We start from the raw sequence: 72,089 nt of genomic DNA on the forward strand, positions 1-72,089 counted from the left end.
CGAAGCCACTGCCATGCTTTACCTAATAATAGGGTCAGGCTTGCTGGAAAGAGGAGATAGGAGGCTTTGAGATCAAACCTCTGAATGAAATTCAGTTTTGTTTTGGTTTTGTTTTGGGTTTTTTTGTACCAGTTTGCATAGAGGAATTTATTAATAGATTGTGCTTAGAATTTTACATTCCTTGGAGGGAAGCTAAGGGAAGCAAGTAACAATAAAATTGTATGCAAGCCTTTCAGAAGCAAGTCTCACTAAGTCCAGTGGAACTTAGCCCTAATTAAATGGGTAGAGAATTGCAGCCTCAGTTAAACTTAAGATAAAAAAGCAAATGAATTCAGCACCCCTACTCTGGGGAGAAAGCCTATGTGATTGTAAATGAAAAGAAGTTTATTCTTGCAGAATTGCAAGACGTTTGTTGATTTTTGGAAATAGATCTCTTGAGATAGCACAATTGTAAGAACTCTTTTGCCCTGGACTCCTCTTAAAACTAGCTTTTTAAAACTCAGTGCACAAAAGACATGTTATTCCACCTTCTAGAAGTGGGCTGCTAGATATTGGCTGAAGTCCTGGAATCATAACCAGTGGTTTCTATTTCTTCCTCTTTTTTTCAGCAATGTAATGGCAGATATATGCTGTCAGTAGTTGGCCAGGGGTTCTGGATACACAAGAAGATGACTGGATTCCAGCCACAATGCACAAACTCCAAAGATCCAAAGATAAACGTACACCATTTTCACCACAAATAATAACCTCATAAAGGAGGCAAGTATGTACTGACTGCCAAAATGTATTTATTTTGGATAGAGATAGAGGTTTGTGGAAATGCATCATATTCTTGCAGGTGTTATTCCTTATGTTTCATGATAAAAATAACTCACAGAAGACTATCCTTCATTTGGTTTCTCATTCTTATACTGTATGCAGAATCATTGATGACATAATAGTTCAGCAAAACTTACGGGGGAAAATGGTTAGGGGGTTTACCAGATGATCCACATATTTCCATCCAGGAGCTGTTTAATCAGCCTAAGTCAAACTGGTGCCTTCCACAGGTGTTGGACTACAGCCGCCATCACCCCCAGCTTGGAGCATGTAAAGAAGTTATAGAATTCAGTTGATAGGTAAAATGTATTTGGATGCCTTTCAGTGATTCAGTTTCATGATCTGAAAACAGATATGGAAAGGCCCCTTTCTTGCCCAGTACCCCATAGTTCTACCGTAAAACACCCATTCTCTTAGGTATTTTCCTTTTTGACCTATTCAATATCTATAAAGTTGATTTTCGTACAGCAGGGATGGATTTCTCAACAATGAGATGATGAACTGGTGACAGTAAGCCATAATGGAACTGGCACAGCAGTTGTGCCATTGATCTTAGGTTACATCTGGAAAATTCTGTATGGGTATCTTAGAAAAACAAAGCAAATTGGTGTCCCTTAACGTATATTGAAATCGTAACTGCCTTCTGAAACATCCTAGCTCTTTTTATATTCTACTTAATGGTAATCTAGTACAAGTTCTGATAAGTACTTTCTTAGTGTATAAACTCATAGTTCCATCTGAGAGTGCAACATAATATTTGAAAATAATGGTATTATGAGAAATAAATGGCAATAGGACATATTTACACAGCTACCTTCAACCTTAATGTATATGGAAAAGAATTTCTATAAGTCCCTTCCTCACCTGATGACAAATCCCTAAGAAATTCACCCATTTAGTTCACACTGGACAATGTGTGTACTAGCAAGGTGTATGCACAGCAATAATGCATTACTAAAGCCTGAGGCCCTTCTGCATTTCACAGAAAGGTAACAAATGGGTCTCTCCTCTTTAGGAGCCTGTGTGCAAGTTGTTGTTCTTGTTGTTCAGCCGTTTAAGTCGTGTCTGACTCTTCGTGACCCCATGAACCACATTGCGCCAGACCTTCCTGTCCTTCACTGCCTCCCTGAGTTTGCTCAGTTTCATGCTCATTGCTTCAGTGATGCTATCTAACCATCTCATCCTCTGCCGTCCTCGTCTCCTTTTGCCTTCAATCTTTCCCAGCATCAGGGTCTTTTCCAAGGAGTCCTCTCTTTGCATTAGGTGACCAAAGTATCTGAGCTTGAGCTTCATTATCAATCCTTCCAATGAGCAATCAGGGTTGATTTCCTTTAAGATTGACTGGTTTGACCTCCTAGCAGTCCAGGAGACTCTTAAGAGTCTTCTCCAGCACCACAGTTCAAAGGCATCAATTCTTCGGCGCTCGGCCTTTTTTATGGTCCAGCTCTCACAGCCATACATTACTACTGGAAAAACCATAGCTTTGACTATGCGGATCTTTGTCGGCAAGGTGACATCTCTGCTTTTTAATATGCTATCTAGGTTTGCCATAGCTTTCCTCCCAAGGAGCAAGCGTCTTTTAATTTCATGGCTGCAGTCTCTGTCTGGGGTGATCTTGGAGCCCAAATAAATGGAGTCTGTTACTGCTTCCATTTCTACCCCTTCTATTTCCCAGGAATTGATGGGTCCAGATGCCATGATCTTAGTTTTTTTAATGTTGAGTTTCAAGCCAGCTTTCGCACTCTCCTCTTTCACCCTCATCAAGAGGCTCTTTAGTTCTTCTTCACTTTCTGCCATTAGGTGTGCAGGTACGCAGGTTATATTAAAAATAAGATCCTGTGTTCTTGGTACAATGAACCTAGAATGCCTTGGCAATGCAGGGGGCTTTCATGCTGTGGAGAAGAACTCAGCACATGGAAATACATGCAGTCCAGATGGGAGGATAATGGATCTGTGCAAAGGTGCAAAATGTGCCTCCATGGAGCAGCATTCAGTCTGGAGCGTCCCTTGATGGCCCACAGAATTAGTCAAGTTGTTATTTTTCTGAGGGACCTCACAGTCAACATGGATGTTTTACAACTTGGATATGCTGAAAGAAGCCACTGCACCCACAATAAAACCTCCCCAAATGGGCCCTAATCCCACCTTTTCTGAAGTGTAGTCCCTGCATGCAAAGCCTGGTGTGGTTCTTAACGGATAATCGTGACCTACGGAGAGCCTCTCCTACAAGGGACAGCCTTATTCTTCAGCTTACTGAGATAGCTTCAGACAACAGATATTGAGAGAGGGCGGAAAGGCAGTTTGCCCTGTTCCCCTAACCAAGCTCTGAGGTGCAGTGAAAGAAGTTCTCCTATCACCAGTGCTGAGGTAAACTTCAACTGACAGTCCTATTAGCTTTGGTGGGAGGGAGGGAGGGGGATTCAACATACCATGTTTTCCTCAGGCAGCAAGATACCTTGAGCCAACCCTCAATGCAAGGTAGAAAGAGAAATAATGCCATTAGCCCCTTCATTGAAAGTAGGGACTGTTGTGTCTTTTCTCCTCTCATGAGTTTCCTTCCCAATGTCTTTTTGCTTCACTGTGGCAACAAGTTGGTGAAGGAAGCAATGATAGGCCCAATCAAGATATTGGCACCTGCTTATTCATGAGCAATGCCTGTTCCCATTCTTAGTCAGAAATAAACATTATCCAAAAGCTATTATGAGTAGTTGGAAAGAGAATGACATTAGGCGAAAGTGGTTCATGGGCTAGAGTCAAACTTGAAAATATTATCTTGATTTTTAAACCCACACATAGCCACGCGCAACCTTTTACAGCAAAAAATTCTTGATCAAATTGTGGAAAAGTCGTACAACATTTATGATAGGAAATACTCTTGCAGTGACAGAGCTGGTAAGTGGAAAACTGATTTGTTCAGATGAGTTTTCTGTTTTCAAAAATAGGAAAGCCATGCTATTTGCTTTTTGTCTCTTTATCCCAGAAATTTTGGGGACAGTCCTAGCTACAACCTGAAAGATCACAACTTGAGCTACAACCTAATTTGAAAGCCTGCAACATATACCTCTATATTCCTTTTTAAGACTGACTCAGTTCAGATTCTACTACTTCAGCATCTATTACTTTCTTTTCTTTTGCTCTAGCCTGACAGAAAGTTCTGGAGAATTTGAAGCATGCACACAATTTTACATTCTTTCATTTGACTTCATCACCCTAATATGGATTTTGGAACTCAGTGACATGGAATTGAGGTTGAATCCAGTATCTAAACTTGTTAAGCACCTCACACATCAAAAGCAGAAATAATTATACGTTACTGTTTTTTCCCACTGATTCAGCAGGTAAGCTGTCATTTTACTTGCACTAAAATAGTTTAGAAGGAGCCAACCCAGCACTCTCATTACTGCCACCTTTGCAATGTCAAAAGATCGCTGGAAGGATAAATAGATGGACGGACGGACGGACGGACGGATGGATGGATGGATGGATGGATGGATGGATGGATCTCAGAGAAGAAACAACAATCACATTTGAATAATCTATACCATGCTATTTTGTTGCTTCACAGCAACTGGTTTTGCCCTTTCCCTCTGTAACAGGGGTACATTTAACAGAATTCATCAAAAGAATGCCCATAACTACATTTTCTAAAAAGGAAACTAAAAATACCAAAAGCTGAAAAGAAAAATTATGCTATTTTTCATCAAGTCAACCAAGAGGGAAATTCAGTCTCATTAGTCCATGGTTGTAATTCCCAAACTCTGTATCGATCAGTGGCTGACAATATCTCAAGATCACTTTTTTTTACAAACAGTTTCAATCCTTGGTATCGCTATCTGAAACCCTGTAAAGCCACTGTCTTCATGACGGATGACAAGGGGCCTGATTGGTCCCAAACCTTTATTTTATTTATTTATTTATTTGGCAAATTTATATAGATGCTCGTCTCACATACGTGACTCTGAGTGGCGTACAAAGTTAAAAACACAAAGCAATGCAACAAAATAATCAACAACAATCATTTAAAAACAATGAAAACCACTAAAAATCATTTTAAAAAACCATAATTTGAGGGAGAGTAAACTCAATTTCCCTCGCAATACGCCACTATTTACTCTGTGACAGCTACCTCTGTTCTTGTCATCCAAGCTGCCATATTTATTTGTGAATATCATTGTAAGAGCATGGATGAGTTCATCAAAAATTGTGAACAAAAATCAGAAACGATGCACAAGTTCAGAGAAAGAAAGAAAAATGGTATCAACATTAAAAGCAAAAATTTAACAATATAATTATTGGGGAGTTGACAATTAATGCTTCAGTGTGTGATCAGATATAAGTGTCCAGTGTTGCAAGATTGTGGGCAACTGTCAAGGAGTGTGAGACATCTCTGCAACTAGCCTCCAATAAAAATAATAGACTATTTTGACTTTTCCATGCTTCTGGATCTCCTACTTTGTCCTCTTGGCTTACTCACATTTCAGCAATGCTGGAGTCTGCTTTCATAAGTACAGTATGAACAAAAGGCTAAAATGTATATCGGAAAATAGGAATTGGTGTCATCTAGATTGTTCTGAATATGTATGAAAGTAGGAATCTATGGGTTGATGACAGTTTCATGTTACACTCCAGTGAATGGTGATAATGAAAAAGCCAGAGATGGAATAAACTGTGCAACATTCAATCCAGGGGAGGGGGGGAGTTATGCTAGGTGATATGAATGATTGGGTGGGATTGAGACGAAAGAATACAAGCACATGAGTAGGCCATTTGGAGACTGAAGAATGAATGACAAAGGTGATTGTTTGATAAGTACCTGTTTGTTTTTAATACAAGGTTGAATAAATTAAAATAAGCCAATTAAAGCAAAAACTGAAATGTGATATAATGGTTGGAGTGCTGGACTAAGAAGAGAGAGACCCAGCTTCATGTGTCCACTCAAGTAATAAAGCTCTCTAGATGATTTTTAGAACAGAACAGCAACACTTTCTAACCCTAGCCTACCTTGTAGGGTTGTTGTGATGCCAAAAAATGGAGTGAGAAAAGGCAACGCATAGGTACAACAAATAAATTAACCAATGCTGTCCAGATGTTTCAACTCCATCTCCCACCAGCCCAATCAATTATAAGGAACTATAGGAGGTGCGGGCCAAAACATCTTAAGGAAAGCAGATTGTCTACCTCTGCTTTTGAGAATGCACAAGACTCAGTTCTTACAGAAGTGGAAGGATTTATATTTGCATCTGCCACCCTGCCTGATTCACTGAACTGGGTAGTAACTGGGTCTTAAATTTGAAGTCTACTCTGACATCCCTGCCTCTAGCCACCTTTTCCTTGCCGAGTTCCCCTTTTCCATCACAAGATTGGCCTGTTTATGGAGGATGGGTGTTGGAGATTAGCTTCACTTTTTGGTAAAGCTTGGAATGACTCTGTTTTGCTAGGACTTCTCTATTAAAGTCCTTGGGAAATTATCTTAGAGGTACTAGGGGGAAATATAGTCACTGTTAATGTTTGCCACAATTTATTCCGGAGGCATGGTTCCCTAGGGAAGGGGAGAGGGGAAGGGGAGAGGGGAAATGAAAGAAGTAAGTCCTAAGTGACTAATAGGGCTGATTCACACGGAACATTCAGGCCAGTTTTAGCTCAGAAGGGGATAACCAGGAACCTCAAATTCCTGTTGTCTCGCAAGTCTTTCATTCTCACTTGGATGCCCCTAATAAATATGCATAAAACTACAGTAGCAGCTGATCAGGTGAAATGCATAGTAAAGAATCAAAGTGTTTGGAACGGGATAGATAACAGCTATTAACTTGTTCCACTGATTTTAATACCCTGGCTTCTTTCTAATTATTATTCTTATTGGAGCCATTCGAAATATTGCTGAGTTGCAGCCCGCTGGGCAGTGGGGCAATTAGAATGAACAGCATTTCTTTTTTTATTGCCTCATAAGTTTGGTATGCTCCTTCCTTTCACCCTAAGAGCTGGGAAGGTCACACCCTTCTCTCACATTCCTGAGCAAGTTGGGTCAAGGGAGGAGGGGGGGGGAAGCACCCCACACACTGGCAGAGAGGAAAACCATAATTAAGTTCCAAGGGCAGCCAACCATTCCTGTAACAGATCAGCCCTTCCTTTCTGAATTCTGCCTCTGCTCAAGATAGTTAAAACCATTTTTTCCTCCCATCAGCCAGGCTCAAGGGCAGAAGGGTAGATATCCTCAAGGGTAATTATACCAAGCGAGCACCATTCCGAAAAATGCATGCGAGGGAGAGGTCAGATTTCCTGCCCCCCCTCCCCTCAACTATAATGCATTTCAGTCAATTGAAGGATGTTCAGGTTTATGGGAAGTATGTTTATGTTGGCTGAAGTATGTTTCAGGTTTTACAAGAAAACAAGTACAAGCATCTTTTATCAGGTCCTAAGCTGCTGCTTAATTATAAGGGGGAGGTTGCGAGGGGTTTCCAGTGCACCATGTGGAACGATTATAATGGCGAGGGCATCAGTGGTGACCCTGATCCAGATCATTTGTCACCTTTAAACTGGACTTGGAATGGGCAGTCATTCCAATACAGAAGATATTGATGGTTCAATGGATGCCTTTCGAAAACTGAAATGCTCTGAGTAGCAAACCAGCCTCTTTCCCTCTTCTGCCTCAGTGGAAAGGCATTTCTCCCCTCTGTCTGGGTCATACAGCTCTGCTGCCACCCGTGCAAAAGCGGAGCTGTGCTATTATGTGACTCATGATACATTTTCAAAATGTAATGCATCTTAAAATATCTTACCCTTTAAAGATAGAATCTCTGAACGGGGCTTGAACGGGGCCATAATGCCACGCGACAAAATGCGGTCCAATGTTCTGATTCTGAAAAAAAAAAGGAGGGGATTTCTCCCTGAGGAATATGGGGGTTCTCTTTATGCAGCATAAACCTTGGGTGGAGAGAGAGAAGAGGAAAAAGCTTTGCTCGCTGAGCAAGAGAGAGAACCTGATGCGCTGGCTTCTTAGTCATTGGAAATGCATGAGGATTATGTAATATATTACATGTTGTCCCAGACAACCTTCAGAGCTAACATGCATAACACTATTGCAAACTTGCCAGATTAAATATTGGATCATGTACGTGCTGATGCCATGGAAATAATAATAATAATAATAATAATAATAATAATAATAATAATAATAATAATAATAGACAAAAATGCCAAACCCCATCTAAACATCTGGCTGGCTGTGCAAACCAACCATAATAATACCAGACCATGCACGCCCACTCAGGAAAAGTCCAGCTGAATTCAGCAGCGCTGTCTCCCAGTGGCATGCATACAGAACTGCAGACTTAAATACATCACTACACTTTAAATTATTTTACAAAGTTCCACAGTTTTGATATAATTAACTCAAATACCCAATTTTTATGTAGTTCATTCAAATATCCACAGTTTAGGCCACTCTGCAGACAGGTGTGTTTCCCATAGCAAAATTCATAAACAGGTCAAACCCTTGCTCAGTGACGCTCCTTTAACAAAACAGGGGGGAAAGTGCAACCATGCTCAGGCCACACTGTGTGGATGGCATCACTGAAACTGGAATGCAGCTGGTTGCCGATCCAGTTGTTTAAAACAGAAACCACTAAAGCAAACATTCTCAGGGCATTTTCTCTTGTGGTGGAAGATGTTGCCCAGCCTGTGGATCAGGAAAGCAATAGCACAGACCAGACCTTTTTTCACCGCACATAATTATTTATTATTATAATTTGCTGGGAACACTGAGGGCAGAAAAAAACTTGGATTGAAAGAAAAGTAAGTATCATTTAACTAAGCATGTCTTTGCATTCCTGGTTCATAACCAAGGATTGTATGGTCTCTTCAGGTTTCTACTGCAAGGTGAAACTGACATGGCCTGGCAAATTTGTTTTATTTATTTATTTATTAATCACATTTATGTGGCCGCCCATGGAACAAAAAGCAACTCTGAGTGGCGTACAAATGCTAAGGTTTCTGAGACTTCTTAAAGAAGCAATTACAGCTAACACTGCATTACCTGAACTACACAAAGGGTGAAATTTGACACTACTTTAGCAAATGAAGGATTTTTTAAAAGTCAGGTTTGGACAACCTTTTGATCCTTCCCCAAGGACCCAAGGGAGGAAGGTGGACCTCACATTCCCACAGGGAATCCCATGTGCTCTACTGTGCAACTAAAGGAGGAAGAAGTTGGAACATGATTCAGTCACAGGCACCCAATGGTAGTGTTATGGGAACACAAAGAAACAGGCACCTTACTCTTTTGATGGATCTATCACCATCTGGAAGAGCTTCAATTTCCTTTAAAAAGCCTCCATTATATCTGTCTCTCACATCTTTGGCTATGAGTGGTCATCTCATCTTTTCCTTACACAATATATATATTTTTTTTTCCTGCGCTCAGTCGTTACCGACTCTGCAGTGACTGCTTGGACGAGTCCTTGCAGTTTTCAAGGCAAGTGTTTCGGAAGTGGTTTGCTAGAGCCTCCTTCCTAGAGCAGAGCCCAGCTGGCGCACGCAGGAGGCGGGGTTTCCATTGCTTCGCACCCTTTTCGGGCACGCACGGGTTTTTTTTGCGCTTACCAGCAACTGCTCCCGACTCCTTTTTGCAAGGTGCCACCAGCATTTTTCCTCCCACCGGAGTGAGAGTACCCATTTATCTACTCACGTGAGTTTTCGAACTGTTGGGTTGACAGGAACTGGGCAGGAAACAGGAGGTCACCCTGCTAACACGAAGGCTGGACTCGAACCGCTGAAGCGTCGACCATTTCTGGCCAGCAATTTTCAGCGTCACTAAGCCGCTGCGCCACCGCGTCCCCTTTACACAATATTTACACAATCCTTATACAATATTTCTTGACCAGCATTTGATCCATAAACTTTTCTTCTGTTGAACAACACAACTCAGCAGATGGATCTTTAGAGCTGTGCAAAAATGTTCTCCAGAACTCCACTACCATAATGGCCTTTTACCATTTCCATGCATTTTCACAACTCCAGTATGCTACTGCCTCCTTTTTAGAACATACTTCTTCATGCAGGATTCCTGGGATTAGAGTGGCTACTTGCATATCACCAAAAAAAAAAAAAAAGACACAGATTTCCATGTAGACTGATATATATTATTTCACATTTAGAAAGATTTACTATCATTTAAACAAAAGCACCAAACATCTCATTATGATGAGGCAGTACACTGGAAAAAGGGGATTTTGTGCCTGCTCATTCATTCTGCTACCCAGATACTAAATATTGATGAACTACTTCCTCTGTGCTCCTTTTTCTTTTCTTTAAATCATTAAGTCAAACGTGGACTAAACAGCTCTTCAGAGAGAGGACTGATATCTGTGGCAAGACTGTATCCTTTTGATAGTGAATAGTCCTCTGTATAGTACATGTGGCCCCTATCAGTGATCATAGGGTGAACATTATGATGTCATAATGACATCGTGGCATACAGGTAATTAAATGTGAGATACAATGATACCACTGAATGCATATAACAGGAAGGAAAGGAAAACCCATTACATGACAAAAAATGCATCCCAAAACAGCTCTGGTCCTATATGTATTTCAGTAGTGTCAATTTACCAGCTTTGCTAGCAACGCTCTATATCTGACTTCTTCTATGTATCAGTTCCTCTAAGGCCCTCTATGAGACTTTTCTTCTGAAGTAAACAAAAATAATTATTTTTAAAAAATACAAAGAAATAAAGCAACATGTGTTGATTTTACACAATTATTTTACAAACATTCTCTTGTTCATCCTTAAATAAAACTATCTGCGTGCAGAAAATTAGAAGATGAGATTCAAGCTTTGTCCAAGACAATGGATAAAGCTCATTTGTCTTGGTTCCTAATGAGCTCATTAATGCATGTTCAGTCTGAGAAAAGAAAAAGTATTATGCATACATCATGTGTCAGCAGACCTTGTGCAAGTATTGGTTTTCAATTTGATTCCTTGAATATTTTAATGGGTTATTTTGTTGATTTGTTGGTCAAGCCGATTCTTTTTCTTCAAAAGAAAAAAAGAAATAAGCAGACCAAAGCAAAGGTAGGATGTAGAAACTGAAGATGTTACCTAGCCGGGTAATGAAACGTTTGCAAGAAAACAACCAAGCTCAGGGAACCCTGTTTTGCTTCTCAACACTTTGGATACTTCCAGGTGGAAGACTCCTGTCACTATCCAACAAAAGGCAAAGTGTGTGTTCGCTCATCCCGCTAAGCCAAGCGTTGCTTAACCATAATTTACAGAATAAACCACCATTGGCTAGGTCACCCAAACAGACTAAACCAAAACCAAGCAAATCACATGATGATTCAGTGAAGGGATAGGATCACGCTTAACATTTTTACAATGAGCCAGGTTTTCAGTGGATGTATTTCAGATTCAAAGGAGAAGGATGTAGGGTTTTTTCCTTGCTTTTCTTTAGCTATGGTGAACTTCGTCTTGCACACAAGTCTTGAATATTTTCCAACCCAGGATAGCAGGAAACTATGCCACCTGTTTTCAACAACTAAAGTGAAAGGTGTTATAGTGGCACCTCAGGTTGCCTAGCCCAGTTTACTGCAGTGTGTGAAACCAATCGTTGTCCAGCTACTCCATTTGTTCCCCTCCTGACTGTTTACTTACTTACTTACTGTGGAAATAGGAAAGATGAAAGCAGTTGGTGTTACAAGTGAAAAATGACAGTATTGGACGTGTGAATCCAACAGCACTGAATGTCCAGCATTTCATGGCCCACTGACCATAAGGGAAAAGTGGGATGTTCACAGAGAATTCAGGAATTCCTGCTTTTCCTATGACTCTGCCTATTCTTTGTCATTAAAATTGCAAATCTGAGATCACATCCTTCTACCTCTGTTTCCTGGCACACATATGCAAACCACATGCTCTTTGACTCTTCTCCTGGTCAAATGTAGTTAGCTAGGTGCTAGGCTTTGTTCTGCCTATAACATGTTTCCTTTAAATAAACGTCCTTTTTGCTACAGTTATTGAAAATGCTTCACAAATCATTGCTCAGGTCAGATTTCCACTCTCAGAAAAATTCACATGCACACACAAAATGCTTCAGTTGCCAACAGACAATGCTTTCCTGGTTCCCTTGCAAATTCCTGTAAAAGAGGCAGTGCAATTGCTCAATAAAATTCTCATTTTAAAGTCCTCTGGGAATTATGTTGCGTTCACAAAGGTTACATTTGATACAATGCATGCCATACCTTTGAGGTGTGTGTGAGATTTTCTGGTTTGGAAATAATTATTCAAATTGATCATGACTCAAGAGTTATGAACTGTCTGCTGTCCTTTAAACTGCACACCTATTTAAAAAACAAAATCAAGTGAAGTGAAATCAGTGAAGCCATTATCAGTCCTCACACAGCAACTGGAGTTGAAATAGAGGCTCAAAAATATATTGGGATAGTGTTTGGGGTACCATGTTCCCCAGTAATTCTCTGTCTATGCTGTTAAATGCTTTTTTGAAATCAGTGTGGTTGATTAATAATGGCTGTTGGAATTCAATATTTTGTTCAGTAATGCACAGTGTGAAATTTGCTCACTATATAAGCATCCACAGTGAAACCCAGCTTATTCCTCCTATATCGTGTTGTCCACTGCATCCAGAAGTTGCCTGAATAGGGAGATTCAAAAGACTATGTGGGAGCTGAAAGGAGTGTGATATCTCTTCAGTTTTACAGTTGGCATTACCCTTTTTTGGCAACTTGATAATCACTCCTTGCCTGTTTGTCTTACTGATTCATGTAGGCTGATCAAATGTCTGCCCACCCCCCACCCTCACCCCGGTCTGTTGTTGCCTATTTGTGTGTTCATATCTCCAGTGAGTAATATGGTATCATGATTAGGGCTATCATTGACAGGGTCTGATAACTGCTTGTACAAAGCATCTTTTATCTTCATCTGCTTCATCTGCAGCCTTGGTTGGTGCCTTTGCTTGGATAACTGTTGTCTTTGCATGTCTTGATTTGAATCCCATTTTGATAATACATTGAAATTATTTAAATAAAGGCTGCATTCTCTCAACGTGGATACTTATAATTAACTGAACTATAGCTTGCTCAGTCAATCACATTTTCTGGTTTACATGACATGCTGAACTATAAACATACTGCATGGCTTGGGATGACACAACTCATGAGAGTGAAGTAACAAACAACTATAGGGTTGGTTTTATCTAGAAACAGGTAGCGTATTCACCTGCCTGTTTCCTCTACAAGTTCTCATTCAAATTGATGAAAGATAATTTGTTAGAGAAATTCTTTCCGGGAAGATATTTCAGAGGAATTCTCATGGGTAGATTGTGATGTTTCTGCACTTAGCTATGAAGTAGCTAAGGCCTGCATGTGAATATCTTGAACAATCATATCTCCAAGTGATCTATTCATTCTCTGGCTTCCCACAATTTTATTAAATTCCAAAGGAAAGTAGCGTTAGGGAATTCCACCCATGGAGCTTTTTCAGTAATGGTACTATTGACAGAGTCCTGCCCTTGAAAACTGTTGGTTGATTTATCTTTTCCTTGGAGAAATGGGGAGAAATGCTTACCCAATTTGTACATTCACAAATTTGGTGAAAAAGAAAGCCATTTGTGTCCAATTCTAATTCTATCAAGGTCTTCCAAGTTTAAACTTGGAAGAAAATCAGGGAAGGCTGTGGTAAGAATGGAGAAGACACAGGAAATCAATGCTCCCTTCTGGGAACATTTGTGCACATTTGTTTCCTTTGTAACCTTCCAGAATAAAGAATATATGGAATCTACCACTGTCACAGTGTTTTAGTTTAAATGATTTCCATTCCACACAATCCAGAGATTTCTATTCCACCCAATTCAGAGATTTAACACCATAAAGCATTGTTCTCAGCTTCAGCAACTTTAAGATGTGTGGACTTCAGCTGAAGTTAAAGTCCACACATCTTGAAGTTGTGAGGTTGAGAAACACTGCCATAAAGGATGCTAAAAACAGATCAAAGTATTTAAAAACACTTAATATTACAACCATTCCCTCCTCATGCAGCTGAGTACTGAATGCCTGTTTAAAAGAAAGTTTTATTACTATCTTCTTCAATGGCAGATTTTTTGGGGTGGGGGGCAAATGCACCTCTGGGAGCAGTGTATTCCATTATTTGAAGGAGCAAACCCTCTGTAGATGTTCTGACAGGGTGGGCACAACTACACTGGGTAAGGCGGCCGCTTAAATAACCAGCATGGCACTATGGGATGAGATGAAATCAAGACCATGAGGCCATGCCATTTAAAAAATGGCAGTTCATGTTCATGTCATCATTTGGGAGACATGAGGATGAGAGCTAAGAACACCACCTTCCATCCATGAGGTTTTAATCCCACCTTTATTTTTGGACAATTTAAGGTGGTATGTATGCCTAATACTCCTGCCTCCTATTTTCTCCACAACAAGGGAGCATGAGTGGCCCCAAAGTCACCCATCCAAATTAAGGGAGGACTAGAACTCAGAGTCTCCTGGTCTCTATTCTCTTCTCTTTGGAAAGAAGTTTGGAAAGCAGATAAACTCTGGATCATTCTGATGTTAGGATATTACAGAGAAAGTAAAAGATGAAAGGCAGGGAGCTGGATAGGAGAGGCCATGGATCCATATTGCTCCTAGACCTTAAACCTCTCTTTAAGAGGGCTGTCCATCTGGGCCCACTCTGGAACTGGTTTAAAATTTTACGTATTTATTTTCCCATTCATTTCAGTCAGGCACAATTTGGGTAAACAAAAATTAAATAGGTTTAGAAGGAAGGAAGGAAGGAAACCACCGTTTTTCTCCCAGCTCCTGGCAGGGTTCAATAACGTTTATGATGTCTCAGAGACACTAATGTCAGAACTCTTCAAGTCATGCAGTACAGTTGCTCTGTTCCCTGGCAGTCATACAATTGTCTCCTCAGAAGTAAGCCTCAGTCAGTCTTGGGTGGCAGCCTTCGAAGAGCTACAGCAATAGTTTATTCAAATTCAATACTTGCTAGCACTTGTTGAGGAAATACCTTCTAAACACTAACATTTCCAATATTACATCAAAAAAGCTTTAGGAAGAAGATATAGATCTCTACCAGTAATACCTAGGTTTTATCTCTGTTCCAAACATGATGGCCCCAAATCACACAAGTCTCTGCAGAACTAATTAGACAAGCATTTATCTGAAACAAAAACAAACCAAAAAACACAACCGCATCACTATGTAGATGAGTGTCCCAGAGACATAGAGGAAGACTGATTCTTACTCAGAATGTGAACAGTGGCAGCGGCTGCAAGGAAACTGTGTCACTGTGTGTGGTTTTTCAAGAGAAAACAGCAATTATAAAGTTGGTAAAGTAAATACGGAGAATTGTGCAATAAGAAACCAGAGCTTAGACCACAATTATGCCATGGAGCCGAGTTCTAGTGAGATTTACTCAGAAGTAAGTTTCAGTGAAGCTCATGGGACTTTCTCCCAAGTGTATGTGGACACAGCTGTGCAAAACTGAGCCAGAACCTTGAAAAAGTGAAAAATTAAAATTAACTTGGCATCAACAATTATTTAGAATAAGGCCTGTAGAAGTATTTCATACATACAGGAAGAGGAGAAAGAGATCCTGGCCTGGTTCTGAAGATCATTCCAGATCTGGAGAGCAGGGAAAGACCTGTCTCTTCAGACATGATTCTTTTATAATGCTAGGAATTAGCATTGACGCTCTTGTCCCTCAAGGGAAATAGTACTTTTAAGGAAGGATCTCATGCTAAATCAGAGCTCTCTGTTACAACTGAACTGAAGCCTAGGAGTGGCTTTAATAGGTCACCTACACCTCTTTCATTTCTCTCACATACATAGTTTGCCCTGAGTTTAAACAAAGGATGGATGCTCTGTAGGCCATCAAATTTTTTGAACTCTACTCAGTACAGCCAACAGTGAAGGGCCGTGGGGCCAACCCTACATTGCCCAGGAAAGAGTTATGTTGCCCAACTGTGGTTTATGCAGATAGGCCTGATGCCATCATGCTTAGATTAGGCCTCAGAACATTATTTGAGGATACCTAGGACTCTACACATATCATTAAACATCTCAAAAGACTATTTTAACTCTCTTAGATTCGTTGATTGTGAATGACAGACTTCCTTTCCTGGAGAAACTCTCAGGAAGAAGGAAGGGAAAGGGGAGTTCCTGACTGATCAGCTGTGAACTGTATTTCAACAATGGGAAAATAAGAAAGCAGGAATTCCTCTCTTATACAACTTAAAACTGTGCAGGAACAATTCTGTGAAACACTGGCTGGAAACACCCAGGCCAGTGTGTGCGTGCACACACACACAAAAGAGAAAAAGAGAGGGTTATTTCTCTTTTGTGTGAAACAGCCTATCTGCTTCTTTAAATAAATCTCCATGTTTAAGAATTATCCTTTTTTGAAGTATCTAATTTTTGTGTTCATTAAAGCAGAATCTGTTATAAGCCAAAGAGATGCATAACAATTGATGGAAAGGTACATGGAAAATTAATCATAAAGGAAGGCTGGACAGAAGCCAAGATCAACTTCCCCTTCCAAACAAGCTTTGTGCTTGGCTCCTGCTCCCCTCCACTCTCTGCCCCACTGGAAGCCTTGCTTCTCTCCTGCTTTCCCAAGCTATGCTGAGCTCACTAAGCTCAGCTTTTAGTCTGTAGTTTTGTGGACTAATAGCCATGAATTTTCTTTTAGGCCTGCTAAAAGCCAGGCAGTCTTTTCCGTCTTTCCTTATGGATGGGACACTAGACGTGCAATCACTTGTGAAAGCAAAACTGGAGCAACAACAGGTATGGTCAACCTAAAGAAAGAGAAAGCGGACCTAGTCTTCTACATGATTCCAAGGGGGGAAATTTACCGACAGATTGAAAGTTTCCCCATGATACATACATTCATTTCCAAAAGTGTATTGTGTGGAGAAGAGGATGTTGTTCTTTGTATTAAGAAGTAATGTTGGAAAATTCTGCTAGGTTAATGCTTTATTTGTACAAGAGAATTCCGTCAGCCTTCCAGGTCGTTCTCTCATATTTTCATTCCTTGCTTTTGGTGCTCGCCACGTTTTTAAGATATGTCTCTTTGCTCCTTCAAGCTACCTCTTAAAGACTTATTCTCAGTGAAACAGCAAGAATTGAACATCAGGAAAGACATCCAGGGCCCACAGCTAAGTTGGGGAGAGGCAACTAACCAGAAAATAGTCTCCATGTCAACACCTGGGCCTGCATAGATATGCCAGGACTCACAAAAGCTGTTTCCCATAGCATCCTTTCTTTATTATTTTTTTTTCAAATGTACAGTCCAGAAATAAATGGCCCAGCACGTACAGAATTACAGATGCTCATTTTATTACTTTTTAAAAGTCAAAGATCTGTTAAAACAAAACCTCTCACGTGCATCCTCATAAAACTCTTAAGTGCAGGATTTAAAGATAGATAGCTGTCCCTCTGAACTTTTCTCCTTTCCCCCTTTCTAGTCTAATTGTTAGGGATATCTGTGGAGTGGATTGAAATGCAACTCCTGTCATCAGTGGCTTTTCAGCATATTCTGTCAGATTCCATGCAGGGAATGTTGAAAATATATTGTCATTTCAGAATTGAAATTCTGCAAATTTTTTGTTTTCCAGGAGGCTGTGTGGATATGTTGCAGAAAAAAGAGTTTTGTGACCCTTGTTCACATTTTTTAAAATATATGCTTTTTAAATGTCACAACATTATTTACTATATTTCTGGTGGTTCCTTTCAAACTGAAATTGAATTTGAAATTGAAGCACTGGACAGGGAAGGTTTTGCACTATGTCTATCTCTGTTCTGATCTATATCTCCTCCATCACTATTTGAAAGAAAAACTTTGCAAGCTTAGGAACCTAAGAATGAGATGGATTTCCCCTTTTCCCATCACACTTAACTTTGAACAGTGGCTTGGTGTAAAATAAAACGTAGGAGTTCCAAACAGCTGAGTCCAAACTAGTTTAACCCACATTCTTTGCTTGTCTCTCTCTGATTTCAGATGATAACAGTTCCTCCCATACCAGTTAAAGTAGTTAATGAAGAAAAGATTGGATGGACAAGCATATCATGTCACAGAGGTGTAAGACATTATTATGTAAGATTATCATTAGGACATGAGAAGTGGGACTTGCAACCAATGTTGCAGCATTCCTTTTTAGTATGCTAATCAGCCAGCCATGCCCTTTCTCAGCCTAACCTATTCCTTTGTCCTCATAGGCATTGGTCTTGGACCACTGAGTATAAGGAGTCTCCAGAAGTTACTCACTGTGTTAAGTTGACCGATTAATTTCTTCCTCCCCGCAAAGTTTTCTTGCACTTTTTGAAACTTTGTGGTTTTCCCCAGGCATGCCAATGACTTATTCTTGTATTTTACTTGCCCAATTTTGATTAAAATCCTGTTGCTACTTGCAGTCTGAGATCACTATTAGAAAGAATGATGAACTCAGAGCGGTAAAGAAAACTACCATGGAATCTTTCCATCCGGCTTTTTACTTTTGCCATGCATGCAAATTTTTGGAACATGATCATTTCACAAGTTGGGCGCGATTGGACAAGGGAGGCCAGGACGGTTTTCCATGCTGGCTGGCCAGATGCATCAAGGCTTACCAACACAAATCTGTATCGCTGAAAGCATACTGATAGTTTCACCCACAGTTCCCACTGCATCTCTTAGGACAAGCAAAGTGCCTGAGAACCATCAAGGAGGAAAGACAATATTGGACAAGGATATTCTCTTCTATTGAAGTATTGGACAATGTTATTACTGCCATTTTATTAATTGACTTTCTACCACACTTGGCTATCCAATGCTTAATTATCTGGTAGCAAAATGAGAATTATATCTAAGGAGATCTATATAGGCCAATCCACTTATAAGTCCCTCATTAATATAAAAGGACCACAAATAAAACTATTTTGGATCAGTTATTATTAATTAAAATCACTGTTATAATTTTGTTCTGGCAGCAGCTCTGTGATCTCTGTCCTGCACATGCAGTTTTCTAACAGCACCTGATTTTAATAGAAAATTGTTTTAAATTGTAATATTCCAAAGCTACAAGTATTTTCCTTTTCATGTGCTAATCTTTCAAATTTACATCAGTCTCCTTTCTTTTTCTATCTCTTCCTAACTCCCCTTCCCCTCCTCATCCCCCACACAATCATCTAGCTTTCTTGCAAAATACCTGACGACTTAAAACTACATTTATTCCTCCTGATCTTAGACTGGAGTGGTAGGGGAAAACATGCATTGAAAATTGTTATTGTGAGATAATTTCACTTGCTCAGACATATGTTGCATTTTTTTTATGAGTGTGTGTCTGTGTGTACATGTATGTTCAAGCTCTTATACATCTTATACATCAGTGACATCTAGAGGCCTAAATTTTAGTTTCATAGCACATTAATTCTCTTCCCAGAGATGTACTGTATTTGGACTTCTGCCCAGATTGAAGAACAAAAGCCAACTTTCAAAAGAAGGTACAAGAAATTTCATCTGTCAAATTTGCATCTGAACCCTCACAACTGGCAGAAGTCCATCTTCACAAGAGATTATTGGGGAATGGATGCTGCTTGTGGATGAATAGCAGAAAGCAGTACTCTGAAGAAACAGATGCAGTGGTAGCATTCACACAACAAACTATGGCAGATCAGATGAAGATGGAGAGGCTGAAGTCACACAACGTGGTAAGTTTGGTTAGTTTCAGTCTTGGCTACTGGTGTGTATGTGTGGTTTAGCATGTTGTGCAAGTCCAGCCTGTTTATTTCATAGTTCAATGTATTGTCTGAACCCAGTCAATGAAGTAATTTAGCAACCAAGTTAAATATGTTGTGTAAATGAAGACAGGCTGTTTGTTGACTGGCGTTCTCCAAGAAGCATACACTGGTGTTATTTTGAATAAAGATAGGAACTCAACTTTCACCATCATTGTATTCGCTTCATAGCATTGGCTTTCTTATTGGTGATATAATAGTAGACTATAACCTGCAATTGATAAGACAATGTTCTTTAACCACAGGTTAAATTCAGGAATTTCTTCTCCTCCCCAGTTCAGTTTTGTCAGGACAGACATAACTGATCTATTTTTCAGCAAGAACTGTGGAGTCACGGTGTTACTTTTTAATTGATTGATGTTCTGCATGTAGGTTTTTCAGCAAAGATAATCCTCTAGAGCAGTGTTTCTCAACCTTGGCAAATTTAAGATGTCTAGACTTCAACTGGCTGAGGAATTCTGGAGATGAATTCCAGACATCTTAAAGTTGCCAAAGTTGAGAAACACTGCTCTAGAGCAAAAATGATTCCGATCCTTCATTTGGAACTACGGTTATAAGCCACTCTTTCTCAAAGGAATATATCAGAAAGTGCTTTATTTTATCGATTGAAAATATCCCATCAAAAATCTATGTATTCTTTATCAATGGACAGCTTGAAGGTACAAGGAAGGTGTTTTAAAGAAGGCTCTTTGGGTATTCCTTAACGGTTATTTATCAGAGAGCTACAACTAGCCACAAATAATGCAATTAATTCAAATCTGTCACTATGTCCTCATATATTATATAACTGAAAAAAATCAGGGTCCTTCTATACTACCACTTTTTTAGTTTACTAATCACACTCAGTAAGCTGATTGGGTCAGACGTGACCCTTTTTAAACAGATGGGTACAGAGATAGACTGCATCTAGTCATCAGGGAATGCCAATGGAACGTCCTATATTAGTAAATAGAGGGGCCACCAATCAAGATTAGTTTGCAGTAATTTAGTGGAATCCTAATTCCCATGACTGCCTTCAGTTTTCATCCAGAGGATTAATTTAGGGATCTCATAGGAGATAATGGTGACCAGTCAGGAATGCCTTCTCAACTCTGTTCAAAAGGTCAATATATTAGTTAATCATTATCAAAAGTAGTCTGATATGTTTCTCACCTACAGTTGGTGGAACTGTTCCATCTGCACCAGATAATTCTTTCCAAGAGGACTTGATTATGAATTGCCAGAAAGCCTCAGCTTTAAAGGATCTGAATTCATCCCTGCCAGCTACATAACTGCACTTTCCTCTTCTTTCCTTTTATTATTTTTTTCAACTTACAGAGAAAGCTCTGTGCACTTCCTTAAATGCCACAATCAGTGCAACTCTGACAAATAATTTCAGATTTAGATTTTATCATGGCCCTAAAGTTGTTCTTCCCAGTGTGGAGACCTAGTATATCTGGAATATTGAAAAATAGTTCTTGGTAGGGATATAATACCTGCTCAGTACCCTTGCCATAAATTAGGGATAGGAGGAAACATTGGGCAAGTTTCAAGATCCCTCTTTTCACTGTAAGCAGCATTTTCATGCTACTGAGTGGCGCTCAGCAAGTGTCCTGACCTTGAGCCAGCCAATTTTCCCCCAAATGGATAAGAAAGAGCACTCAAAATGGCAGCTGGGTGATGCTCTGCACTCTTCCATGTACTTCCCTATGTTTGTATTTCTCAATGAGTGAAAATAAAAAATTAGCTTAATGGATCGCTATATAGGGATGTAGGGAACCAACCCCTCAGACCAACCAAAGCAAGAGGACCATCAGCATAGCACCACAGCAACTTCAGGAGGGGAATAAAAGCCCCAAGAGCTAGAATAACATTGGACTATTCAGCCATGGAAAACTGCTTGTTCCATAGCTTCAGATGAAATGCTGCAAAACATTTTTCATAGTGTTTCCTCTGGAGCTGGAAGTTAACCAACTCAGTACGCAAAGTCTATCGGAAACTCCACAGTGATGGGGAGATCTGCTGTGGTATATGGAAGGGCCTGCCAAAACTGCGTATTAGTTTCACCAGTGCTTTTTTTTTTTTTTCTGGGACATCTAAGGGGGAGATGCAAAGCCACTAAGCTACTATTTTCCTTAGAGGACCTAAAGCTCAAGAGCCAGGAGAAAAGCTGAGACAAATTTTAATCCAATTGGGAAACAGAGCTGCAATATGTTCCTTCAATGCTTTACAAAGGTTTTAATTATATTGCAACAGAACCAGGAATTAATCCTTTCGGCTCTCCAAGGCTGCTGATGCCATGACAACACAGGTTGGGACCTATTTTCAAGCTGGCATGGAATCCTCATGTTTAAATGTCCTCAGATAGACTCGGTGTCAGTTATCAGCATGGTTGGGCATCTACAGAAGCCCCTGTGACTGTAGGTCACACCTGTCCCACCACTGTCCTGATATTGCACGCATCTTGGTCTCTAGTCACTGTATACCCCCTGAAAGAAATTGAGTTAATCTGGCAGGCATTATCTGTACTTTTGGATGAGACAAAGTCACTTGGCGTTACTCCACAATAAATGGGCCTTAACATAGATCTCTTAGTTCAATGAGTGATGTTATATTTGGCAGCTACCTGACAGAGAAGGAAGCCAAGTAGTTCTGATATATCTAAAAGCACAGCCATAGCTACTGAGTAAATAAATACCTCTGGGAGATTATTGGAGAATGATTGCTGATATCAAGAGCAGTTCTGGACAGAGGGCTGAGGGAACAGCATTATTAGAAAAGGAGAAGGATCATGGTAGATGAGATCCAGCCATTATTCCATTCTTAGGACTACCAGTCTGGTTGGTTGGTTGGTTGGTTGGTTGGTTGGTTGATTGATTGATTGATTGATTGATTATGTGCCATCAAGTTGTTTTCAATTCCTAGCAACCACTAGATAGATTATCTCCATGATGATCTGTTCCTTACCTGGTCTTTCAGATCTTCCAAATGTGCACTCGTTGCCACTGTAACTGAGTCCATCCACCTTGCTGCTGGTCATCTTTTCTTTAAATCAAAAACATCTTGTAGGGTAGATGCATGCTAGATATTACCCTCAGCAGCCTTAATCATTGACTATATTTCCTTAGGAAGTTGGAATTTGTAATTCATCAGGATCTGAAGTGCCACAGGTTGCCTTCCCCTGAACTAGCCATATGCAGAAATGTCCTTCTTTTTCCCCTCTCATCTTTTTCTAAGATGTAGAACTAGCGTGGACCAGGAAATTTGCTTAGAAGAGTTTTAGGCATGTAGAGGAAGCTGTCTTATACCAAGCAGTTCAATATTGTACCATATTATCTGAATTGCTATGATTCTCCAGGTGTTCTCCAGATGCCTTTCCATCACATCTGCCTATTCATTTCAGGCGTGAGCACCATTTTGTACAAATGGAGAAATATGTGTATTTATTTTCCAGGCTCCAAGATCTCCAAGTAATGTGGTAGGACTTTTTTTGCCTTTTTAAATTGTTGTTCATCACATTTTGGTTTTAGAATGAAACTTCAGAAAGTAAAGTAAGTCCATTAAATATGGCGTAGGCTTGCTGTACCCATTTTGCTTGTTATAGGCTGAAGAACTACACTTAGTCTATATACTATTGGCTGTAGGTTGCCTGCCCCTGATTGAAGTGGGATGCCAAGGAAAGCCTCTGAGACCTTGTCATACAGACATGTCCCACCTATGAAGTATGCCCCACTTTGATAAGCACAGGAGAGCCTGATTTTTAAGATATTTGGTTTACCCCATTTCTTTTTTCTGATTTATTGACCAGATCAGCATAGATCAACCTATTACTGTCTGGATAACCTCATAAATACTGCTTGGTAAAATACAGAGTTTCATGCTGTACATGCTAGAAAGAAATTAGTCCTGTTTTTTATTTTATTTTAGTTCATTATAAGAAAGAGCTGCAGCAAAAACAAAAAACAAAAAAAACCCTGAAATTTCTGTGTCATGTCCTGAATGCAATGCCATTAATAAAATAAACACACTTCTATAAAACATTAGAATTTGCATTGCAGCATGATTTTGTAAGCAAGCATATTATCCTAAACACAATTTTCTCTTGGGGGAAATTTACTGCTTATTTTATAGGATAATCTGTCTATAAAATAAGTGTATGGGTTCTCAGCATTTCTTTCAACATCTGCAAATCCTACCAAAGGAAGGTTAGCACTTTACTTAATAGAGCCATAGCTTAATATGACTTGTGGGGTTTGTTTTGAAATGCAAATCTAATAATTCGGGACCCAAAATGGATTCCAGACTGCATTTCAGAACATAAAGAGATTCTTTTATTATAAAATAATATTTCCTTCAGCCATGGCTGCTTTGGTTTTGGGGAGGGTTCTGGAAAGGGGGCTACTTGTATCTCTCTGAGATGCAAAACTGCTCCAGCTTTGGCCTCCCTGTCAGTTTGCCCAACAATAGTAGAAATTAAATAACTGAAGTGGTTGGTCAGATTTCCAACCCATTATAGCTCACTATCTTATTCTCCAGCTAAGCTTTTCCCAACACAGAATTAAATGGATGATACCGTTTCCCCCTCATCTGTGGATTTTCCTGGAAACTGTGGCCCCATCTCTGTGGTATGGGGTAAACCTGGGGGCAGGACAACCACCAGCCTGTCCTTTCCCCTTGGGAAAATGCTTACCTAGTAGTAATAGAAGTACCAAAATGATCTGAGAAGCCCATTCAGTTTCCTGCCCTGAACATTGTGTGGTGAGAGGTGATGTCTGATGGTTGGAATAGCAAACTACTTATCTCCAGCACCGATCCATGAACCTCATTCTTAAAGGCTTGTAATGGTCTGTGAGCATGTCTTTGAGAGCCAGGAGGAGGACGAAGAGGAGCAGCAGACTAGACAATGGTCAGATAAGAGGCAACTTAGCCCACAGAAGCAATGGGGCTGTGGAAAACATCTCAGAAGAGACCCTCCCTAGTGTCTTGGACTGTAAAGATGGCGGGGGGAAGTTGTACTTTCAGACTTGCAAGAATCTGTTACTGTAATCTTATAATAAAGGTAGTGTTGGTACTCATGGTTGGAACTTCTTGTCTGGACTACCTCTAAGGGCAAACAGGCTTGTCAAGAATAAGGGAAGAAAGGGATGGCACTTGCCACGAAGAAAGGAAGGGAGGAATGGGGACAGAACAACCATTTATGTTCTCTTCAAAAACAAAACAAAAAAACACAGCACAGAGGAAATAAATATAGCTCTGCATGCCAGTCTATGTGTCTAGGTGCAAATGCAGAAGATGACAAACTCGACTTCCCCAACATCTCAGTCTAAGAAGCATATGCTCTTTTCTTTACTTCTCAGATTCCTACATCTGGAATAATAGAACGCTTCCCTTGCAACTTTGAAGTTGCCTACCAATACTATGGATACCTAGGCATCCTTGCAGAAGGTGGCTTATTTGTTTTCCCCACCATGGCATTCCTAAGTATAGCACTTTTCTGTAAAAAAACTGACTGGCAGTCAGAACAGAACAGAAAGTAACAAGGTGCAGATGAGGTCACAGGATGAGAATCTGGTTCATTCCAAGTTGTAAGTCCCTAACTGTGCTGTAGTTAGACTGAACTGTACTGCATTGTAACCCCTTGCACATGTGGAAGCTGTGCCAATCTGAGATCGGCATCACCATTGCCACCCCTACCTATGTCCTTCTCATACTGAGAGGTTCATGTGGGGCTTGGGAAGGTAAGCCATGTAATCGGTTCCTACTGCAGGAGAAATGCTGCAAAGACCGTTTTACAGCACTTCCTCTTTGGTTTTGGGGCAGAGTTTTCTCTTTTCTTGCCAGAAGGAGAAAATCCCCACCGAATTTTCAGAAGCAGGACTTCCCCTTAATGGTGCAATTGGGAGCTTGAAAGGAATCTTTTGAGAATGATGGGAATTTTCCGCTCAAAAACAGTCATGCAGATATTCTCTCCACTGCCATCTCCTTTTTTTAATCACTTCTGGCTGCTTCTTTATTTTCCACTTTTTTGAATTAGTCATATCCTACCTATCCAGTAATTACATACTACTCATGATGCCTCATCTGACCTGTTAATGTCACTACACATCAGTGAATAAAATCTCAGCCAGGCTCTGTAGCAGTTCTGCTATAGAGGGCAACAGCAGAGCTAATATAAAGAACATGTGACATTTCAGCATGGCATGTTGATAAATCATTGAAAAGGGATACATATTATTCAGATACAGATTATAGTGTTTATTGCAGTGCAGGTAGTCCTCACTTACCAACCACTCATTCAGCGACTGTTCAGAGTTGTGATGGCACTAAATAAGATTTATAACCAGTCCTCAAAGTTGCTGCCATCACAGCATCCTCATAGTCACGTGATCATGATTCAGGCACTTGGCAACTGGCACACATTTACAATGGTAGCAGCACCCTGCTGTCATATGATCACCATTTGCAACCTTCACAGCTGGCTTCCAACAAGCAAAATCAATGGGGAAACTGGCAGGAAGTCACAAGTTGCGATCACATGACATTGCGCTTATCAACCCGCGGTGATTGGCTTAATGACTGCAGCCAGAACTGACATCATAAGTCAGTGTGGTCACATGACATTTCACTTAACAACCACGCTGCTTAGCAACAGAGTTGCCAGTCTCAATTGCAGTCAGTAAGTAAGAATTACTTGTATACCTTTATTCTCCTTTTCTATTTAACATGAGCCACAGAAAAGTCTCATACATTTTAAATAATAGGAAGGGTGAAGAGTCAAGGCTGAACAAGAGTCAAGTGGACTGGGGCTGTCTATATGTATGGTAAATACATCAATAAATCAGCAAGGTCTGAGAAGATCCAGGTTCAAATCAAAACTCAGCCATGAAGCTCACTAAGAAATGTTAGAACAGTCTTTCTTTCTTAATCTATCTCAAAGGGTTGTTGTGAAGATAAAATGAGTATATACCAAGGTTGTACAACTTTTTTAAGCTGAGGGCTGCGCATTTGGCCTTTCACTGCTACTTTGGTCACCGCAGAGAAGTAGATGGGGCAAGACAAAATCTCAGTTTGATCTAAGTTTCAGTTAATTTTCAGTATGACTGAAAGGGTTCATTTAAGCCTGGGTTTTTCAAAATGTGGTCCAAGGACTCTGCAAAATCAAAATTATTTGCCAGATATTGAAGATATTTGTAAAAATTTAAAACAATATCACTTTTCTCATTATTTATTTATTAAAAATATAGGTTTTTTTCATGAAAAATATTTTATTTGTGTTAATATCTAATGGTTTTAATATTATTATTTTTACATAATATTCTATGAATGTGTCAATTTTAATTTTTAATATGGTAAATATCAGTAAATATAACCCATATAAACAAAAGCTGTTTTGGAGTCTTCCACAATTTTTAAAAGTGAGAGGTGGTCCTGAGAGCAAAAAGTTTAAGAAACACTGATTTAGGCTATCAGATCCAACCCCTGCTACATGCAGGAATCCATATTAGAACATCCATGATAGATGGTGGTCCAGTCTTTGCTTGAACCCATCCAGTGAAGAGGAACTATCTATTTCTCTGCCTAAAAGGTTGTAGTGTCAAGCAGTTCTTACTATTAGAGTAAATAATGAGGGTTTTTTTAATGACATGATTTTTTTTTCACTTTCCAGTCCAGTCTGCAGCCCTGCTATTCATTGGTGGTCTTCCGTCCAAATACTCACCACCCCCAACTCTGTTTACTTTCTCAGCCCAAGCAAGGCAAAGTTTTTTTTTTAATTATATACAAGTAATATAATTTCTCTCCACAATAATTTACTATTCTGTCTCATTAAAAATTACAATAGGGTTCATATCCTAAGGTTTTGAGGGTTGCATGAACCTTCAAAACCCTCTGTGATACAAACCGTCTTGAACTTCTAAAACAAAGGTAAATATAAATACCGATCAAAGGGGATGATGTTTGGCTCCATCCCCTTGGTCTTTTCTTTACCATCTGGGATTATGGGTATCCTTACGTTGTCAAGAGCAGGTTGGAAGCTATACATGCAAAGGATCTTTGCAAGAAATTATTAAGAATATCTGCAGACCAAGGTTATACACATATATAGTGGACCTTTCCCTAGGTATAGAAGAACATGGTGCTGGATGAAATAGACACAATGAATAGCCATCACCACCAATTCATCCCTTTTCCTCCCCTCATACAATTCCAGTTACCATAAAACATGAATGCCTAAAAAGAGGTATACTCTAACTGGTGTGCAAACAGTAATAAATAATTGTGGATTGGCTCTAGTTAGAAAAACCCAGATATAGACATCTAAGCCAATGTTTCACAGCTCTGATTGGCATTATTTAGGCAATATTTGGATATCTCCCATCCAGTCTTGTTTAGAAGCAGAGCAGTTAATTAAAATTGTTCCTCAAGAGTACAGTAAATACAATACATTGTGAATGATTCCAAATTCTCACAAATATCAGAGCAGTAAAGGATACTGTTGGAAACTTTGGATAATTGTACAGAGGAAGAACAGGCTGGAAAGAGAAATGATTAGAAGACTACTAGAGCACAAGGCTGACTGAAAATAGGAAATGAGAGAAGGCCAAATAATAAGCCTAGTTTGGCTTATAATGAGAGCTTGTTTGGCTGACATTTCAAGCAGGGAATTCTGTTTTTATCAGACAGTCTACAAGGCAAAGAGTTTTCTTGTCAAGGGTTCAGTGAGTTCGCTAAGTTCAGTGAATTCAGGCAACAATACATACAAACAGCACAACAGTCAAGAATTAGATAACAAAGGCAATTCCAGAAGGTGGTATTTAGACTACCCATGTAAATTTATCTTCTATTGACCGTTATTCAGGACCACTTTTCCTCTTATTCTGATATACTTATCAGCTCCTAGCTTGGCTTCCATAGTTTGACATGCTTAAGGAATGCTTGTAGTAACTGTTTATCATGTTTAGACTGAGAGTTACCATAACCATATGCTTGTATGAGATCAATTTCCAGGGAGTACCGATATTAGTTTGTTGCAGCAAAAAATAACAATGGCTGTTATGATATCTGAAAGCTGGGATGGGATGAATCCAGCCCACAAGCCTAAATTAATCAGCCCATCCAGCCCTTCAGGCCTTGGATAAGCCCTGCTTCATCTCCAAGACTTTCTCCACCCCTCTAAAAAGATCATATGGGTTTTCTTTCTTTACCTCCCCATTTATTTCAGTAAAGGTATGTGTGTTTGCATGGTACCTGCTGCCCCCCATTTTCCATATTTAGCATTAGGATCCCCATCTCACTATCTCCTCCTCTTCTCCATGAACTTCACAAATAGAAGGGATGATATTGATTATCCTCTTTGCTTTTCAAGCAAAAAGAAATATACATTCATATATTTCAACAGAAGTTGTCTTTGTTTTCACAGCCCACATTTTAAACCAGTTTGGAAATACATATAACTATGTTCTTCCCACATGCCAATTTTGTGTTCTATAGCCCTCTCAAGAGGAAAAGGCTAGGCTTTGGAAGCAGACTTGCTTGCTTATGAGGAGACACAAAGATTTATTTGACTGAAGAACCATTTGGTGTGTCTGCTGCTGTAGTAAAAAGGGAAAGGAAGAATATTGGAAATAGATTTATGAAGACATGTCTATGGCTAGGAAATTACAAATCCAGATCCCAAACAGAAGAAAGATGGAACTACTGAACACAAGAGAGATCAAAGTAAGGATAGGAGGTTAACAAACACTGTGAACCATGTGATTTCCATTGCAAAAATAATCCTTCATCCTGCAAAGGGCACATTAATTGATCCTATCTTTCTATCAACAGTCTAATAAAAAAAAATCACTAGATTTTAACATTTTTCTATTTTAATTTTTACTGTTAACTGACCTAAGTGCACTATGGCTAGAAAGTATACATAGAAACAATACATGAATAAGTTTGACACAAAGTATGATGTCATGGTGAGGAACAGTTTTTTTGCAGTCTTGTGCAACATATAAGCCCAAGTCGCCTTAAGGGCTCCAACCATAAACTGTGGCTTGCAATGCTCTTGAATCCTGTTCTTCTTTTTGAAGGAACACCCCACCCCACCTCAGAGATTCACCATCAATAAGTTGGAATACTTTCCCTGAAACAAAAGAATAATGTCTTCAGGACTTTTGGGTATGACATGAGTGAACAACTTTTTTGGACCCAAGAAATAAATCAGGCTACCAGAACTCAGTTTGTGTGTTGCCAAATTTTGGAAGTATAATACAGACTCCTATAGGGATTTGGAAGCTAGTTGGGAGTCCTACTACAAAGAGAAATAGACAATAAGATGGACAAGGCAGAAAGTTCTAGAAACATGAATGGTGCTTGAGAAATAGATATAAATTCTCTTTTTCTTCCTAAAACTCATTAACTTTTAATGCAATTGGTTGGCAAGATATTCTGGATGAAAAGAGAGGACTTCTTCAAACTCCACATTGTTCTCTTATAGGATACACTTCTACAAGATCTGGTGATGAGCATTCATTCTGATGGCTTTAAAAGAGATTAGAAACAATCATAGTAGTTAAATCTAGCAATCATTGCCAGTCGTTCTGGTTATAGAATTCAGAGGCAGGATCCACCTAAGTGAACCCATTCTGGAGCATAAGAGGCACATGGAAGAATTTTATGCTGTGGATTCAGGGGCCTTATATGACTGGCTAGTCTCGGTGGGTGGGGGGGGAGGAAGAAGCTTTTCTGCTGTATTTGTGTTGGTCCCATGAGAAACAAGATGCTGATTAGTCAAGATGCTTTAGTACAATGCACTAGAGGTCTTCCAATATTCTAGTGCAGTTTATAAGTGCCATCACATACCACAACATGTCACTACTGGAACACATTGAATTGCACAAGTCGCACACTGTGCAATTGCATACTGAAATCACACTGCCAATGTGTTTATTTTGCTCCTACTGAGATCTCAGTTGGAAAAGTCACACAAGCACCATGCATGCGAGGAAGTTTACTTTAGCCATAAATGAAACAGAGAACTGGACACATTTTCCCCAACACTTCCACTCTGATAACACTATCAGAAAAGGGGATGCATAATAGGAGTCTAAGTGCCAGCAGGATTCTATTCAGTGATGTCCGTCTTTTGTTTTTCTTTTATTCGCTAGTTGTTCATTTCTTTCAAAAACCAACAAAAGGGAAGTATTTATCAAGAGCTTAAACTGCCCTGTTCTGATATTCAAAGTGCCTGTTAAGATCTTTGTAGCCAAAGACCTTCTCCATAATCAGACAGGCTGGATTTTAGCCAACATTTCATGAAAAATGCTGTAGCCCCCAATAGCTCTACAATCATTTACTCCTATGGCAATTAATGGGGCATAACACAACTTCAATGCTTTGCAACTAATCCAGGGATGGGATCTTCAGTATGGCAACCAGAGTGCAGCCGATGCACATGAGATCTGTTTCTTGGTACGGGCCAGATTCTATACCCAAGGTTTCTTATAATTTTACAGTATTTTCTTATTTAAGAGAGAGAGACAGAGAGAAGCTGGTAATGTGCAGCATAAACCACAAGCTTTCAGGATTTTTTAAATTTTATGAACACTTCTAGTTCCATAACATTTCATAGAATATAAAAATGATGTGCAGCTGTAAGCCCATACTTTGTTTGGAAATACTATCACTTGCCCTGAAAAAAGAAGAAAAAAAAATCAGGGTAACAGATACTGTTTAATGGGAAGAATAGGACAGGTAGCGTTCTTGGTAAATGGATGTGGCAACCATTTTGTGAAAGAATCCACGTGTGCTTAAACTTCCAGATATGCCTACCAGCCCACAATCTTAGGAATCCCTGATGGACAGCACTGGTGGTATGAATGGCACTGTCCTCGGTTTCCGATTCATTTTCCAAAAGAAGAAAAGAACAGAGAATGCTTGTACTCATCAAAACATTCCATTTTATTCTCCAGTTCCCTTATCCCTCTCTCCCTTGATTTCCATTTTTCCCATTGAAAATACACAAATATATTTAAGGAAAGCATTCCCCAGCAGGGATCCTTCGTAAACTTCTACATAGTAACCTCTGAGGAATTGGGGGGGGGGGACCTTCAAAATGCTGTACAAGCCACCTTAGGAGAGGATATTTGTGGAGATACCAAAGGGTTCCTGGATGTTTTGAGTTTTATCAATTAAAATGGGAACATTTACTGAGCCAAAAACAATCATATGCATTTCAGATTAAATTTGGAGGGAATGGAAAATGGCACCTACCTTCTCCCACTCACCAATGTTGGGCGGCAGCAAGTTGAAAGACAGGGTGAGAGTGAAACTCACTGCTCCTGCCTGAAGCTTTGTAAGTGGATGCTGGCAGATGACTTATTATTTTTTTTCCAGGTTGCAAAATCACTCCAAAATGTTTGGCCACCAAAGGAGCTACAGGTGGTAATAGGTTTAGGGCCCCTCTACCAGCTGGAAGAGGGCCCCACTTCACAGCCAGTAAATGGCCTACACAGGGGGGACACGTTCATTCAGCATTACTTGGAAATTAACATAGTAAAAAAAAAAAAACTGAAAGCAACTGAAAATATTTTAATGCCACCAAAAGTATAACAGGCATGAATTAATGACTTTTCTGCTCTCCCTTTTTTATCTGCTGCTTCTCCTCTCCCTCTTCCTCTTTCTTCTTCCTATTCTTCTCCTCCTTCCTTTTTGCTGCATCATCTTTGTCCTCTGCTCTTTTCTCCTTCTGCCTGTTCTTATTTCCAGGTATTAAACACTGATTATGTGAATTGGCTTTCAGCTAGAGATATGCCAGCATCATGGTTGGTGACACTGACAGATGGATAAAGAAAAGGCATGCGTGAAGAACAGTGAAAAGATGGGATGATTCACTGGAATGCCATTAATTTGGAGAATTTAAAATGTGACCTGCCCCCTCAGAGGTGAGTCACACTTGAGAAAAGACTTGGAAAGATGTGATAATTCTGATTGTTGTTTCGTTTTCTAACTCATTGATACTCCCTAGTTGAACCTCCAATTCTTATCGAAAGAAAACATGTTCTTCCTTAAGTTATGTTCAGTATCAATGTCAGTTGGTTTCCATGGAGAGGGAGAAAAAAAGAATTAAGCTTTCCTTCATCATGTCAACACATAAAACCCTGTGCTACATTTTACACTGCATAGACTTATGACCCGTATCTTCATTCTCTGTTGTGCAGTTTGCAAGATGCCCTTAACTTCATCTTCATGCAAGTTTTCCTGTTAGAATTCAATATGTTAAAATAAAGCTCTCTTAAAGTGTGTCTTGTGATGCATACTAGGGAATGGCAGGATCTATCTATATCTTACCTGTGTCAGTTTTCATTCAAGTGTTCGTTCTTAAGTTCTGTTTCTTGCATTGATCTGTGATTAAAACAAACATGAACATTTCTACTCTTCTTCAATGCTGCGTGCACTTTGCCCCAAAATATGCTTTTTGGTACACATTTTATAATGAATAACTGTTGTAATATTTGAAGAAGTGCAGAAATCAAAGGATAACTGTTCTGATTCACATATTAGTCAGGGAAATGCAAATTAAGATGGTTCACTTAATCATAGACTAATCATAACTTTTGAGCATCCCTAAGGTGGATTATTCACCTCCCTCTTCCCTTTCCCTTCATCATCTTTCCCTCTCTTTCACCAGTCGTTTGCATCATGCTGCCTCAGCAGTAGCAATCCCAACTGTGAGTCTTAAAGTCTAACCACATAGGATAAATCAAATGTACTGGAGGAAGCCTATATAGACAAGTATTCTGTCACCCAGTAGCCAACAGGATGTATTTGGGATGGTCACAAGTGGGACTGGAGAGTAATAGCCCCCCTTCCCAGCAAACAGCATTCAAGGCATGCCGCCTATGAGTCAGGAGTTATTGATAACCTGATCTTCCAGGATCCTATTCAGCCCCCTTTTATAACCATCCAAATTGACTGCCACCACCACACAGGCTGGTAGTGAATTCTACAGCACAGCTATATTTCAGTATGTATGGGATTAAACCCCCACCCCAACCCACCCCCAAGTCCTGCTGTACTGCCTCATCATTGCAGGGGGTGTTCCTGAGAGGGATGAGTAAGGAGCATTGGGAACGTATGACAAAAGTATATATACCCAGCAGGGTCACCCAAGGCGTGAAGCTGCCCAGCTAAAGCAAGCAGGCACCTACATTGGGCAGCAGCAACAGGAAGATGCCAGAGGCAGATGATCACTTCAGTGACAATGGCAAAGGCATCAATTCATACAGCAGAAGAAGGCAACAGCAAACCACTCCTGTATTTTTACCAAGACAACCACATGGATAGAAAATATAATCTATCGATGTGGTTGCTAGGAGTTGAAAATGACTTGATGGCACATAATAAAAACATTAAAAATGGGATGGAAAATTTTTTTCCTTCTTTCAATCCTGAAAGATTGTGAGTTCTAACAAACTCTCTAGTCCCATTATGCTAGGCATGATTTTACATACTTCTATCATGTTAACACCTGGTGATTCATAAGTATCCAGCAGTCCTTTGAGTGTCCTGGTCCAGACAGTTTACGGATTGAAGATTAAAACCAGATTTGGGGGGGGGTGTGTCTAAGGAAACATCTGGCAGCAAGTCAAACTCTTTGAGGCTATCTTCTGAAACTTATCCTCCAGTGTATGTCATCTCCCATAATTCCCAGCCTGGATGGTCATCTGGACTGAATAAAGTTGAGGATAGCTACTGTAAGTACTGGCAAGTTTGGAACAGCTGAGAACTGATTAACAAATTTCTTTGAATGAGTTGGCACACAAATGCTATTTCTTTGTTATTTCTATGTTTTGGAAATGTACATACAGTATATGAAGCACATTAATTATTTCTAAGCATTTATTAATGTCTTCTTTGTTCTTAATAATATAAGCATTATACTGAGTGACAATTCTATTAAGAATATCCAAGAATATTTTCGTTGGAAGAAGCAGAAGGAATGAAGATAATGAATGAAGAATGGAGAACTAAAGAACCAGATTTAAAAACCAAAGAAATAAACTAGGGCTGTGCAAAAGAAAAACCCATCCTGTAAAGTCAACATTAAAAAAAAAAACCTACTACAAATAAAGAACATGGTTCTGAAAATATTATATTTTAGTGGCAGGCTCTGTAATAGGGATTAAAAGCATGATACAAGATTGAAAATTGTAGGAGGGGAATAGGGCAGCCACTCACACAGTGTCAAAAAAAGAGGAATTACAACACCCAGAGGAGGTCTACAACCAGGTAATTTGTTTAAGAAGGTCCCTCTCACTTTCATTCTTTATCTTTGCTCTTTGGTCTTGTGCTGTTTTTGTGTTTTTGGATTATTCTTTGTTTTTAAATGTTTTTAACAACTGTAAACTGCCCAGAGTCACTAAGAATTGGGCAGCATGTAATTTTAATATACTATTATGGTTGGTCGCACAGTCGGCCAGATGATGATGATGATGATGATGATGATGATGATGATGATGATGGTATTGCTGTTGTAATTCGGTTTTGTTTGTTTTTTTAACTACTTTGAGTTATTTTTGCTGCTTTGGGTTTTAATTCATTGTCAGCTGCCCAGAGTCACAGCAGAGAGACAGGAGACCATATAAATTGTTTAAATAAATAAGAAAAGTAAACAAATAAATAATTAAATAATCTGGCCCTAAGTTATACCGATGAAATGTAGAAAGTCTGAAGTAATTACGAGTAGAGTCCTGTGAGATCCATTTATTTCTGGTCCTCAGAACAAATTCCTGGGCCCTGGAGTTTTAAATTCTAACTGAACATCTTTTGGACCAGGTTCCATTTATGCATCTCAGGATTCTAGTAAGCAAAAATCCTGTTCTAGAAATAGAACTCACAAGCTCAACATCTGCCCAGCCTCTGTGCAGTCAGTACTAGACACATAGAAGATCTTCTGAGTCTTTCTATTAAGGATAGATAAATGAAAGAACCACTTCTCACAATGTCCAGTTACCAGCAATGATGAGGATGGCCCCTATAGGTCCATAAGTGCCTCTTCCTACAAAAAAAAAAAGGCAATTAAAGTAAATTAAAAACAATAATTGGATGCACTTTTCTTTCATCAGAACCAACTATCTGAGGCAATTGCTTCACTCTTTCTTAACAAAGTTGTGTGCATTCAGTGTTTGACTAATGGATTTGGTGGACAAAGCCAGGATAAAGATTTGGGTGGCCAGGAGAAAAGATAAACTTGGAATCATTTAATTTTATACTCATTTAAAAATCAATTAAATTAATTACAGTCAACTGTATATTTATTTAATAGTCAGTTAGTTAGCTTCAGTTGAAAACTGTCCACTCTATCAGACTAAAATTATAGTTTGGAGTGTCTTGATAATAATGGCAGAGCTCAACCTGGAAAAGGCTTTTTACTCTGCTTCTAAGCTTTCCAAAATGATCTGGACTAGTTTATTTGCTACTTTGCAAAATGCCTACCTTGGATTCTCTTAAGGAAGCTGTGTTTTCTCTGAGCATCCTTTCCTGATTTTAAATGCTGTTCCTGCTGGATCAAAGTGGGGGTTTTTTTCTGGGCATGCTTACAACTGTTCATCAGCTCTTAGGAATCTCATGCGAAAAGCCAATTTCAACAAACCTTATATGTGCATTGAGTTATACACTGAACCAACCAAGTCAAAGGGATGTCACTCTAATTTTATCAGTTCCATACAGCCCTGAAAATGACCTTTGGTGAACACGAAAATAGTTTCCTCCATAACAGAACAGAGAATGATACTGTTGCAGATTTATCTGATGAAATTTATTTGACCCATAGAAATCTCACTAACCACTTTGTTTATCTTTCCTTTTCACAAAAGCATAGGAAAGAAATATGATACCATGCCTCTGATGCAGAAAGAAACCACAGTAAAATGTACGTGCATTATTAAATGCAGATACAAAATCTAAATATAGTTGTTATTCCCTTTCATTCGTAGGGTTCTGTGGATTCCTTGGCAAAGGGGACCCTGCAGAACTGTGAGTACAGATCATCAGGCAAAATGCCCATGTTTTAAAAGAGGTCTAAGAGTGTGCAGCTACAAGCGAAGGATGGAAAGATTGTACTGCAATGCTAAATGGTAAGATCTTTGTTAAGCCTGGAGCCCCTGGATCAGTGAATGATGTAACACAGGCAGATATTCCTGGTTTCCTTCTTTGCAATTATATATACTGTATAAAAAATTCCCCTCTCACCCCTATGGGTGGTACGTGTCTTCCTCAATCTTGGTTCCTTTACCAGAGGCCTAGGAGTGTGAGGGTTCTGCGCAGTATCTGAGCTGTTCCTAGCACTGCACTCTTCTGCACAGAGAGCTCTGATGTTGTTCCTGGGATCTGTTGGAGCCACTCTCCCAGCTTAGGAGTCACAGCCCCAAGTGCTCCTATGACCACTGGGACCCCTTTGGCCTATATCTATATCTATATCTATATCTATATCTATATCTATATCTAATCAACACACACACACACACACATACACTGTATATATATGATAGATAGATAGATAGATAGATAGATAGATAGATAGATAGATAGATAGATAGATAGAATATATGTGTCTAGCTATCTCTCTATCATCTATCTCTCTCCTTTTTTACAGGTCCTGCATGCTCATTGCACATAAAATATGGATAGGGCTTTGAGTGCATGGTTCAGTATCTTTTTTTGACACCCTCCCCTACCCCTCAAGACACCCTTGCATGATAGAGTTGCAAAAAGTGGAATTCATTTGCTTCAAAAATGAGATTAGTCGAGGGAAGTAATTGTTGCATAGAAACTTACAGCTGGTAGTAAGAATACCAGGCTTCATTGTGAACCATTTTGAAAGGCAACTTAAGAGCACCAGATAAAATACATCTCACGTTTTCAGGCAGTTCTTAAAATTCTAGTGTGCATTTGTTGAAACATAAACATTTACAGGTATTTCTTGTCTCCTGAAATTTAGGGGATATATATCAGCCAAGATGATTGTTCCTATTTTTATGGAAAAGTCAACTGTACTTTGGCAAGAACTTATGAAATAATAACAAATAAATACATAGCATAGCCCAGCTGTTTTAGATCATGATCGTGCCAACATGTGTGTTTATCTTGTTTGGAATATGACTTTGTCCATCTTGTAACACTCAAATGCATTTCACACGAAGCAGCATTTCCACAAATGAAACCTGGTTCAGAATGTGAAAAGATTCTGCATAGGCAACATTTAGCAAATCGCATAAATAAAAAGCAATAGACTCCATCTTCTGATACCTACCAGAATCACTAGGCTCCATGTCTGAGATCCATCAAAATCATGAAGTTCCACTCTCCAAGCACCTAAAGAACTCCTGGGCTCTTTTCTGACTTGAATCCTATATTCTTTCAAGCACACATCTAAGGTTTTCTGGCACCATCCTCAGATCCTTTAATAGGTTCATCCTGTTGTTCCTTCTCCAGATGTCTTAAAGCATGTGACATCACGGCCCCTGGTTCAATCCCTAGATCTCTTCAAGAATTTATCCTATGGTAAACAAGACTTGGCAATTTTATTACGATCTATGAAGCTGACGTTAGCTATTGGAAGTGGGAGCATACAGTATGTACTCTATATGGAGGACAAATAACCAAGTGTCTCAGGGAAAGCCTCCACCAGCAGCTCTGAAGCTCAGATCCAGTTCCTTCCCCTATACAGCTCTTCACATCTTTTCATCTAAGGCATTATTCAATGGGTCTAAGAGAACCAAAGGGGCACACTAGAAAAACTCTTAGTAAGATGATAATTACAAGTCACTGTGAGATGAAAATGCAGAGGTTAAGATGTCAGCTGTGTCAGAACAAAGGTTTAAATGGATTCTTCTAAAGACCACTATAAACTCTTTTCACTGTTCAATTTCCATTCTTTATGCACTTCACAAGACTGATGCACAGATCAAACTTTGCAGAAGTACAAGATGTATTTAGGAGACATTAAAAGAGAAACACAGTTAATTTCAAAATAGAGGAAGTAGATCTCTAGAGATCCAAATAATAGGAGAGAGAGATTGCAGTTTGTAAACAGCAAATAATAAGATGACAAATCTGAATTATTCATATTCAAGTAATCTTCTGTGAATCATCACAGGAGAACTGCAAGCATTTCTCAACTAACTCACTCTTACTCTCTCTCTTTTAACAGTTTGAATGACTGGTGACATTTATGTTGAGAGTGACATTACAGTCCCTGCTTCTACAATCGCCCTGCAAAAAGCAAAAAACTGGGGTGATTGGTATCCTGGGACAAATCAATATTTGTATTACCTGCTAAGCAAAAATCTACCTCTTAAAGCTGGGGAGGCTGGCTTCAAAAGACACAAATTATTCATGGCAAAGCCTCAGAAGCAAGCAGGTCTGTAGGTCAAAGCAGGTCTCACTGCTTCAGAACAGGGATGAGCAGACCTATTCTAGAATTCCAATCCAGCAATCTTTGGATCATTGAACATATCAACCCAGAGTTCTCACTTGAGGCGCAAATGACCAGGCTCAAATTATCCTACTTCAGACACATTATGCAAAGACCTAGCTCTCTGGAGAAGGCTTTCATGCTGGAAAAGGTGGAAGGAAAGAGAAGAGGACAACTAGCAGCAAAGTGGATGCATTCAATTATAGCAGCAATGGGTGAACCATTGGAAGAACTGAAAGACCAGCCTAAGGACAGATTGTTGTGGAGAAAATCTACCTATGTGGTTGCTTAGAGTCAAAATGACTTGATGGCACTCTATCTATCTACCTATCTTTATTGCAGCTTTCTGTTAACTTTGCCAGGTCTTTCAGTATTCAGGAAAAAACTCCTACTTATCTAGGGATTCTGTTCGTTTTCAGCCCTAATTATTTCTGAAGTAGCATTAGGAAAATGGCTATCTACACATGATTAAAGCATGTTGCATGGTCTCTATGAACATGCAACATGCTAGAACAAAAATATGGTATACACACTAGGAGTTTGCTTCAAATACTGACAATTTTCTGCAACTGCCAAATACATTGAAATATTATAAAGTGAAGGAGCTGCATCTAATGCCTTCTACAAGGGTATTTGATTATGTAAGCAACATAAAACAGTTACACCACCAGAAATGTAACTTGTATCCTTTCTGTATTGGCCAGTGATAGAATGTGCTTTGACTGTAATGTGCAATATCTTCTGATAGAAGATGCCACCCAAAAAAAAAAATAAAAAAATTCCCACACCAAATAATCCAAAGGAGCAGAAGTTGGCCGGCAGAGTAAATATGAAGACATGATAATGCTTATCCTGCAGCATCAAAATCAAATGTCATATTATTTAAGAAAGAAAAATAAGAGAGGAATAGAAAAGAACACTCTGATCTTGGAGTGCAAATGATCATCCCCATTGACAAATAACACACTTGGTGAAATGGCTGGCAAAGAAAATGTGTGTGTTGTTGAGGAAGCTGTTGGCAGCAGCAGATGTAGCAAAGCAGGGGGTGTCACCACAGGAAGTGTAAGGCCTATCTAGAGGGGGTCTGTCAGTGTGTGATCTGCAAGGGTTAGTGAGCACATTCCAATTTCCACATAATTAACCTTAATTCAGAGAAAGGAGGCAAGTGATATACTTAGAACCTGGCGTATCCACCCACTCTGCTCACTGGCTATCTGCCTGGAACATGGAGAAAGAAGGAATGATAGAAAAAGAGGGAGACTGAACAAGATGCCTTCCTTCTCTTGATGAATCATCAGAGTAAACAATGTGAACATACGTTATTAAACGTTTTAATTCGTATTTTTACCCCAACAGCATCCAAATGGTATAGTAGAGGTTTATCGCTGAGCAGTAAAAGCCATGCTTTCTGTGTAAGGCAGCTTTTCTCAACTTGGTGCCCTTTATAAGTGCTTGACTTCATGGCCATCTTCTCCCTCCAGCATTTAGCTACCAGGATGGGGAAGGCTAATGGAGGATGCCCCCCCCCCTGCAACTTGCAGGAGCCATCAGATTTCATCCTGCCATTCTGGTCAGCTGGGCCACAGCTGGCTCAAGATATATTGCTCTTGGAGATGGAACAGCAAAATTGAGGTGGAATGGTGGAAAGAACTAGCAGTCTACTTGCTAAAGTTTTTTTTTTTTTTAATTTATATGCCACTGAATGCTAATTGACTTGTGGCAGCTTTTTTTTTTTTTTTGTCTGCGCTCAGTCATTGCTGACCCTGCAGTGACTGCTTGGACGAGTCCTTGCAGTTTTCAAGGCAATTGTTTTTCGGAAGTGGTTTGCCAGAGCCTCCTTCCTAGAGCAGAGCCCAGCTGGCGAGCGCAGGAGACGGGGTTTCCGTTGCTTTGCGCCCTTTTCGGGCGTGCGCGGTTTTTCGCGCTTACCGGCAACTGCTCCTGTCTCCTTTTTGTAAGGCGCCGCCAGCATTTTTCCTCCCACCGGAGTGAGAGTACCCATTTAACTCACGTGAGTTTTCGACCTGTTGGGTTGACAGGAACTGGGGAGGAAACAGGAGCTCACCCTGTTTAACGCGAAGGCTGGACTCGAACCGCTGAAGCGTCGACCATTTCTGGCCGGCAACTTTCAACGTCATTAAGCCGCTGCGCCACCGCGTCCCCCTGTGGCAGCTTACACCAATATAAAACCCAATAAAACCACTATAAGATCAGCAGATCAGAATAAAATAAAACTACAGTAAATATTACACAATAAACTAACTAATGAATTAACTAATTAATTCCAATTAAGATTGTCAAGCCTTCAAGATAGGCCAGGTCAGGAAATAGACTCCACAAGAAATACTAGAATTCCTGATATATTTTATTGATATAGGCTGTAATAACAGAATTTTGAAAGCTTGACAGTGTATACCAAACAGATTCTCCTCTTCTCTTCTCTTCTCTTCTCTTCTCTTCTCTTCTCTTCTCTTCTCTTCTCTTCTCTTCTCTTCTCTTCTCTTCTCTTCTCTTCTCTTCTCTTCTCTCCTCTCCTCTCCTCTCCTCTCCTCTCCTCTCCTCTCCCTCTTCCTCTTCCTCTTCCTCTTCCTCTTCCTCTTCCTCTTCCCTTCCCGATACCAAACAGAGTCAAGGCAGGGTCATTTTAAATTTCTGTCTAAAGCCTTCTTCCCTTCCTGGGCTTAGTTCATGTTTTGCTAACTACCATTACAATGCTTCTTCAAGGTCATTTTTGCAGTTCTCTACACAGATAGTGCACAATTATTCCTCAAAGACCTTTCAGAAGACCTTGACCTTCACTTTCTTTCCAGAAGGCCATCACCAAATGAAGGAGGCTGTTCTACACAATAAGGGTGCCATATTCTGGATTCATCCCCCCTCATCCTCACTAAACTGAGAAATCACAAGCAGCTTCTCCTAGAAGGATACATCTGGATGGGTGACTTTAGTTGCAGTGAGAATTTCTGAAGGTACCCAGGTGTCAAACTATATAACGCTTTTATACGTCAAAACTAGCACCTTGAATTACACCTCTAAACTAATTGGTAATCAAAGCAGAGCACCCAAGAAAATATATGAGTTGCTGTATTTTAGAACAACAGTAGTTTTCAGGTGATCTTCAAAGACAGCTTCATGTAGAGCACCCTGCAGAAGTCTAATGCTTTGCAAAAGTCTGATGCAATTCTTAAAGCAGTGGCATCTCTTTTTTTTGAGGCTTGTATGGAAGCCTGAAAAAAGTCACTGTGTTTTAATAAATAGCAGCACTTCTTCCAAATCTTTTTCAAAGCATGCACAGCTCTACTGGACATTGCTAAGCAATTTGCTGTAAAGTATCTAATTTTTTAAAAATGGAAGCGTGTTTGGAAGTATCTACTTTCCCTGGAAATTAGAAGGCGGTAACTTAAGCAGCTAAAGTGGATATTAAGCTCACCAGTACAACTTCTGATAAATTGGTGTTTCGTGATTGACCATACAATCTCATTATCCTGTACTACATTATTCCCAACACACAGCACTTCTTTTATCCATGTGCCATTAGATATTGGATCTGCAAAGGGGTCACAAAAGGCTGTCAACCTTAAAATGTTCAGCAGTTATTCATAAGATTAGAAGTTTGGAGGATGTTATTTCTGTTGTGGGTCAGTTCATGACCTCTTCATGATTTAATAGACATCAGTTCGCCAGGTTTGTCCATCAGTAACTGCTTCTTTAAGTATTTGGAAGTTTCTCTTTATGTCCTCTGTGATAGGATCTGGCCACTTGATCTTTTGTCAGGTCATATTATTTTTGCCTTTGCATTAAGTGTCCAAGTATATAAGATGTAGCTTCATTGTTAGTGCTTTCACTGACCCGTCTGGTTTTATTTTGTCTAGTATTGAATAATTTCTTCTTCTTGCAGTCCAGGGTATTCTCAGCAATCTTCTGCAGTGCTCCAGTTCAAAGACTTGCATTTTTCCTTATTCAGTCTTTTTGATGATCCAGCTTTAATAGCCACACGCTGTATTACCATTGGGTAAACCATGACCTGAAAAATATGTACTTTTGTCATTAGTGTGATGTCACTGCATATTACTATTTCATCTAGATTTATAGCAGTCTTTCTCCAAATTGGGAGATATCTCTTTATTTCATGGCTAGAAAATGATTATTCTGTCAATTCTTTTATAACACTTAGGTATTCTGATATGACTCCCAGGAAAATAATGGAAGATTTCCTTTTTGAAAAGGCTGTTTGGGGTTTGGTTGCCAATAGGCTCTGCTTTCTTGCATGAAACCATTTCTTCCTTGATTTGCACATCTCATTAACTGCTAAGAGAAATGTTCTTTTGCACTCACTCTGAGCCTCCTGGATGGAAACCTTCATAGTTTCACTCTTTTGAAAAAGGACAGGAAGAACAGCTTAATTTGTCTTACGGAAGTTTCCTTTTCTTGTTTTTCTTTGCATGCTGTTTTACAGACTCCAGATTTGAGCAATGCAGGAAATGGGGTTCAGGAAAGCTACTTAAGCTTTATTTTGCAGGCTACATCTCTGTAAAAACTGCTGCTGTCAAATCCTGCTGGGCTGAGCTTAGAACAAAGGGGAAAAATACATTGCATCATGTTCCTTTCTTCCTTCTCTTTCCATTCTGCTTTTGGCCTGCTGCTGTACTTCCAAGCTTATTCACAGGAAGGTGGCTAATCCCTGGAGATGTCTGCTTATCAAAAGAAGTCAGAAGTTCAAATACTTCTCAGTTTGCATCTGTCAGACTATCACAACAGTTGGTCTCTAATGTTGTCAAGAGGTTATTTGGGGCTATAGGCATGGAGGTATGAGCAGGCTTCAGCTCTGCAGGTACAGTGTATTTGATTAATATAGCAATGGATCTTCTCCATGTTTTACTTAGTAAAAGCCAGGAATTCAGGTAAATCAGAATTAGAATCCCAGACATTGTAGGTCTTCAAGAAAACAAGCTGCACGGAGACATAAATACCAAAGCAGAGTACATGTTTAGGAAAAGTGTATCAATTTGTACCAATAATTTTACATGAATTTACATATACAGCCTTCCAGATGTTTCTAAACAGCATCTTGTTTAGAATGTAGCACCCTCAAATATTGGACATGTGTGATGGGGATGTTGGCAGTCACAGTTCAGCAGGAATTGGAGGACTTCAAACTGTACACTTTCAGTGGCTGTATCTTCTGCCCACATACATACACACATACACACCATAGCATTACCTGAACATCTACCGTATACTTGAACAAATCACCCAGAAATGTAAAAATACATATTTTTAAAAAAATAGATATTGCTATCTGTATTGGTACAACATGGACAGAGTTTTTCTGTTATCTCCCTGCCTCTAATAAATTTCTTTACTTACTAACTAATCCTCATTTACCCAGTATGTTCCAGGTATTTGTTTAATAGGGCTAAGAGAATGTCAAGAAATGCAGTACGTAATGTCAAACTTCTGGCAGAGCACAGCAAGAAATCTCTATGCTCCGAGAAGTTATTCCTACATATAGGAAGTAGCCAACAACTAAAACTTCATGCAGTTGACACAGATAAATAAGTTGTTTTACTGCAGACAAGAAAAAAGCCTTAAGTATGCAAAAGATCTAATTTGCTATAGAACACAAGCGTCAAGCCCTCTCTTTCTTTCTTTCTTTCTTTCTTTCTTTCTTTCTTTCTTTCTTTCTTTCTTTCTTTCTCATTCTCTCTCTCATATATATATATATAGGAAGAAATCCCACAGAACTCCCATTGGATAGAATGCACAGGATGGCAGATTCTAGACTGGGAAAACAGGCCCAAGCCATGAAAGATTTATGGATCAAATTCAACACTTTACATTATACTCAGAAACCTACTGGCAACCAGTGCAATGCCTGGAATACAAGTATCCCACTGCTAAAGCAGCACTCGCCCATTCACGGTTTCTAAGTAGTCTTCAAAAGTAGCCCTAAACAGCACATTTCAGTAAACCAGTCTTGAGGTAAGGAGTGTGCGAGTGATTGTTCCTAAGGCTTCCCAGTCCAAAAACGGGCCACAGTTGGACCACCAGACAAAGCCGGTCAAAGGATTCTACTTGTCAATCAAGCAAAAGCCATGAATCCAGGAAGACCCTCAAGTCATAGCCTTTTTCAGAGTGGGAAGTGAGGTTTCAGCTGATGGAAATAAGTGCAACAGAAAACAACATCAGCAATAACACCATCCCCCAACTTCAACAATAAGTTCAAAACCACCAAGAAGATAAATTTGAAATAAATTATCAAGCCCTGAAAACAAGGTAATAGAAACCTCTTTCATAGAAGCCCTTTTTAATGCAAAAATTATAACACCAATTTCAGCACAGCTTTACAGTAGTCAAATTGCATACCTCGTCTTTCCTCCAATCTATGTTTTTCTGCTGACAGCTTTTCCAGTACACCATTTTTGCAAGAAGCCTAGCATAGCTGCATCCTGCCCATCTTTGAATTAGTAGAAATAGAGTTCTATGCTTGGAAGCAGGTGCAAATTAGCATGTAACAAATACTGTTGGTGCAAACACAAAAAATATAACTGTGTTTGCATGGCATCATTGAAATAATCTACCATGGTGAGTATTTCACCCTTGAGCCAGAGACAAGGGTCAGACCCATGGTCAGATGAGGGGATAGCATCTTCCAACAGAAGTAGCTCAAAAATAAATTATAAAATAATTTATATATATAACATATAATATATATATCCATCCATCCATCCATCCTCAAGGATCGTGAAAATAAGGCAGAAAAACAGAAATTCTTTCACACCTAAAGAAAATATTCAAGGACTTACAGGTTTCTCAACCTCAGCAACTTAAAGGCTTCAATTCTTCAATTCAACTTCATTGCATGGAATACTGGCAGTTGAAGTCCATGCATCTTAAAATTGCAGAGGTTGAGAAACACGGATCTAGACTGTCTGCCAAAAGAAAAACCTATTTTCATAAACTATCATAGAAAGCTGCAGACAATTTGCCTATCAAGTTCAGTAAAAGCAACAGCTCTCCAGGGATCTCTTCCAGCTCTCTCTTCAACTGTCAGAGACTAGCCCAAGAACATTTGCATATAGATCACAGGCTATGCACTTCAGCTATTTATTTATTTGCTTATGTGTTAATCTGCAATACTACCAACACACCCTAATCCTGAAGGACTGTGGGCATGCAATATAAATATATCAGTTTCACCAAGGGAAACACATCATATCCTTTTGTTTTTCATTTATATCCATTGTTCTTAGAAGAGAACAGTTAGAAGACAATAAAAACAGTAGCCTGGTCTGCACTTAACACTAAAGCCATAGTTTAGCATTATGAGTTTTCACACTGTGCACTTTTTCTCCTCTCTTCCTCAGCATGACAACAGGGAGAGTGGAAGCATTGCTTCCAATTTCAGCCAAGCAGGATCTACTGCAGCATCATGGCCTCCACATGTATTAGTCTACATGTCCCATCATTCCTAACCAGCACACCTTTAGTGGCTGCAAACCCTAACAGTGAGAATCATCTGAATTGGCTTGTGTCTTATCTAGTCATTTAGCAGAAGCTAGAAAACAAAGTTTTCAGTTTCTTTCCTGCTGAATCCCACATCTCTTCTGCTAAATACCAAAAAGTGTAGGCCAAGTAATTTAGCATTTGAAAAGCATCCCTGATTTATCCATTAGACATAATAAGCATGGAGCCTAGGGCCTATGTGACTTTTGGGGTCTACAGAAATGTTTTAAGTTTTTAAAAGTTAAAAAAGAAAAGTTTTAAAAAATTATGAAAATTTGAAAAGCAACACTAAAGTCCAAATTTGTATATCCTAAAATTAAATATATTTAAGATATTATTACTACTTTATTATGTGTATAGTGTTACTTATTCCCTGTGACTTATTGAGGAATATAGGCCCAGGACCTTTATGACCCCAAATTTTCAAATAATTATTGCAACAAGTGCCTATGAAAATAAATGTCTAGGGTCTACAAGAGTCTTAGTGAGGCCCTGTTGAAAACCTAATTTATGCTTTATCCTTTCCCATGCTTTTAATGGGAGGAATTTTCCCCTCCAAAAATATTCCATAAAGAATAATATTGTTCCTTCCAACCTTTCCCATCAACCAGCAGAACTTTAAGAACTGTTGACCAAATGACAGAGTCTATCAGTAATTATGTGAATATAACTAACGTGAATGTTTAAAGTGTGAATAGCAGCCTTGGGAAAAATTGACCAGTCTAAGGAATGAGAATGGGAATGAACACCATGCCAGTCCCAATAAAAATTCCTTCTCCAAGGTTCTATATCCATTAAAAGGGAAACTTTTGGGGATTCCCAGAGTTGTGTTCCTGACATACAAATAGCAGTTTCACAATTGTATTTATTCACACATCCGTTTAATTTATTTATAGGGCCATCCACCTCAAGCAGTGTGACTCTGGGCAGCATACGTCAGCAAACAAACAATAAACCAAAAATAACTACATAACACTAGAAACTTACCCAATATATAAAATATAAAATGGTGACCAAACACAATAATCAAACTACCAAAGACTTTACTCAACTGGACCCAAATACCTGGGGATATCATGTTCATACAGCCCCCTCTTAAAGATGCTCAGGTCCTGCTGTGTTTGCATTCGCACTATTAACAATCTATCACATTTGACTCTGAACAAAGAAGAGTCTTAACCCTTCTGAAAAGAACAACTTACTTGCTTTACAAACCAGTAGTATCTGCGGCTGGAAACCCTGGGACTTTTTGGAGGGATTAAGGGAAAAGCTTCAGAACTGATAACACTAGTTAGAGATCATGCAAGAATCATCTGCTTGGTATAAGGTAATTGCCATGAAATGTGAATGAGCGTTTGGAACAGATTGCTTAGAATAACATGCCAGTTTCATGAAAAACCATCTCTTTGAATAAAACAGTTAATGAGTGTACAGAAATGTTTCGCAATGAAAAGCAGAGATATAGCAAGAAGAATTCATGAACATTAATTCAAAATGTTAAAAGCCCACCCCTCCTCCCCATCCCACCACTACATAAATTCGTGCGGAACAAAAAATGGAGGATTGGACAAACAAACTCTGTACAACCGTGATTCTGTTCTATGGCAGGTTCTATGGGGGCCCAGTCCACAAGCTCACTGATAGACACAGGGAGTTGCTTGAGAGTTGCACTGAGTAACAAATCTAATAAATAAATAGATTGGTGAGTGCACAACCATTTAGTACAATAACATCATATACATCATGATGTCATCACATAAATGAAAAAATGAGCATGTGGAAAAGGGAGATTTCAGGTTAAATTCACATTCACATTTCCTCCTTCAGGAAAATAGGCATTTTGTAAGTACTTTCCACAATGTTTTGTAGTAGTCACCATTTGCGTTCCCTCAATGCCCCACAATGTATAAGGTAAATGAGAGATTAAAAATGGTAGCCACGTTGTCAATTTATATATGTGTGTGTGTGCGCACACATGCCCCTACACACATATATATATAATGGCTTGACTGGGAGAGGAAAAATCTGTGCTACTGTGATTGCTAATGCTGAACTTTTAGAGAGATTTTCACATGAAGGTATTTGTGAAAGGCAACAGAATGTCTCTATTTAGAAACTGTGTGGAGAATTTCAAGAGGCTATTTGCAGCATTAAGAATATAACCTAGGGTTGGTATAATTGATTGTCCTTAAGGGCTTATACATGACATATTTCTAAGAATGCAAATTGGGTGGGAAGGACATTTCAGATTTTCATAATCTGAAAATTACTAAAAGCGTTGTGGAAGTAAGAATTTCCCTATTTTTAGAATTAATTAAAAGCCAATCAGTGTTTGTACATGATTTACACTACATTTAGAAGATTTTCCAAATTGATACATTAATTAAAAAACACAGCTATACCAAGCTACTTTAAAATAAATATTTTTGGAATGAATCTTTCCCCACTATTTCCCTTACTGTGCAGCAACTAAAAACATTTTTAATATTAAAACAAATGTGATTATTTCCTTTTCCAATCCAAACACAAAACTTCATTGACAACTAATCAGCTCTTATTTTATCAGCTGGTTTGCATTCAGGAAGGAAGCAAAACCTGCCAAAATTTATGTCCCTAACAGAAGAGTAAAACCCTTCCATTTTCTGTCTACCACTCAACCTCTTTATGAAACAAAATAATTACACCCCATCAGTGGTTTGGCAGATATATCCTTGACTTATGGTAAATGATCATATAAAAAAAATAATTAATGCAGAACTTCAGTGGATTAGCAATAGAAAATGGTGCTTGACCGATTTTATTTCAGATAGATTTTGATCGTGACCAATTTCATTCCAGAATCAAGGGATATCCACTATGGAGTGAACTGCCTTACCAAACATCTGCATGAAACCAGAGGCATCTGTAGGATCGGAAGCCTTCTTCAAAATGATGAAAACAGCATCACATTGTTGCAGTGCAAACTCCTCCCCTTTTGTACAAGCATGCGATGTCACAAAGCACATATAACAAGGGAGGAGCTTGTGTCACAATATCATGATGTGGCTTTCATTATTTGACACCCTCTGCAGCCCATGTGTGAAACAGAAATATATCTGCTTCACCACCTCTGTTTCCCTTCGTATATGCCAATACTATAATACAGTGTTGTCCAAACTTGGCCACTTTAAGATGAGTGGACTTCAACTCCCAGAATTCCCCAGCCAGCATAATAGGAAACCAAATATTCACTCATTGGCACATGACCAGCAACAGAACTATTTAGAGATGAGATAAGCAGTCCATCTTTTCTTTCAAACCATATGATTCAGCCAGCTCCTTGTTTCTGTAAAATCAGTGAACCAATGAAATAATCTAAGGATTGAACTTAAACACATAATGTGCCCATTCCATTGTAAAAATGGCCATTAATTGTGCAGGATTAATGAGCTGGTTACAGATACAGATGTTCATATATATTCTTCCAAGATGCCCAACAAGAATCTGAAGCACCCAGTTCAAACACTTAAAGGAAAATAATAGTAATACTAATAATTACTAAAGCTGCAATTTAGTAGATGAAAGTTGAAATATTGACTAATATTGTTTTTGATAATACTACTTCTTCAATCCAGCTGAAGCAATATTTTTCACAATTTTTCTTTACACCTGAAGCTGTACAATCCAGTTGAAGCTGTACCTCTAACTTCATTATTGTCATAGTGTAGATAATTTGTCCTCCTAGCTTTCAGTTTTACAACTGCTTTTCTGAACTCCAAATCATATTATACGTTCTGTCTTTTTTCATTTGTCAGTTTTCCACTTTAAAAAAAAACTCCCTAAGAGAGTCATTAGACAGTCTAGCAACATTGTTTTTCTGTTTGGCCTGGACTTAGCTGGAATGACTGTGTTGGGAATTTTGTCCGGGTAATTTTCATTCAGTTTTTCTAGTAGTTCAGAGGGGAAAAAATGGATCAAATTATTACAATGTCAGCTGTACACAATGACCTGATTGTTCAAGTATCATGCAAGAAAGTCAATAGAGAAGCTGAGTACTGCATAGTTCACTGGCCCACAGAGCTTAATAGTCTTTCTTAATGGAAAAATATAACTCAGGGCAGTGTCAAATAACATAGATAATGAAATCTGGAAAGAAACAGGCATTGTCAGAAAACTTAGAGTAGTTCTATGATCTTTCTTTACTTTTAAACATGTATCCCATTGATAGTGTATTATCAACAAATTAATTATCTGTGAACAAAGTTTAGGGATCAACCCAAATTCTTGTAAAAATCATTACACTGTAGTTGTAGGTGTAGAAATTGGTCTGGTGAAAATGCAAAGCACTTCCTGAGGAAGAACAAGCAGCAGTACACATGGATACAACTGCAATGTAACTTGCAGTTGAACTCCACAGCTTGGGAGCCAAGAGTTTTCTAGCTGTTGACCCCATCCCTACGGTATCAGAGAGAACATGTTGAGGAAACATGATCATGACCATCATCACCAGAACCATCGTCAGTGGATTGGCATGTCAGTTTGGTGCTCTTGAATAAGATCTGTGCAAAGGATTATCATTGCATTGCCACAACTGACAAGACATATCTTCATACTTCACATCAATTAGTCTGGTTTCCTATCTCATAAAGAGTTAAGTCCCAAGATCTAGCACAAGCACAAGTTAACTGGGGCCAAAGATTTCACATTTACTGCAGACAACAGAATATTTAAGTGTCCTTGTTGAGGGAATAAGTTATTTTATTTAGAAGGAGGGAGAGGTGAGGAAGTCAGTATTTGCCAGAAGTTGAACCTTCCTGTGTTTATGAAGAATAATGTTATATTCCTTGCAAGATGCTAATTCCTTTTTGTTCCAGGTCTGAGTCAACCCAAACTGACCTTAATAAACACAGCTAGTTCTGCTTTTGGGATGTTGCTGGCTCATAAATGAACAGCACAGTTTTAGTCTGTTGCTTGCCTACCCCCTGCACCTACTTCTTTAATGTTAAGGTTCCTTATTCAGTTTTCCACAATACAGGAGAGGTAGTCAGACCACACACACAAATGAAGACTCTAGCTATCATGGTCTGCAGCTATCATGGACTGCTGCTATCAAGAGACCTAGTTCTATGTATCTGTTTAATAAAATTGGTCCAAAACCATTTTATCAGCTCTAACGGAAATGGAAAGTACTTTTTTCATTTTTCATGGGTTCACTTGAATAGCCATGTACCCCAATCACCACTCATGTATATTCTGAATAGAAAATAGGATGGAAGAAAAGATCAATGAGGTGAAATGTCTTCTAATGGGCCATACTGAATAACATCAAGTAGAAAAAGTCTTCTTGCTAGGGTTCACACCCACTAGAAAGTGATATTCTATCACTTGCTGAAACACCACATCTGTATAGTGTCTTTTCAGCCCTGCTTCTCACATTTTCCATGACTGTCCAATGCATCAGTTCAAAGCATAAATCTGGTTCTAATCTCCTGAGCAAAAAAATAAATAAATAAAATGATGACCTCAGTGGCCTTGGGCAGAGACTAGTGAAATGCCTTTTGTCCATTCTTTTTTATTTTATGCTTCACACCTTGCAGGCATTTGGCTGTAAGCTGAAAAACAACACCAAGGTACTTTCTCTAAATGTTACAACCTCCTTTTCTTATGTTAAGCCTTGTGATTCATTCAGACTGGGGCTCAGAATACAGAGACCATCTGGTAGTCTCTGCCCCTGGTCACAGAATTTTTGTAATGATCCAATTCAAGCTACATTGTGGTCTGAATTAATAATGTCCATGTTATGGGAAAGAGCCTTAATTTCCAGTTCTTAGACCAGATGTAGGGAAATCAAACTGTGACTTCAAGCCCGTGATTAGGCTAAAGAGTTATCGTGGTTGGGAGTTCCTGCTCTACAATTTTATTAAAGCAAGTCCGTTACTAAGCTAAAATTCTGTACTCAGGATGTAGTCATGTTTATGTAATAGAATGCTGTCCTTTATCTAACAACCAAGAAAGGAAACCACAATTAATCATTGTAGATCTATGAGTTATCCCGACAAGACAAATGGGTGAAACTTAAAAATGTTTGTGCAAGGGATAAAGTTTTATGACCTCCTAGGTAAAAAGCAAGTGAAGGAAGACAAGGAGAAACAAGAAATATTGTTCTAAGAAACTAGTCCTTTCCCTCCCTAGTCTTTTCCCAACACTAAATATCTATTAAAGCTGCTGTTTATACAATTATGTAGAACCTTGGAGATCTGGTATAGGGAAAGTGTTATATCCCATTCCTACTACACTGTCAAGAAGGACCACTGACCCCCCCCCCACACACACACACCTTTGAAAGCTGATATTTCAAGTTTAAAGAGGAAAGAGATTGTCTCTGTCACCATATTTATTCGGCTGTAGCTCACTATTCAAATATGGCCCTACATTTACCCAAGCTGGTTTAAAATAATTCTCAGTGGCATCACAATACATGGAAATACATTTTCCACTTCCCAATTAAGTGCTAAAATGCTTTATCTTTCTTTCCTCAATTCATTAGTCAAGAGTCAATTCCATACAGTGAGGATATGCCAACTCTGAGCTATACTTATTCAGCAACCAATAAGGACATATTCTCACTGGGAGTTCTGCCAGCTACTGTCAAACACGATTAGTGGAAGATGAAAAAATAAGAACAAACATTCCTGCTGCTTGTGCCTTGAACTTAAAGGAGAAGGTAAAAATGACAGTCCTATTACAAAGCAATGCTTTAGGCAAGAGTAGGTCTGTCCTTGCACTTAAATTCTTGAAAAGACTATCTGTATGCACTGAATTTTGTACAATTACAGGTAGTCCTTGCTTAACGACCATTTGTTTAACAACAGTTCGAAGTTACAACCGCCTCAGAAAAAGTGCTTTACAACCTGTACTTACACTTATAACTGTCACAAACTGTCACACCACCCCCTGCAGTCATGTGATCACGATTTGCGACCTTTTTTATGATGGTTGTTAAGTGAATCATGTGGTCATTAAGCAAATCCAGCTTCCCCAATGGACTTTTTTGTCAGAATTTGCTTAATGATTACATGATTCGCTTAATGACTGCAGTGATTCGCTTAACAACTGTCATAAAAATGGTCGTAAAATTGGGTCTGGTCATGTGGTGACTCGCTTAATGATCACCCTGCTTAACAACCAATTTTTCTGCCCCTGTTGTGGTAGTTAAGTGAGGACTACCTGTATGTCACTTACAGATACTCTGTGCTTATGGAGAAATATCAGCTTGGGTGGGATGTTCTCTTAAAATATTTCTCCATTCTGTTGGACTGATTAAAATTCCATCCTGATTATGGTTGTGAGTAGTGTGGTCCTACTTCTCCGAAATCAAAATTCCTTTGAGCCATAGTTCTTATGTGGGACACCAAAACAATCTAGATACATTGCAGCTAGAAATCTTGGATTTCAGCAAGGCAGAAGAGGACCTTAGGACATTATTCAGCTATTTGCTTGAAGAAGTGAAAAGTTCAAACTAGGCAGAGAACAGGGATTTTTCATGCAGACAGAAGGTATGAAATGGACTGTACTTCATTTTCTTTAGGTTCAGATTCACAGAGAACAATTTGCCTTAGAGCTTCTGCCTCAATGCATATTGGATAAAGAGAGACCAAATTGGGGTTTCATGCAAGGCTCCCTTTTCTCTCCATTTTGGCCTTCTGTCTTAGGGCTTCTTACCAGACAATTCTACTGTTTTTCCAAGCAGATACAGGAAAATTATACAACTAGCTTTTACTGCAGAGAATTAGGAAGCCAAAACAACTGAATAACATCAAGTAAAAAGTTTTCTTGCAAGAACCCTAACTACTAAAAAGAAATGACAGTTCTTCTATCACTTGAAAACCACATCTAGGTATTGTTATAAACATAGGTCTTGAGGTCATTAGGGTATTGATTACTACAGTTAGATTGCCCTAGTTGATTGGTTTCCTAGTTTCTAGTCTGATGCCTTAACCACTACACCAAACTGGCTTTCTTCTTCAGCTTAAGGCATGCTTTTGTTTCTGTAACTATTTCTGTATAGTTTCTCCAAGGTCATCTCTGTGGCTCTTTGCACACTCTCTCTCTAAACTGCAACTCCTACACAAACATGGAGGCTTTAATTTTCCAAACTCTCACACTGTGTACACATATTAACCTCAGTTACTTTTGGAATAAAAATGAAATTTAATATGTACAGTTATGGGCACAACTAGACAGTTATTATTTGGAACCTCTGAAATCTTGGCAAGAACTTGGTACTAACTATAGTGGGGATTCAGTTGAAAATAGGCAGCTATTTGGTTGTTTTAGGGGAAAAAACTACACTTTGACTCTTATTTGTGTGAAAAATTGACTCTTGGAATAATTATTTATCAATAGCAAGTAAAAGGATTTTGGAAAAAGGAGGCTGAAAATGGAGGTAACACCCCATTTAATACTCTTGCTCAGCTAATTGTGCTTTTAAGAGTTTTGAGAGGTTACAAAAAGAAAATAAGTTACCTAAAACTGCTGCATGACAATATATTTCATGAAAACATTTTTATGTTCTCAGTTTGGCTCTGATATGTTGGAAGTCTTGGAAGCTCCTAGGATTTCTAGTATATTAGACAAAGTTTCTTTAGAGACTAAAAAAACTATTCAGTTTTATCCATAACTGGATAACATCATCATGGAGAAAATCTATTTATGTGGTTGCTAGGAGTTGAAAACGACTTGATGACACATAATCAGTCAATCAATGTATAACAAATTAACACATTTGGCATAAAGAATCGGAGTTCCAATTCTAACAAGTCAATGATCTCAAGTTTTAAAAATCGTTAAATAATTTTCTTATAGTCTTCCACTAATTTTTCAGATCTGTTTCTCATTAACTCTTGGTTCACACTTTCCTCACTTTCTTTCTTCCCTTTCTAATGTCCAATATAAAGTCCAGTTAATTCATCTTGTTCTTTCCCATATCCCACTGAATAAGAAGCTAGTGCATGTAAAGATGGGGCCCAAATACATTATTGCTCATTTATTTCAGCCATAACATTTTCAGGGTTCTTGTTATATTATCTGTGTTCCTGTACAGTTTAGGAAACAAAGGGCAGATAAAACTAGTTGCATCTACAAAATTTCAGTATAAATAATACATACTGATTGGACTTTATTGGACATCTTGACTGCAATGCAATGTTGGCACAGCTGCCTATAATTAGTGGTCCAGAAAGAAGCAAAAACTGTATGCTTTTCTATCTAGACATTCCTTGTGAGACAAATAGCCCAAGAAAAACCTTTCAAATGATCAGTAAGAGCCTGTTTCTAAGCTCTTCAATTATATCTGACAGCTGCAAGTTTGTTTCAAATGTTGATCATGCTTATAGTTTCTGTTTTGATGAAGAGTGAAAACAGAGCGCTGCTCATCTAATAGGATATGTTTACCTCCATATTATACTGCTTCATGTGTGTTGATGTTTAAGGGAACAAGTCATATAAGACAAGATGTAATGCAAAAATCCAAGATGGACAAATGTGGTGCTGGAGAAGTCTCTTAAGAGTCCCCTGGACTGCTAGGAGGTCAAACCAGTCAATCTTAAAGGAAACCAACCCTGATTGCTCATTGGAAGGATTGATAATGAAGCTCAAGCTCAGATACTTTGGTCACCTAATGTGAAGAGAGGACTCTGATGCTCGGAAAGATTGAAGGCAAAAGGAGAAGGGGACGGCAGAGGATGAGATGGTTGGATAGCATCACCGAAGCAATGAGCATGAAACTGAGCAAACTCAGGGAGGCAGTGAAGGACAGGAAGGCCTGGCGCGATATGGTTCATGGGGTCACAAAGAGTCGGACACAACTTAATGACTGAACAACAACAACAACAAATGAGGGATAAGCAACAAGTACTTTTATTAAACACTGGAAATCTCTTATGGACTTTTTGCTGAAAATGGGGAAAAAATAAACTGGTGATTTATGGATTTGCTGATCAAAAAGAGTTGATTATGGGAAGAAGAGAATAATGATGTAATTTTAATGAGGGAGGAGAGGGGATAAGTTTGTTTGTAACTGCTGTAAAGATCAGAAGTTGCTTCTTTATTTATCTTTCTTTTTCTTCTATTTGTATTTAGCTTTTTTCCTTCTTAGGTATGGTTGAGTCTGTCCATGTGTTGTGAGATTAAGGAATTTTCATCATTTCATTAAGGACTTTCATTAAGGAGTTTAATCTCACAACACTTGGATAGACTCAACCATAGTTTCAACTGGGAAACTATGAGCATCGTAGACCAAGCTTAATCCAAAACTGCTAGGGAATTCCTGGTAGCTTGGCATTCAGACAAAGCAGCCATCAATAGACACATAGAGATAAATCACATTTACACATTCAAAAGAGACAATCAAAAAAAGCTAAGAAGGAAATAAAAAGACCAGAACACATCCTCTCCAGCAGGCAACACCCAGAGAAGCAGGAATTAATACCAGTCAAACAATCTAGCAGAAAACAATACCCTAATCAAGGAACTACCAAGGAGAAAACCAAAACCTCAGGAACAGTGGCAGGGCAAGCCACTGTATATAGCAGGGAGCAAATCCCACGCTCACCAGCACTGATGATGTTACCTAGTTGGGTAGTGAAACATCTTCAAGGAAACAACTAAGCTCAGAGAGCACCAAGGGCTCCACAGTTCAATCCTAGCTACATATACAGTGGTACCTCGATTCGCGAACTTAATTCGTTCCGTGACTCTGGTCGCAAACCAAATTGGTCGTGAACCGAATCAAATTTTCCCATAAGGTTCAATGTAATTACGGTTAATCCATTCTGAACCATATGTTGTGTTTTTTTTTAAACCGCAAAAATATGACACAAAGTACAGCACGAAAAGAGAGAAAGCTAACCTTGCTCGACGCGACTTCTGGCATGGAGGACAGGAAGACAGGTGGGGAGGCAGATATTGCTTGGAGGGAGAGCCCCCCTCTCTACAGGTAGCCGCGACCACGTGTCACGGGAGGGAAAATGGCCACTGATTCTGTTCGTAACCCGATCCGGCATTCACGAACGGAGGCAAAATTTTGCGAACAGAGCTGTTCCGTCCAGTGAACCGAGGTACCACTGTACTCTCTTTTATTGGATTAACAAGAATTCAAAGCAACTGGAACAGATTCCAAGAAAGGCAGTGAGGATGAACAGAGGACTAGAAAGTAAATGAAGGAATCATGCATGTTTCACCTTTAGAAGTCTAAAGAGACGTATGATGATGGTTTCAAGTATTTGTAGTTGTCTTCAAATACTTGAAAGCACGTCACACAGAAGAAAATTAAGACCTGTCCTCTGTCATTACAGAATGCAAATTACAGTATAGATTTAAGTTAAAGAAAGCAGATTCTGAATGAATGCTGAGAAAGGCTCCCTAAGGGTAAAGCCATTCAAGAGAGAAATGGTAGGCTCTCCCTTCACTGATGTGTTGAAATAGAAGCTGGACAGCTGTCTAGAATGCTTTAATTTGGATTCCTCTACTGAGCATAGGGTTGGGTGTGATGGTTTAAATGGCCCCTTTCAACTCTGTGATTCTATAACTGTGACAATCATAGTACCAAATGATGGACTGTATTGGACTCCATTGAAAAACTCTGGCTCACACTACAGTAGGTAATACTCTGGGGAGAAGGACTAATATTAAATCAGGTTGATAGTGGAGATCTGTCACAAAAGTGGATTTGCACATAAAGTGACTACATTAAAAAAAAAAAAAGCTATGGAGATTCTCATGTTTGCCTATTATGCAACAGGAAAACAAATCCAAGCAGTTAATAACACATATTCTATAAAACATGAGTGGGAAATTTTTGATAGGCATGTCCATTCATTTTAGTTGTGTTGATCTCATGTTTAGGTGTATACTACAGTGCATCTTCATGGGTTTCCCATCTCAGACAGTGAGAAACTGCACCTCTAAGCTTCAAGAAACACAATCAGAAGAGGCTCTACAGCAGGATTTCTCAAACCCAGCAACTTTAAGATGTGTGGACCTCTACTCCCAGAATTGCCCAGCCAGCTGGCTGGGGAATTCTGGGAGTTGAAGTCCACATATCTTAAAGTTGCCATGTTTGAGAAATACTGCTCTAGAGCACAGAAGGAGAGGAATTTAGGTATCCACAAGCTGTCTGTTCAAAGCATTAATTCAGCATACTTTAAACAAGGAGACAAAACCTGCATAATATTGTGCTGCATTCATTTGATAGTCATTTTTAATTTGTTATTTTAATCGAATTACAGTAAAATTCTCAAAGACCAAACTCAACATGAAATGCTATTTGAACATATACTGTTGATGAAATCATTACATCTAAAACTATGAGCAGAGTTGTTTTAACTGTGATGCAAAGTCAACAGATGGTAGGATTTATATATAGGGATTTATATATAATCCAGGTAAACGGGACATGGGACTTTCAGGACAAACTTTTATTATCAGGACCTAAATAGCTGAGTCAACAGTTGTGAGAAAAGCTCTTCCTTCTTTTTTTCTTGATGCGAACTTGATTAATATGTCATTTGAACCAATAAGCACAGCAATTTTGGCTCCCCCTTTTTTAAAATGTAGGGTTTGTCCAAGAGGCTGGCAAGGATCCCAGCCTCTTTCATGTGGGTTGCACTTTTTTGTAATCCAAAATCTAGATTGGATTTGGAAAACTGTTATACAAGCAGCTTTTCCATTTTCATAATCAAAGGCTTTTATTATATTGTTTAATAACTTAATTGTACTTCAATCATCATGAAATCTTTGCTTAGAGCATTGCAGAAGGCAGTGGAGGCAGTTCATTTATAGAGGAGAGAAAAATAAGAAAGCAGAAGGATAAGGGATCAGCTTGCTTCAGCCCATTCTTCATATGTCACTGAAATTAACCTCTCTGGCTGTTGAATTGTTTTTTGTTTTTGTTTTCCGATTTAGATGCCAGAATGAACTTTTTATTACACCAACCTTCTCCAAAGGTGCCTTCCAGTTGTTTGCACATCAGTTTCCAGAATTCCAGCGGAGGAGTGAAGTCTAATATATTCAGAAGGCCTCCGCTTGGGAAAAGCGATGTCAAACATGATTTAAAAGGCACTGGAAGACATATTAGTAACAGCAAGAAATGTTTTCCTCCTTCTCCAGTAGTTCTAATGTTAAAGATCTAAGAATCTGGAAGAGGAATGTTCAACACTCTTCCTGAAATAGCCCACATCTAAGTAATATGCACTTGCAACTGACCTCTTTTACTTGAAGTATTTGAGGTGAGATGGACAACAGCTGCTAAGTACAACTCTTCTTTTTTGTAAAATAAGACTGAAACAAAAAACAATACAAATATATCCACTTTTGCTTGGGTTTGTAATCAGGAGAGCTCTCGAGTGGAACTAAGGTTCTGCTCATATGTTTTATGCCAAATTTGGATTTGATGTCAAGTCATGATGAATATGAGCTTTCAGTGATCTAATGGAGAGAGAAAATTTGCTGGTGACCTGACAGTACCTCCAGGGCAATCGGTTGGACAAAAGAACAAGGTGCAGAAGAGCGGTTGTGGTGAGGTTTTGTGTGTTTGCTTTGTTTGTTTTGCAACTGTTTGTATAACCTGCAGTTTCATACTTCGCAGCTGCTATCCAAGGAATATTTTGAAAGGAAAGGGGCAAATTACTAGTCTATTTCTATTTCTTGACATTTTCACATTTGTTCCCCCATAGGTCTGTTCTGTCCCATTTTTGCATTTGTCTGTGAAAGTTTATGTACTTCACATGCAAAATATTACATGTAAACATGTATTTGAAAACATTTCCTCTTTCAAAATGCACATTTCAAAAGGTACCAGTTATGGAGTTCTTGTTTTTGGACAGAGGGCCTTCTCTAAACACATTGGAAATGCAAAGAGTCTGCACATTTTCCGAGACATGCGGATCAAGTAAGTTCTGATTAGAATGAGCAAAGGTCAAATTTCTTGAAACTCTCTAAGTCTGGGCTATTGATAGCTTATGCATGATTTTCTACTGCATCAGTACTATGTGACAGATTTATACATTAATGAAAAAAGACAGTTGTAGAATAAGTATGATAAATACCCATCATACTCTTATTTCCTTTCTTGGTAAACTATGTTATGCAGAGCACAGAAAAGGAGAAAAATATGAAGGCTAAGAAATTAAAGGGGAGAGGAGAGGAGAGGAGGAGAAAGACAAAACTAATTTATGCCAACACCATTCATTATACCTCTTGAAACTTTTCTGTTCCTGCAAATAATCCATGCCTCTACCATATGCATGTATTGCTTCATATGTTGCCTTTTTTCCCTTTTGTTATTTAAACTTTTCATCTATCTTTCTGAGGATCTCATCAACTCCATCCAACATTGACTTTTTCAGTCTTCCCCTTTCTCACAACCCATTCATTCTTGCTTTATATTTTCGGTCCTCATTCATTCTCCTTGCATAACCAAACTACCTCAATGAACTTCTTTCATACCAGTCACTCATTTTTGTATTACATCTGTTTTCATTCAGCATCCGTTCGTTCTTGGCCCTGTATTTCTTATTTTACCACACACACTTCATAGATATCCCATTCCCACTTCATTCAATTTACTCTTACGTTGCATCTAAAATGCCCCAGTGTCAATTCCAGTAAAGTGGGTGGAAACACTAAATGTATTTATAGTAACATTTGTTACACTCTTACTGTTCAACATATCACTATCAGCCATCATTCTTTTTTATTCTTGAGACTCCAGATAGCCACTTATTTTTTATGTACTCTCTCATCTCATTCCCATCCATCTATTCATGTCACCTAGGTCAGGGTTCCTCAACCTCAGCAACTTTAAGATGGGTGGACTTCAACTCCCAGAATTCCCCAGCCACCCATCTTAAAGTTGCTGAGGTTGAGGAACCCTGACCTAGTAGTCTATTTTCCCCCAGGAGTGCATTAATTCAGAACGTTGCATGATTTTTTCTAAATCTCATCTCTGGGCCTTCTATGAATGCCATTAACTGGAATATATCAGTCCAGGGATTCCTACTTTCATTTGCATCCCCAACAACGTAGATAGCACCAATTTTAGCTTATTGTTTTTATTTTGTTTTTAATCGTTAGCCATCCAGAGTCATGCATTTGAGATGGGTGGCCATACAAATTTAATAAGTAAATACATTCTGACTTTCTGGCATAGAGTTTAGCTTTTCATTCATAAGTAAATCTACACCTTTAGATTTCCTGCATCTGTTCATCAGCTCTACTCATAATATCAGAATGTCTTCATTCAGATCTACTACACCTTTTTCCTTTTACTTAATTTCACAGAAGCAAAGCCTATCTGTTTTTCTCTCATTTAATTTCATGCATTAATTCATGCTCTCTGCTATTTATTCCTCCTAGGTTCCAAGTATGAATCTTCCATAAGACATGATCATCACCAGATGGACCCACAGATATTGACCTCTGCCACTCATACAGGCTTTGGTCAATCAAGGCTTCCATATAACACTTTTTTGTACAAGTGACAAGATATAAACTAGGTTACCAGCCTTATCTATTTCCATATCACATACAGGAGTCCATGTTAATGGTAAGGACAAAACCAGTCAGTTTTGCAAATCTTAGCCAGAATGACACAAACACAACCTAAGCCCAGTTTTACCCCAAGTATGCTCACAGTATTCTATGCATGCTAGTAGGATCTCTAATATATAGACTACTGTACAAGCCAACATACTGCCATCAACATCACACCAGCTGGAAAATTTGTGCAAGATATTGACAGGATACAAAGAACAAGTAATAGATACAGAATGCAAAACAGAATATTCAAAAATTACTGAAACATGAGAAATACATGTAAAGCCCTCTTTCCATCTATGATCTAACAGGGGTTTCCAATTTTGGCTTTTCAAATGTTGTGATACCTCCATTACTTGACATGATCCATGCTGAGTAAAGATGGTAGGACTTGAAGTACAACAAAAATCTGAGATGCCACGATTGATAACCACTGATACAAATTATCTTAAGGTCCATTTCAGTCAACTACTCTGGGATTATCCCATTCTTCAGCTTCTGTTTTTCTATTACAGGATTATTATTAGGACAATTTCTCTGAGAATTACATCTAATAATGACGCTGAACACGCCTGAATTATTAACTGCCGTCTCAGTTTTTTATCAAAATGTGCATTCTGATAAATGAACTTCTGAGGTACAAAAATGATACCTGACTACTTTTGAGTGTGTTCAAAAACATTAAGTAGAAGAGGTTAAAGAAACTTAATTATGTTAAAGAAAAATAGCCTGAAAGTATCATTGGTGGAAGAAACCAAATTATCTGACTTGAAGATTTATGAATTTTGGGGAGGTAGTTTGTGTGAAATCTTGATTGAAAATTCTGGAATAATTAAATCAAGCCACATGTTTTATACATGTATTACAGCCTGTATGAATTCTCTTCCCTTTATGTTGTGCTTGAAAAGTATAGAGGAGGATTTGCTGAGAAGTTACTCTAAAGTGTTTACTGTTCTTGTTCTGCCTTTGTGGGTACAACACATTCACCTTCCGTGTGGGCGGTGATGAGAAGCTTTTTCTTTTACTGACCTTCTGTATGTTTGCTTTTAACTTAATGAAATTTACAGCCAATAACCTAGGATCATTGTGGCTCTCGGCTGTGACAGTTGATCTGTGCTACTTTTTGGCAGTAACGAAGAAATGCTTTTCATACATATATTATTTTAGATCAGCTCAAAGCATCCAGAGCTATAAATCAGACTTTAAATGAAGGTGAGATTTTGGTAGGAGAGGGAAGGATAGATTTAACAAAGTCTAAGAACTTGCTTTTGGATAAATTCCAGGTTTAAATGATACAAAAACAGTCCAATATATTTTAAGAGAGTTAATTCTGATATTTATGGATTGTCTGATTCAAATTTACTGCTCTTTTTCTTTCATGGAAGGCAAATTTCAATTGTGAAAGGTCTCTTACATTTTCCACTCTCTTTCCAGGAAGTGAGGTTGCCAATGAGATCCTTGTGAAGTTTTATATAAAAGATTGCTTTAGATTAATGCATATAGGGGACCCTCGGCTACTCTATTCATAAAACACTGCCTTTGTGATGCAGTACATGAAATATGCTTGATCCCCATAAAAGCAGCAGAAAAACGTATTATCAGAAGGAACAAATACATGTGGGATTATTCTCTGTACATGTTTACATCACTACCATGACTAGAGGCTAGTGCTGAAGACATCTGATTGCCAAAAATCTCAGAATTAAACTTGTGGGTTCTCTGTATCACCCAATCAAGGCTTCACAAGAGCAGTAGTTTTCCTCCTCACTTAGTTTTTGGGATGGTTCTGATGAGTTGCTGCTGTTTCAGTAAAGCCAATCGGTTGCAATTATTGTTGTTTAAATAAGAATATCTGACGTCTTTCATTCATGCATAGTTCCATCAGATTTATTTATGTTCTAAATACTTGGTTTATCACAGAGTCATCTAAGCCTAGAGCAGACAATCTTTGTTCCAGCCTAAAATTCACTCTGAAATCTTTTATTTAACAAACTAGCAGTGGTCTCAGTGATCTGAAGTCATCTAAACAAATCGGATTAATCCATGAGAAGCCAGTGACCTCCAAAGTTCATCCAGGTACATGAACATTAGTCAACCCTCTACAAAGCAGAAAAGAACTGTAGAATAAATTGTTTACTCTGGATAAATATGGTGCAAGTCATTTGTGAAACAGCCGATCTGCAACTTCTCCAAACTTCTTGTTTGTTTTGGGTATTTCAGGCACAATTCAAATGTTTTATTTTTTAACATTGTGAGCTGTTTCATTGGTACCCAAATAAATGAAAATGAACTTTTCAGTAAAGAAATTACTCAACAGCATTCAGCTTTTTCTTTTTTCTTTTATAGTACATTAGCAAAGGTCAAGTAATGGCCAAAATCAAGAAATAAGTTTTAACAGAGGTAAATCTAAAGTTCTGCATTCAAGTAGCAGAAAACAGATTGTTTTACAGCAGTACATATGAATAGAATTTAGCAATTTTAATAGACTACTAACTGAATGTGAATCAGCAATGTGTCCTTAGCTAAAAAGGACACCAGGAAATCTGACCATGGAACTCTCAAGTTATACCTAGTTTAATATCAAAAGGAGATTAACGTAAAGAGAGGTTTAGTAGAAATAATAGCAAGTAGTTGATCCTATGTCTCAAATAGGGTATAGTTAACATTTAATATCTCACAACTAGGAATTCACATTCTAGTCTCTCTGTAGAACTGAAACACCTGCATATTTTTGTCTTTTCTTTTTTTTTCCCCTAGTATATGTACTTTTGCATACAATTTTGCCTACTTAACCATTTTTACATAAGTATCGTTCCACACACAATTTATATAAAAATATATATCCCACCCTTCCAATGCAAATCCATCCCTCTTTTTAATATATACTTTTATGGGCAACATTCTCAAATGTATGCTCTTTTTTGGATCATCTTTCCAAAATATATGCTATTTGAATTGTTTACTATGTCCAGAACAAGCCAAAATAGGTGGACTGGACATGGCCAACTTAGCTGATCTAGCCAAGCTGAGAGGGCAGACCTGGTTAGTACATGGATGGGAAACCACTAGGACATTGAAGGCAAGAACGAGAAATCAATCATCATCATTATTATCATCTTAGAATGTCCATATTACTGGCAAGAAAACTGTAGACCAGTGTTTCTCAACCTTGGCAACTTTCAGGTGGATGGATTTCAACTCCCAGAATTCCCTAGCCAGCATGGTCCACCCATCTGAAAGTTGCCAAGGTTGAGAAACACTGCTGTAGACATATCTATGAAGATGCCAGAAGTAAAGTTTATCTCAAAGTGGTCTTCATTTTTATTCATTGCTTTTATTCTGCAGTCTGAGGGAGTACATTTTGAGTGATTTGTTCTCACTGAACAATAGGACAGCCTTCTTTTATATCCCTAGCTAACGTTTATTAACTGTCACATTTGTTAATAAGTCTTGCAAACCAGATTTCAGATCCTGGGACATGTCCACTTTATTGCCAGACAAATTTGGGGAATTGTCTGCTCTTGAAACAAACAATTCTGGTACTTTGGCTGGGCCTGGAAGAGGAAAGGAGTCCTATGGGATAAATCCAGAAGTAGGCAGTATTTAGTACATCTGACGATGTACAGATTTTAATAAGGCTTAATTGATCTAATAGTTACCCCAGGCTTTTCTACACAGTTCATGCAAATACAGTACATGTATCAGTATCTTAGTGGCCAGATTTCTATAATAAAAAGGACAATTTTAAAAGTGACAATTTGGAGACAGAACATGTAGGAAAGAAGAGGTGCTTAAATCTTTCCATGCTTGTTACTTCTTTGTTCCAAATCTATTCTCACTAGCCACAGAGCTCCAAAGCTACTGAAAATTCATTTTACTTGACAGTTGCAGTCATCTTAGGTAACTATTACCACTGTTCAGTGCTGACTCAAACATGTGCATGAAGACATGTACCTTCTTCAAGGTATGTATGTTATCAATAATATGCAATGAAAGAAATTGCAGCTCCCTTATTGGTTGGTGCCATCTTCATGTGCATCCTTCAAAATACCCAGCAAAGATGCCATGTTTGCAATTATAAATTGTTCATCATCTTTTCAGTGTCACCACTTTATACACAAACTTCTGTCCCAAGGTACCAAAATTAGTGGCCAATTCAATTTAAATGAATAGAAATAGAAAAAGCAGCAAATCTAGAACTGGAAAAAAATAAACTCTAAATAACCCCTGGCAAGTCAGGGACCAAGGCACGGAGCAGCATTATTCCAAAATGGCCAGTCCCTCAACTACACTTCTTGAGGAGGTAGAAGGTTCTATCCACTCTCTTCGCCAGGTCAGAGATGATCAAGAGGCCCCTTTTTGTGACAATATGAAAAGTGGCTTTTCCATTTGACTTAATTGATTAAGCTGATTTGCCAAAAGATTATCCTTCCATTAGCCAGCAGAACAGAAATGAATATAAATATTAATGACTCACAAAAAATATTTATTCATAATCTATTTTAAAAAAATAGGAACATGTGCCACTGAATGTCCAATGGAAATGGTTTCTAAATGGATGGATTATGGAACAATATAGTTCAGCAACTCCCATGTCCTCACCTGCCTTGAGAACTCTATGCTAGGGCCAACTCCATTGCCCCTTGGCTTCCAATGAGAAATAGGAATCAAGCTGCAAGGCAGATTTCTAGAGCCATCAACTCCACTATTTAAAAGATTTTTCTGAAGGTTTTTAGGTCACTCTGATAGCTTCTGTGATCTTTGCCCAGTCTACCAACTGAAGTTGCAAAGAAGTAGTCCACAATGCATTGCAATCAAATTTTGCCCCTAAGAAGTTCTTGGACTGCAAGCATCAGTGTACAAGGGTATTTCAAGCAAGTTCTGCATGCTTGAGACATGATTTAGAAGCACTGCTTGGGACCCCAAAAGTGCAGCACTTTTCTGCTACTCATTAAAGCAGCCCAATTTTTTTCTGGCTTTCATGCAAGCCTGAAGAAAGGGGGTTACTGTTTTAATTTTAATTAGTCCATTCCTTAAAACAGCAGCATTATTTGCACAGAAGGTTGAAAAAAATTGGACTGCTTTAATGAATAGCAGAAAAGTGCTGCACTCAGTCAAGTCCAAAGCACTTTTTCCAAAACATGTTTGACGCATGCAGAGACCTATTTCATGCCAACAAGATAACAAAGCTGTGTGCAAATTTTTCTGAATGTTATCCAATGTTTAAGTGTCAGCTGTTCCTGATTCCAATATGGAATTATTCCAGCTGTTTATATGTTTTAAAAAAAAGTTCTGCTTCACTAAGATGAGCCTCATATTTATTTCAAGTAGTTCTAACTCAATCTTTGGGCTACAATCCTACAAAACTACATACAAAAAATGAGAGGCCATGTTATACAGATTACTTTCTGGGGTATCAGTGGGGAGGGGTCAAAAAAGTCAAGATACCACCTGCAGCCATGTAATCAAAGCCTCCTCTTTTTTACATGTATCATGCATGCAGTGCATATAAAGAAAGGAGGGGCTTCCATCACATGGGCACCATTTGGACTTTTTGCCCTCCCCCCCCCCGCCCCCAGAAGCCCCTGATCCCTTTATGAAGTTGCTTTGGAAACATACTAAGCTATGGTATCATCAGAGAACACCATAAGGGACTTTAAGTTCTTCAAAGGGGAAAAGTTTAAGTCACTTGGAAAGAAATTCCATGGATCTGGAACCACTGCATAAGCCACATGGATGAATGAAAAGTCACTCTATACTACATTCTGAAACTAGCCATCTAAAACAAATTATTCCCCCAAGCAGTCTGGAAAGATGGGTGGCAAGATCAGCGGTATCAACTGCTACTGACAGTTCCCCAGTCATCCAGTTCCAAGCAAAAGACATCTATCACAGAAATCAAGATCCTTTATGTAGCAAACGTAGCACACAACCCATATCTAAGATTTAATTATATATGGCAAAGTGCAATTTTTAAAAATTCACCTACGGTCTCCAGGGATTGGAAAAAGCAGGAAAAATATAGATTTATAATGCCCAACTGAAATAACTAAGAAGCAAAAAAAAGGAGGGGAAGGCAGCTTAGGAAATCTTTGTGGAGGCACAAAAAGCTTTCAGCTCAGTTCAGAGTTAAAAGGGGCATGTAGGAAATAGAACAAGGAGGTATACCAATAATTAAAAGGTAGTAGTAAAAGGAAGAAAAAGAAAGGGGTGTGCCTGCTGCTAGAAGATGTAGGATGATAGATGACCGGGAGGTTGCAGACCTCCTAAACTCCTATTTTGCTTCCATTTCTTCCCAGAGGAGAACAGTGTTCAGATGCTTTAAGCAGAACGATTAAGAATAGAAGGGAATGTCAGCCCAAATTGAGTAAAGAAGTAGTTAAGGAGCACTTAGTTTCCTTGAAGAAATTTAAGTTTCAGGAACAGACCAATTACATTTGACAGTCTTGAAGAAGCTTGAAGAAGTTTAAGTTTCAGGACCAGACTAATTACATCTGACAGTCTTGAAGTTTGTGAATATCATCTCAATGGCCCTTTCTTTGATCCTTGAGAGAACATAATGGCAAAGGGCTGGAGAAGGGCAAATGTTGTTCCTAGCTTCAAAGAGGAGAAAGAAGGACCTGGGTAACTACAGATTGGCCAGCTGGACAAATACTGGGCAAAATTCTAAAACAGGTTATGAAGCAGTTGATTTGTGGGCAGTTGGAAAAGAATGCATTGTTTGGCACGTTCCAGCATGAATTTATCAACAATAACTCAAGCCAAACCAACCCGATATCCTTTTCTGAGTGACCAGTTTAGCTGACCACAAAAATGTTGACATAGCAAAGCATCTTGCATATTATTGTGGATTGCATAGGCACTGAACTTTTCACATGTTCCATGATCTTGTCTTTGTTCTTAATGATTGTTCCGATAGTGGAACGATTCATGCCATAGGAATGTGCCACATTTACCATCTTCTTCCCCCCCCCCCAATTTTCTTTAATATCTCCATCTTATTGAGCATCATAATGAATTGCTACTTCTTCACGCTACCCCCCTCCCCTTCGGGACTCTTGCGTTTAATTACAGACATTTGCAGTTAATCAATTTGCAGTCGCCACACACCCAACACAACTGAACGTGTGAGAAGTCAGGACCGGAAGTCAGCACCAGAAGTCAGGAGATGGCAGGAAAGGGTTAGTTTTTGGCGCGCTTTCTCCTGACTTCTGGCCCAACTTCCGGTTCCAACTTCTGGGTCCATCTTGTTCGTATCAGCTGAAGTTCACAGCTTGGAAGTTCATATGAAAGGGACCTTCTGTATTATACAATAATACTGTTCCAGCTTACATACAAATTTAACTTAAGGACAGACCTTGGAACAGAACTTGTTCTTAAACTGGGGACTACCTGTATTTGTCTTCAAGTATCTCTGGAAAAGGCTGTAATGCTGGGAAAGGTAGAAAAAAAAGAGAAGAAGAGGACCACCAGCAGCAAGGTGGATGAGCTCAGTTACAGTGGTGATGAGTGCACCATTGGGACACAGGTTAGGGATAGATCGTCATGGAGAAAATCTATCTATGTGGTCACTAGGAGTCAAAACGACTTCATGGCATGTAAACAATCAATCCAAGTATCTGAAGGGCTGTCATGTAGAAGACAATAGATTTGTTTCAGAAGAAAGGTAAGAAAGAATGAGTTTAAATAGCAAGGAAATCAATTTTGGTTGGAAATCAGGAAGAATTTTCTAATGGTAAAAGCTGTTCAACAATAGAACAGATTGCCTTGGAAAGTAGTGGATTTTCCTTTGCTAGAGGTGTCTGAACAGAGGCTGGATGACCATCTGTGGGGATGCTGTAATAGTAGATTCCTGCACTGGGCAAGAGGGTAGACTAGGCGATGTCTAAGGTCCCTTCACATCTTTACATTCTATGATTCTATTGAACTATTTTGGAAAAAGAGTCAATACCTATATTCTGTCAAACACAGTGAAAAGTTGATCAGTCATTTATTTTGTAGCAAAAGTTGCAATAGCTAGACAAGAAGTTTTATATATATCTAGAATTATCTATATATTTCTAGCATATTCCTGCTGGCTTAAAAATGGCTATCACCATCATCTTTAATAATACATGGTTTTGTTTCCTCCAGAAGCACCGGAAATTTCGTGCAAATTCCATATGCTGACAAGCTGGAATGAGTCAACCCATTTATGTTTTTTTTCCACTTTAACATCTGAAATATTATCAAAAGGAAGGAGGAGAAGGAATAGGATTTGTTATGCTTTTTTGTGGGTTTATTCATTCAGAAACCCACATTGTCACACCACAGATTCAGCCTGCCATTCTGACAGTGGTAAACAAAGCAGGAAATCACTTTTAAAAATCAATATGGATTTCACATTGTGCTTTTTATTTTATAAATCAACCCCAAGCTGTATTGCAAACCATAAGAAAATATATGATTTATCTGCTGTTTTTAAAGCATTTTATTAGTTTTATTATTGCATAAACATCGCATAAAAGGAGATCAAAAATAGAGATGCAAGAAAATATAGTATAATAAAAATTACATTGTAACACAAGAAGTGTTCAATGGTGTACTCTCCCCCTTCCTTCATTTTCCCCAACCACTTACTACTTATTTATACTTTGCTTAAAACTTTTATAGTGGTTGCTTATCTCCATTTAAGTCATTTCTTCAGGTTTTTTTAAATCAATTTCTCTTTTCTTCAAAATTTTGAATAGCTTGCCTTGCTGTATAATATATTATGATGGAGAAAAATAGATGTAACACACAAAATGGAAGCTGCACCCCCTTCCCCCGTCTTTTGGATGTGACCAGGGTGAGACCTATCTCTTTCCTTTGCCTAATCCTATGGGACCCAAATGGCCCTCCTGGCTCCAGGCAAGCCCCATGCAATCCAGTCTGAACCAAAGAATAGAAGCCTTGCTCCCCCACTGTTGTGGTATGTGGGAAAGACCTTGGGAGATGGGGCAAAGAGATGCTGCCAAGGGAACGGTTAGATAAGAGACAGCATACCCTACAGCTGCATAGTGGGCAGAGCAAGAAGCTTGGAAGAGACCCTCCATAGTTTCTCAGGCTATAAAGGAGACAGCAGGGAGAATTGTACTTTCAGACTTGCAACATTCTGTCAATGTAGCTTTACAATAAAGTAGAATTAGCTCATCTGGTTGTGATTCCTATCTGATTTACCCTATGAGGCTGATACCCACTACAACCCTAATAAGGGAACTACAACATAGTAACAAGGTGGGAATCTGCAACCTTCCATCCTGTATCAGGGTCCCAATGTTTTACTTTCCTGGAATTTTATCCATTCTGTTATCCATAATAGACAGCTTGTCCTCTAATACAGGCCAAGATTAGGAAATGCCTCTTTCATTTGAACCCTGCAAGACTTTGAGTCTTATTCTTGTCTTTTTCCCACTCTATAAAAATCTATTAATTGATCTTTGTCAGTCCTGCAAATTTTTGTCTGAAATTGGAATTGATTCCATTTAGGGAGAAGCATAAACTTTAATACATAAAGATGATAATGACCCAAAGAGACCTCAATCACACAGGCCAATTTTTATTAAAAATTGATATAAGATTATTCACCACTATATTGGCTGAGTGTGTAAAAAATGCATTCCTGAAATTATACATACAGGCCAGACAGTTACATTCCAAAGAGGAAGATGATGGACAATAGCAGTTTTGTTATAAACGTATTAGAATATATTGATAAAAAAAAAAGGCAGTAGTATTTTTAGATGCAAAAAAAGCCTTCGACAACTTGGAATGGACTTTTCTGCTAGAGGTTCTAGAAAAAATGAACCCCAGAGAAGAATTCAAAACTTGATTGGGGAGCATATATCAATGGCAAAGAGCAAGTATCACTGTGAATGGAACACTTTCTGTACGTTTCTGAATATGCAAAGGCTGTCCATTTTCTCCTTTA

General features: G+C 38.7%; 1 long non-coding RNA gene across 1 annotated transcript; it reads left to right on the forward strand.

Annotated features, from left to right (window-relative positions):
• Positions 1-16,400: 16,400 nt before the first annotated feature.
• Positions 16,401-41,538, forward strand: LOC148214317 (uncharacterized). The gene is made up of 5 exons (XR_015798271.1): positions 16,401-16,632; positions 19,266-19,533; positions 32,387-32,528; positions 36,582-36,722; positions 38,798-41,538. It is a non-coding gene; the product is annotated as an uncharacterized LOC148214317 (long non-coding RNA).
• Positions 41,539-72,089: the final 30,551 nt, after the last annotated feature.

This window comes from Python bivittatus, unplaced genomic scaffold, assembly GCF_059951505.1.
Source record: "Python bivittatus isolate LINGU-HERP-01145 unplaced genomic scaffold, Pbiv_v1 ctg000570_np1212, whole genome shotgun sequence".
In the NCBI taxonomy this organism is placed as follows: domain Eukaryota; kingdom Metazoa; phylum Chordata; class Lepidosauria; order Squamata; family Pythonidae; genus Python; species Python bivittatus.